Below are 72,089 nucleotides of genomic sequence, written 5' to 3' on the forward strand. Positions count from 1 at the left end.
CACATCTTGATAGTACAATGTTTTATGCGCCTCGTACCTTAGGACCCCCCAATGTGCGTCCGCATCCGTGCGCCTAGCATTTACAATCACAAAAAAATCACACAGGCAGCGGCAGGATTCGAGCCTGCGTCTAGTAGACCAGGCAGAGGTAGCGTCTGAGTACCTGAGAGTCAAACGGCTTACTCCCTCGTCGGTGCAGAGTAAGCCGTAAATGCGGAGTAAACTGTGCGCAGTACCTTAGGACCTCCCAATGTCCGTCCGCGTCCATCCGTGGGCACACCACCATCAAGCGAAAAGCAAGCAAAATTTGATTTGAGCCGTGAGTTGCAGTTTCTTTTGGGGAATAATCAAGGTGCAACTCACGGCTCAAATCGAATGACGGTCGGTGCGCAAATCGGATGTCACTAGGGGCGCCGCTTGGATATCATTTTGAGTCCCCGTACTCCGCACCCTCGCCATCATCCAGTGGAGATGCTGCCATTTTTGTTAAACATTGGTTTAAAAAGTTGGAGCACTTTTGGCCGCTCGCTGGGCTTCATGTATTTTTACGTTTTATTTGTTTCAACTGACAGTTCTGTAGCAGACACTTTATGTTCCTTGATGCGGTTTTTGCTTGCATATTTGTTTTCGTATTGCCACCGTTGCCTTTCTAAATGCTAAAACGGCACGCTTGTATTCGCTTTCGTTCTTTGTTCCTCAATATTTCATTTTATTTACTACAGCATGAGGCTCCATATACTCTCTGCCTAATGGATATCTTTCTTATATATACTAGTTATCTAGTTATTTCACGTTGTAAGAAAATTAACTCTGCAACTTACCCTTGAGTTGGGATTTTATTCATCCTTACCATAGTTTTTGCTACAGCAGAAAAGTTTGCATGTCTCAACCGTGTCGCAAGTGGTACCAGCCGAGCAATTATTTTTCCTTCGTGCGTGTATGTGTGCTCTCCCGGCCGGCAGTTCTCTTGAAGAAGTGGTTTTCACAGCTGCACAGTCGCCAAAATTGAGACTGGCTTTCAACACAGGACGTAAAAAAATTGGCCGCCTTCGTAATTCAGAAGGGAAGACTGAGGAAGAAGAACGCCGAGCAGGTGTTCTTTCTTCCCTGGTGCTAACTCGGCTTTTTTAACTCTGCCCATCTTATCTATAGATTCGACACTGGTGCTATCGAGCGTGCACCATATCTCCAAACTAGGAGAACACCTACATGTCCTGCATCACAACGCACAGTCAGTACCCGCCACGCGCCTCCTCACGTGAACATGTGCGCAGCCACGCGCAATAACAACACCTGTTGGTCGCTTCTTGCCTCCTTTCCGCTTCCCTCACACTTCTTGTCCTAGCATTTTCCTCCGCGCCAGTATGCTCGGCCATTTTCTTGCAACGCCCACTACGGCTGGAACTCAGGGTTAAACTGATCGTGTGTCAAAAGCGAAGGTTTCTCCATGCTAACTGAGCCAAATCAAGTCCAAAATCCACCTTCCTAAAGTACAAAATCACAAAATCCACACTGCAAGGTCAAAAACCAAAGTTGGCTTGAACTTTGGTTCAACTCAGCGCTGTGGTAGCGCAATCAGCTTGACGCTGTTGCATAACGCGACGGGCCTAGTTTCGATTGCTACCACGGGAAGTGTGTTTCCTTGCTTGAGGCGAGCACTCCCCATTCCTGCTCGTCGGCTCCTTGCCTCGTCGCCACTTCCCCTCACATTTCTTGGCCTAGCATTTCTCTCCTATTCACTTCGCTGCGACAAGTTGTGAGAGACGTGAGACACGGACGGAACGCAAGCTTAAACACCTTGGTTGTTATTTTTTTTATTTCGACAATACTGCAGGCCAGAATTATGCCCAAGCCGGAGTGGAAAGATAAAAACATAGCATATCAGGCAAATGTAATTATACAATCTCTATCTTAGAAAACACCAACAAAGAATGGCAAAGGACAAAAAAAATTTCTACATGTGAAAAAGCTGATAAACTGATGCATGCAGAATAAGCGAAGTGAACACAGAGGCAGGAAGACTGTTCCAATCGGATATTGTTCGCGGGAAAAATGGATATTTATGGGTGTTTGTGCGGGCGAACAGTGGGGTAAATTTAAAGGGGTGGTTAAAATCCCATTTGAGTACAGAAACAGCCAATTCATCTAAAAGCGCGAAGGGCGACAAGGGTGCTTGAAAAGGAATATATACCATGCTAACGGCTGTAAGACAGTCAATGCAAGATGGAAGAGAACCTCATCCAAACGCTAAAAGGCTTCAGAGGTGATAAGGTAAGTGGTCACTTACAGCGTAGCCAGATGCAAATATACTGCTTCTATTTATTGATACCAGCAAAAATTAATGCATTTGTCAAATTACTGTTTTAACAAACGAAGATTGCTAGTGTACCGACGTGCGAGTGCCGGTAGGGCAGAGTCACCGATTGTCGTAAGGAAAACTGCCTTTTTATACGTATTAGCTAAGCCAATTGTACCTTAATGGCTCTACCTCTTCTGGATTTTGTACCAAAAACTTTCTACCACCTACACTGCCATTTGAATAATTTACACGAGAGAAATTTGGTAATAGCAGTGGGAACTACAGATCCAATTCTAAGCTTTCAAAATCTGTATCAATAACTCGACTGAATAGAACTTCTCACTTATTCTATTGGCGATGAGCGCCACCACGCGCGGCGCGAAGCGCGTCTTCGTGACGGCGACGTAGGGATTATCGCATTTGTCTTCTGCTTCACTCGGTCTCGCTCTCTCTGCGGCTTATTAGCGCTCGACTGACTTTTTATGTTTCTCCGCAGCAGAGTTTGTTTGGCCTTACTTTTCCACATAATAAGAGACTTAAAATCCAATACTCTACCTCAGGGCATCACTTGAAGTATCATTTTTGATAACGCTTCCTAAGAAGCATTGCTGCGTCGCCCCATTCTTTGGGAAGCCGGTCTTGTGCGGAGCGCGAAGAGGCGGATCTAAGCCTCAGTTCCTGTATCCAGCAATCTTTCGAACAAAGGGAACAGTCAGCTGCTAATAACCGACAACAGCGAAAATGTAAGACCAAAGCAAATTCCCAGGCCTTACGGGCTGTCAGCTTTGGCAGAAGGCATTACAATTCCCGGTAATCGTATGCGAGGTAGAGTTTTTACAACCTTGCCGAACGCTCCAAAGTTTGTATCACCTCACTTTAGTTGTCATGGTATGAAAGTAGGCCGACATGCACTAAGGGCCGCAAAGAATGTAGGTTGAGTTCCATATAACCTACTGTGTGTATACGCACGTGGTGGTTTTATACCTGGCTTACAACCAGTACGGAGCCTTTGTGAGCAAAACCAGTCGCATGTACGCTAAAAATACAGTAACACTATGTTTGTTCAGGCCTGTACGCGTAGGTGGGTACATTTTTCAAAGCCATATCTTCTTAATATTCAGACATGCGTTACAGTAAAACTGCGCACAAACGGAGTAGTAGGAGGAGAAAACTTTATTTAACAGTGAATCCGGGCTGTTTAGTAGGCAGGGTCCGCAGTCCAGGACAAGAGAGTGAGAGTAATTTTTTTCAATTTATAAAACGCCATCCCAAGTTGTCCAGAATTTATTCTTGACGCCCGAAAGGCTTTGGAAACAATAAAGAGCTGCTTGTGCATATTCATCGCTTTCGATTCTTGTTGTACTGAAAACGGGCACGTATACAAATTATGCGTTCGTTAGCGAGTTTTGAGCCCTTCAACACAGTAATCATGTCATAACTGTGCGCGTTGAGAGTAAGTTAGTTATGATAACGATGGTTACGATAGAAATTCGGTGCACAAAAGCCGCCTTCGCGTATTCTGGACAACGTTGCCTGCGCCGTTTCGCAGTGGGGTAGCAGAATACTGTTCATTGCATTTGAATGTGAATAAACAACACATGCTGCGGCTGCGGTTGTGGCTGCTTCTTGCACGCCGCCACAACGAAAGGCATTTTGTGGAGAAGGTACTAGTGTATGCCTTACAGCGTGAAGAAAATTTGCAACGAACGCTGTGAGCCTCCCAAACACCCCCTAACGTCCTAATCAAGTCTTTTTTCGGGTGGGGAAAAATTAATGCGTCGTGCACCGAAAAAACACCCACCTGATACAAGTCGACAACAACAAAATAAACAGAAGACTGCCGTTCTATTTCCGGCTGTTCGACGCGCTTGTAAGGGCCCGCTGCTTGGTGCGTATCATTAAACGGCTGAATCTTCATAAGAGCATCTTAAAAATACTTGAGGGAAGCCGACACATTTCGATAGTTATCGAGGAGCTCTGAGCACTGAACCTCGCGAGTGAGCTAAAAAGCACGGGACAAAGAGAGAGCGAACAACTTTATTGAGCCAAAGAAAATTGCGGCGTCTACGTGCCGGATTGGGTGGTTCCCTCTTCACGGGACCCATATGCTTCCGCGGCTGCCGGGCCCCTGGAGATCGGGACGAGCTTGTCTTCCAAGGCGGGGCTGGTTAACATGGTCTCCCATCGCTCGTTAAGGGGTACGGGAAGGGTAGTGGAGGGTTGGGTAAGGGGTGGCGGGTGAAATCGCACCCACCGATGACGTGCCGGAGCGTGCCCAATTGCCCACAAAAGCTACACTTTTTCTCGTATCTCTGCGCGTACATTGTGCTTTTGGAGAAAGGGGCGCGGAAAGGATCCTGCTTGTGTTTGCGGACAGATCGTTTGCTACGCTCTGCTAAGTGATTTGGGCGGTTCAGGGTACCGCCGTCTGGCTTCCCTGTAGTGGCTCGTGATGTCCTTGTAAGTTGTTATGGCCTGCGCTCGTGCTTGTCTGCCCGGTGTTCAAGTTCCCGGGTGAGCTGGTGGGCGAGTTCGTTGCCCTCCAGACCTGAGTGAGCCGGTGTCCATATCAGGTAGACTTTCTGCTTGGGTAAGCGGCGTTTTCCTCTCTCTGGTATTCTCAGTGGCGAGAGACTCCTGCTCTTTTCTATAGTTACCGTGCGCTTTCTGCTAGTCCGTGGTTATTTTGCTCACGTGAGGCAGCTTGAGCGCCAAGGCTATTGCCGCCTCTTCAGCTTCCTGCCGGAACGCCGCTTCGACAGTGGCGCACGTCACCAGTGCGTCTTGCGTCGTGACGGATATCGCGGCTCGCTTCGAAAACGTGAATAGAGAGGCGTCCGTGTAGAGGGTCACCCCCGTGGCGTCTTCTGGTTCTTCCGCTTGTCTTAGCGTTTCAATCATGGCATGGATCCTGGACGCTCTGCGCCCGTCGTTGCGACCCGGTGTCAGGTTTCGGGCAGGGGTTTGCGCCGGATTTTAGGCGCCCAAAGCTTGGGTAAATCTCCCGTTTCCTTGTGGTTGGCCTCTTTCCAGCCCAGCTTGGCCAGTACTATTCGGACCACCGAGGTTTGGCTCAGCACTAGGACGAGGACAAGTTACACACGATCATCTTACCGATGCATAGAAGAAAGTTGTTCTCTCTCCCCCCGTGTGTTGCAAACTTGTGCGGGATACAGCTTGAAATTATTCAGATGTGTCAGAAGCTGCAAAATGCCTTAGTAACTGGAAATAGGCTTTTTAATGCACGAAGGCACCAGAGCGGGTGATTTTTATCTCAGGCGCGGCTGCCCCTCACAAGCGCAGTACCGCAGTCGACAGCGGCGCGAGTCCCTAAGCCGACGTCAGAGTCAGGGGGCTCCACTCAAACATCTCACCGCCAATAGCTCCAAGTCACTCCTCTTCGAAGGAGTCAGTGTTGCTTGGAGTTTCCGCTGCAGCTGGATGCCGACGCTTTTGTGAAATGTTGGGTTTGTGCGAGCATATGCCAAAGCCCTTCCGAGATATAACACGAAATTCTGTTTGTACGCTCAGATCCCATTGATGAGAGAGTTGCCTAATTAAGAAATATTACTGTATTTACAAAATCCCTTCTCGATTGTTTTTCAACCATGGTTGAGTGGCGTTCTTTATCACCTCTTGTACTCACAAAGAGTCATGTGGTGGTAATGGAAGCCTTTTTTCCTATTTATATACAGAGGAAAGAATATTTAACCAAATTGCCCTGAGGCTGAGATAGTAAAATGTATTTCGATGCCCGCCCGACTGGTGACGTCTAGATATAAGCGTAAACGGAAGGCTTGGTTGTACAAAATAACGGTAGGCCTTTACTCCAATAGGTTTCGGACCAAGTATACGGTGGCATGCGCACAACACACTTTCACAAAGAATGCATTTTGCAAGAACTAGTTTTGCCGAACAGCACGACCAATCCCACCCGTTACGTTGAAGCATAGGTGCTGAACTTTATTGTCCTGCGGAAAAATACAGTATACTATATTCCTCCTACCCTTTAAGGCGCATAAATACGCCCCTGCTAGATTTTGCTCCTACTGGTGAGCTGTTTCAAAAACATTTAAGGGTCGCGCCATTTATTGACAAGTTAGGTGAAGCCATGGGGTAGTGTTAGGACTTTTTGCTGGTGGTTGGTATTGCAAGCAGTGCTTGTTACAATTAACTATTTGAACGATGAGCGGGGGCGTGTCATTTTCAGCAAGGTGCCTGAAACAAATGAGCACTTCCTGTAAACCATGTGAACATTTTTGTACCGCGAAACATGTATTCAGATTAGCATAATGCACACCAAAGTTTTTACACCCTTTTAGCCAAAAATTGTGTAGCATAAGTGGAAAAGGGGTGTGGGGAGGCCTTTGCACAATTTTCGGGAATCTCAACACCGTTTTCCTAACTCTATACCCTTTTTGTGTAAAAAAAGGGTGTTGATAAACTTCAACACCCTTCGTTTTTCTTATGGTGTTGAAAGGGTGTGGAAAAGGTGTTCAGCTGTTCATTGAATAAGGCCATGCTTGGATGCCTACTAAATTGTAAAGAAGAAGACATCCCTTCATATACTCCTCTACTCGCAAGAAATTTTCAAACGCCAAAAAAAAATAAATGCTCGTATGCAATGATCACTCGTTTCCATATGCGGTACACCTCATGCCCCAAGTTCAGCTTTGGCACGTGAAACACCACTTTGAACCTTCAAAATGACTATAGTCCTGTGGCGAAAAGGGTATTTACCGACTGCAACACGCTTGGCTTTCTGTAGGTTGTTGAAACAGACTGAAATAGGTGTTCAGTTTCAAAAAAGGAACAGTGGAGCCGGGGGTCGCCCTAGTTTTTTCCGGTGTTGCTAAGTTTTGTTATTTTTGCTATGCTTTGCAATGTTCTTGCTGAGCTAGGATGACCTTTGAGGGTCGAGGCTAAGTTTAACCGTATTTTACAAGGCTGTTCCAGTGTGTACCCCTCCCCCCCTCATTGGCAGGGTATCCAAGGGGGAAACAAGCTAGGTCGGCCCCAAGCTATGCTGTTTCTCTAGCCCAGCACCACTATTGCAAGCTGCGCCAGTTTTTTTGCCTTTTAGAAAAAAAAACACTAGTACCTTTGAAATTGTGTAGTAACAAATGCGTATACACATACGGCACTTGTGCTCACAAGCTAACAAGCTGGAAAGTCGACTTCACTGTTATAATACCTATCTGAGGTGGTGCACGCTTTATAGGTGCCGCAGTTCTTTTTCTTTGTATTTTTTGCTAACGCCACCAGAACTAGCTCAAGCTTAAACAGCTTCACTGGTAATAAGTTATGCCAATTAATATTGCTTTACACATTGTGAGGTACGAAAAACCCCCCGCTTGTAGAACATGTTCTGTCCAGCCGTATAAAGAGGTACAAAATGACTGCAAAGTTGGAGGTCCCTTCACCTTATTTCTTAGTTCGCGGTCTTGTCTTACAGCCTTTTTGTTACACCCTTTTTCTTTACGCGTTTTTGCTTAGTTCAGAACACTCTATTTTGTAGCTTTGCACTCTTCTGGGAAAAAAGGGTGTTGAAATAAGGCACACGCTTTTTGAAGGGTGTTGAGGTGGGGTGAAGATTTTTTTGGTATATAAAAAAATTCTATAACTTATGGAACACCAAAAACTACCTCCTGATTAAAAAGTTTTTGCAAATCCGCGTGTTCATTTCTATATTCTTATAGTAAAATCCATACTTGGAAAATTAGCGCTAAAATATCTGTTTTTTGCGACAAGCCCACCGATTGAATCAGGGGGCTTTTTTCTGCTGGATATAAAAGCACGAAAAGCGCATGTATTACTAAGTAAGTATGTACGCCCTGTACCGCTTGTATCCGGTTGGTTTTCGTACTCAATTCATTTGTGTTCCACCAGCAACTTGTGCGTTTTGAGTGTTTGTGTTAAATGCTGCGCGAATCCCCCGATTCACATTGCCACTGCGCATGCCATCACCTTAAAAAAAGAGTGTGACGATGCTCAGCACCCTCTTTCTGGGTGTTGAGCTCAACACCCTTTTTTCGTTCGTACAGCCTTTATTTTTGCCAAAACAGCTTTTAAGGGTGTTAGCCACGGGACGAGATTTTTACACCATTCTTGCCAAAAGGGTGCAAAAAGTTTATTTTGTGGTTGGAAAACCCCGGTGTGTGTGTAGGGATAATATATAGAAACAACAGCTCCGAAACGGTTACACATAATCACGTTTAAACTGTTGCGCCGCCTTTCAGAACCACACGTGTAATTCTAAAGTGTTGCTCCGCACGAAACAGACGTGGAACTGCTTAAAAAATTCTTTGAAGCAGTATGAACGATTATCAATTCTAGTGCATTCCCCGCAGAAATCTTTGATATCACACGAAAACTGAAGAGTTAATTTATTAGATAATTTTTTTAAGACAAAGCCCTCTGCTGAAATTGAGTTCCCTGAAAACTTCACGCAGCATGCATTTGGTGTACCTTCTTTTGCAGTTATTTTAAATGCGTACAGGTACAGGGCTGATTGATAATAGTTATAGCAGAGTTCAAGAACATGCCGTTTAACAGGCCAGAAGAATCAATTTTATGTCTTTTTTTCAAGTCCGCTACAAAACTCTTCATAGTAAACTTGGCATTGCAGAGGTTTGCAGTTATTGCGCATGTAGGTTTTGCAACAGTCGCTCATTTCTTGAGGCCTGGATAAGGAAAGGTTATCTGTTGATCCCCACCTTTCCCACAGTTCACAGTCTGGTTTGTTGTCGGCATCCGCTCGTTCTGGATGGAAGAAGAAACATGTATGCTGATCAATAAAAAACTCCAAATAATTCTTCGTATACATTTGCTGAAACAATTTGGTAGACAGGATGCGTTTTGAATTGGGTGATGCCTAAAATTTCCACAAGCTGAAATTTTCAGCAAGTGAAACACAAGATAGGGCACACGACTTCGCAATATCATCACACCTGATCTAAAAGCTATTGATAGGTACACCGCAGCCTCAGTGAAAGAAGCATGCAACTTGCATTTTATAGCCTTCAAAGTACTTTTCGTGCGTGTCTTTTGCTGGCTATTTTGAAACAAAATTCACGTAATTTTTCCCGGTGGAAGGATCAGTCGAGGTGCCTTTTTTGGGGTTCAGCGGCACCGCACCGCTGCATAAAAGCCAACGAAACTGTGCTATCATAAAGACGGGCGCCTCATTTCAGACATCATATTTGCCGGGCAATCTAGCATTGCTTTTTACACTACCTACGCATGTGCTTTTGCAAAGTTAAATAGATTAATTAAGAACTTCACCGGTCGTGGGAACGTTCATTCCACTGTTTTGCACTGTTTCGCACCAGGAGAAATATAAGTGGGTAACCGCATATTAATGCTTGGCGCGATATTCTTATATCTTGTGAAATTACAAATTTAATTACTCTCTCACGGTGTCGTGGGTACATAGCCTCATGAACTTAGGATTTCCCCATTCATCCGATGCGGTCTCAATAATGTAGCTTTGGATTTGCCCAAAAAGAATAAAAGCTTCCTCGTCCGTATTAACGTCCCTATTTCTTTGCCCCCTACCTTTTTTCTATGAACAGTAGTGGCTTAAAGGCTGAACCTACTGGTGGGCTGAAACTCAAGTTATATAGGTCGGCTGCACACAGCCGACCTATCTTGCTTTCACTAAATAAAATGTTTCCCCAGCTTAGTTGTATTACTAAGTCAACGTACCTAAAAGAAGTTATTCGGCTCAGAAGTAGACGTTTTAACTTAGGGATGAAGCAACCAACCGTTTTTATTCAACCTCAATTATGAACTCATGTCTTAAGTTGATATCGCAACAGTCCATTCTCTAATCAGTCATTAACGATGTCTACAACACGGCGATCCACTTCGTAAACAAAAATAACCTCACGTTTTAATTTCCCAGGCAACAGTGAATAGCCTGATTAATCATTTGTGCGTCAGGAGGTAGTCAACGTAAACGCGTTGTTATTTGATAATACTAAAAATAATAAAGTGTCTCGTTGAACAAACGTATGTGGCTTCAAATATCATTTATAGCATTATCAGCTTCTCTGACTTATAGGCATTCCCTTCTTCTCGGTAGTAAAGAGTTGTGCTGTTCATCAGCTTGTGCAGATAACCAAAAATATAAATGTTGGCTTGAACACCATGCTGGTTTTTTCTATGTTGCAGACATCCCTTTCCTCTCCCCTTCCATAACCCTCTTATTTCAATAAAAGTTTGCAGCAGCCGACAAAATTTATTTTTATTTTGACAATTGCGTACCCAACACGTATGTCAGCTTACTGGCATCCAGTTTTTTCACACAACACACAATTCCTCTCCCCAATCATTGTGGTCTCCTCACGGCGGCAGTACTAATACCAGTGTATATTGCAACATCCGTGCTTTCAGAAGTACACATGCTGCCAACGTGGTCGCTGGTTGAATTTGATCTCCTGCCAACGTCGGTGTATGTGAAAACGCTGAAGAAAAATTTGAAAAATTGTGATGCCCGTAAAAAATTGAACAGAAAAGATGCGAGTGCCCCTCGGGACTTGCACCAAGAAGGCGATTTGCCAAATGTCGTGCCCAGATACTTGGCGCAAATTATATCAAGAAGGCGATTTGCCAAATGTCGTGCCCAGATACTTGGCGCAAATTTTGTCACTTTCTACTGCATGCAGCTTCGTAAAGTCTTAACCGGGTTGGCGGAATTCATGTTTAAGCATTGTGACTTTTAAAAAAAAGAAAACTATTAGCAATAGGAATATACTTAGGGCAACTCACGCAGTTGTCTCTGCCATATGGCAGTACTCGGAACAAGGTCCCATTGATATTTTCTAGTACCCTGCCAAAACAAATTTAATCCGGCCGTTATATTTTTAGAAACTGCTCTTGAAGCGCTTTCTGAAGTAGCCAGGGAATGACCTCAATCAAGAAAATTTTGTACGGACTTTCCGTTCCCAGCCCTGAACTGGTAACTACAGAGGTTATCAGAGGATTTTGTAACCGGGGCCATATGTCAATGTTTGGTGGCAGCTGTTGCTATATGTTTAAACCCCATAAATGGACTCATAAACGCGGCTGCATGTTTGCAAACGATAAAATGCAAAGCACCTGGCCATGCTTTAGATAAGTGCATGAAGCCTGCCTAAATAAATTACCAGCGCGCATTCAATGCTCCTTAACATCTCAAGGTCTTCAAGTAAGCTTGCTACCCGTTCGATTTTCTCGACGTGTCCAAGTATTGAAGGAATATTCGATCATTTTGCTTAGAAACTGGTTCACTATATTTAGTGAGAGGCTAACCTTTTAAACGTTTTCTGATTCTATAGTCTCTACGTTGTTAAGTAACTATTTGCACGCAGTGTTCCCAAAAGAGATTGCAAACTGTGAGGACATGAGGCCTTTTTTGGCGGGCCACTCGGACGCACTAGTAGATGCGATATTCGCTGTTCAAAGGAATGCCGTCCCTTCCCGGAACAAAGGAATGCCGTCCCAAACCGCAGTGGGCCCCTTCCCGGCCGCCGCAGAGAGCAAATGTCCACGGGTGGGCTTGACATCAGCCCCACGTTCGGGCGCCAGATGTGGTCCTGCTCTCTACGGCCGTCCAGAAATGAGGCACACTGCGGCTGAGTACAATGAGAAACTCTTTACTCACATCCTCGTCCGGGCATACACACGCACACCAGCCAAAAACACTCTGCGTCCTGACCCCAAGTCCCGCGCCTCTCTCACTCCACCGCCCGCTCCTACACGTCCCCTCGCGCCATCTCTCCGGCGGCGGCGTCTCCAAGTCTTGAGGCCCCGTAGCCGCACGGCAGGCGAGGAGGGCAAGGGAAGGGAGCTCGCGGCGTGGGGCTCTGGGCAACACCCTCCAGGCCAGACGGTGTCGTGCCAACGCGCTCCCCACACGGTATATGTGTGCACTGGTCGGTGGCGGAAGGAGAGCGGTGTGAAAGCACAGGTAGAATTCATGCCGCTATCGACAACATGCGCGTTGTGCTAGTGGGAGATTTATACGCGGAAGAATCATGGCTCAAAGCACCCTGTCATTGGTCGTCTGTAATCGAGTGGTTTGGGTCTGGTTCGTGTGCCAAGCAGACAGTACTACAACGGGGCAGGGAAATGGAGAGCGACATGTTTATCCGCTAGAATGAGCCTAAAGGCCTTCCAGGTTTTAGCTCGCTATGGGCGGGACGCATATGGTTTACTTCTAAGAGGAAGAGTGGGAATTGAAGAAGGGTCTTCCCGAACGGAAGCGCGAATGGGAACAAGAACTACGGAAACCGATGGCTATGCCGTTGCCCCCTTGTAATGCTGACGTGATCCAATATTACATGTTCAGCGTAAAGGGCTTTCAGAATGACACTTTCGACGGTGTCTTCAACTTCTAAGCACGCGAATATAGCCGGTTGCCGGTGTATGCGTGCATGGGTCGGGAGCAGAGGGACGGGCGGGGGCGTGCACGCGTAGCTATAGGATTTGTGCCGTTTCTGATGACATGTCTGTTGTGCTGCGGGAAATTTAAACTCGGACGTCCAACGGCCCAATATGACCTGTCCGGTGTCCTCAGCAGTCGAACGCATTTGGTAGGTGTGTCACCAGAATGAGACCGGGGGAAACATAGTTTCATGTGTGTCCGCTAGAATAAAGCTCGGCTAATTCCACGTTTCATTCAGCTAATTGGCTATAATCTATGTCAATTCGCAAATTACAAACTTGTTTTGTTCCGTGCACACTGTGGATCCAGCATCGCAGATCATCCTGCTTCACGGAGTGGAAGAGTAGTAATTTTTTTGAAGAAACGGATGATCTGAAACACAACAAATTCCCACTGACGTGTAGAAGGCAGCCTTGGTAGAATATGCCTGCTGCGCTTACTCGATTACTGACTGGTAGGTCACTTCCATCTGTCTGTAATGGCAGCCTTTTTTTCTTGTTTCCGTTTGAAAAGACCATTTTTGATCTTGGCATACCATGCAGCGACGCATATTTGGGCCTCCAAATTCCGCACGTTACACCTTTTAAAAGAGTATGTCGTGAACATGTTGCGTTTAAGCGACGGAAAAGTTTCTTGCAGATGACCTTTAACTTCTCTGACTCTTCTCCCGCCTTCACTTGTCCTTAGAGTTGTCTAGTAGCCTGCGATTCGGCAAAGCGTCGCGTGTTGGTAACATGTGTGAAGCTACTGGACTTAGAGCTCGATGCAGCCTACAAACGAAAATCGTCTCGTGCCTTAGCCATGGCTAATCCGCGACGCGTGGCTTAGCCAGACCCGATGTTTCCTAGCTAAGCCACGACAAGTGGCTTAGTTTCAACATAGCGAACGAATTGTTACAACCTGCCAGCGCCCTGCCGCCGACTGATTTCGTCGCAGGGTCGGTGAGCCGTTCAGTAACGCAGTCAAGCCAAGCCATCTTGCTTTGACATCATACAAAAAGTCATAGGAAATCCAAATAGGATGAACTTAGGATAGCATTTTCTAGTTGATGTCCTACCGAATAAGGTCGCGTGAACGCAGAGAGAGGGGCGAAAAAATGGCCTTGAGACTCCAGACTACAATTTGCGTAAGTAATCCCGCAATGTTTACGCATCCCTTGTGTTCTTTTAAAGGCTCCCAAGGAGTTCTTTTTAAATTGTAACGGTGCTTTAGCGGTCATGGTTAAATTCTTTTACACGGTCCTGTCTTTCCTCGTTAAAATGAATAAGCGTAAAATAACGCCGTAGCTTAAAATTAGCGTTTTTTTATAATTGGCACGTTTTTTGCAAAGGATTAGCAGGCGAACAATTATGTCCGTAACTTTAATGCAAGCAAAAATGGCAGCGCATTTACAAAGACAGTGGTGCTTACGCCGTTGTTAAAGTTGTGTTTCCTGAAATTAGACAGCCACAAAAAATTATTCCGTTGCTGCAATAAAGAAAATGCTTGAGACTGCAACCAACAATTTTTGTCAACACAGGTACACCGCCAATAAAGGCATCGCGCTTAATCATTAGCTTTAATTGCGCCTTTGGTAACAATTGAACAATAAATAACTGCCTTTATTCGAAAGAAACATTAAAATTTATTATTTTGAAAGCTTTTATTAGGTGCACTCTAGATGTCAGCCGTGACATATATTTCAACGGGATTGTTACTACACTTACCAGTGGTTGGGTCCAGAGAAAGTACCTCAATAACTGTGCAGTCAGGTCCAAAGAAGACAAATTTCCAATCTGGCTTCGGATAGGAATAGCCCTTCCACCCTAAAAAAATCAGATTTAACAGGAAAATATGCAGATGGCAAGCTCCTTATTTAGCTCTTTCACAAAAGCTTGCATATGGGGTCACTACGCGAGACAACATATGATTATTGAGTTTTGTGTTCTGAAGAAGTGAAAACGTTTTTCAGTAGTTTTGTACCAAAGCACATTCTAGCACCGCTTTCCTCCTCTATTCGGCGGAGGAGGAGCAGGTGTCGCACTGAGCCCTTACTCGACCTTTTGGGGCCACAGCTACTAGCTGAGCGCTTTCCCATTGTCTCTCGGGCTGTGTCACGAACCTAGAGTATTCTACAGCGTAATGGTGGTTTTTGCCGCTGAGAAGTAGTGGTGGGCATCATGCTTTGGGGGTAAATTAGTCTGTTGTACGCCATATCAACGCTCCGGAGAAGTTACCACGGTGAAAATTTCAGGACGTGGCCACAGACCAAAGGAACCATAGCGTATAAGTAGTTACGTTGTTTATGGCCCTGTGCCCCTCTCCACTGAGTCTTGGCGAGACGTCAGCCTCAAAAGCGCTTGTGGAAAAACGACGTACGGAATTGCATTCTCTCTTGCTCTCAGCAGATTCGGGTTAGCTGATGGGATAATGTTAAGAGCGCGTTCTGGGTCATTTTCATGAGCACAGCAGCCTTCTGCGGCGTGTGACTTCTGGAAGTATTTTCCGACCGACGGCGGAAGGGCCTGTACGATGCATGCAGAAAATATATTTCTGGAGCGTAGTCCGTCCTAAGATTGCCTGATGTTACAAGAATTCCAGCTGCGAGCATCTTGGTGCGGCTGGTTTCGATGACCACTTATTTTGAGAAGCTCGGCATCGCAATTAGTCGCCAGTTTAATGTTATACTGCCATTGTTGTTGGTTTTGTTTTTACTTGCAGAGCGTGAAACTATAGCATAAGGTTGTGCAAGTTGTTACCAATCACACATGTGACCCAACGCATTTTTGTCCACATGTATGACGGTCCTCCTATCAGCGCGCGTACTCAGGACGTTGCTGTGAACCTCTTCTGTGAAACTTGGGGCCGGTAGTTTCACATGCGCCATCTTCCTTGCTTGGTTGGGGAAAAGTATGGCGGCCAAGGTCACTTAGGCCCCGCTGCAATTGCAGCCGCCTAACGAAACACGCTGAAAAGAAACAGGGTCATTCTTCATCACGCTGCAATACCACCAAACAGATGGCGCTGCCGCATGGCTAAACAACGTACTTCCGTGCTTGTCGTACAATAGGCAGTTTTTCACCCCTGCCGAGCATTGTAAGGGACCTTGTGCCTTCACTTCAATGACTACGAGTGGTCGACACCAATGGCGAGGTGTTGCCACAAAAATAAGAGTAATATTTTTGACGTCAGAGGTGCCACAATTAGGATATTGTTCATAAATAGAAAATGCGCCCAATTTCCGTACTGATTAGAAATTTAATAAACCGCAGCCTTGCGACACCGTGCCACTTAGACACAAACCGATTTCCTGCATTACACCGCATGTTCTTCTTAATGTCTTGTGCCTACGAGTCCAACGCGCCTAATATTTACTGGCTTTCCTTTTACACGATATCTCACAGTGTTATTATTAAAGATATTTCAGCAATGGTAAATGCACAGCCTCAGGACTTTATTTCCCGGAACCAATGACGACACGCGCATAATGTATTTCAGCATTTATACAGCCATGTACCGTAACATTTGGTGAAGTTAGCTTACGCTATCTAAAAACACGTTACAGCCCATGATGAATATCAAGATGCGACAGATTCGTTTGTAGTGTAAATTATGAATAACGAAATGAAACGGCTCACAAAAAATTATTCTGAAAGATTAACAAACAAACTGTGCAGTTGTCGGTGAAACAAGACAAATACAAACGTTTTTTGCGCATGTTGTTGTGCCAGAGCGCCCGGCCTGATGTCGTTGCACCGGGCGACGCGCCGAGAGGGGGGTGGGGGGCTGATTGACGCCGCAACAAGACCAAACAGCCCGCGGCCAAAAGGCCCAAACTTGCATCGCCACAGCGTCGCCTCTACGTTTCCCGTCGTAGCGGCTCGGCCGAATCGTGCATCGGGTGAACCACCGGCAACGGACATGCCGCTACACGCCTGGAGACGGCTCCACTTAGACGGGAAGGGCGTGGTCTTCCCTTTCCCCAGCGCGGTGTCTGGGCTGACGGAACCGCTTCGCCTCCATTAGTCGGAGTTCAAGTTTCGGCCAGAGAGAGTCGTGATTGGAGCGCTTGGAACCGCTCGCGGCTACAACGGACTTCCGGGTGTATAAAAACCCGCCCGCTCTCCAACAAAAAACTGCAGACAAAGGGAACAACTTTCACTGCTCGTCCCTTGAGCCATGCAGTTCCTCCCTCCAACCAACTGGTTAGTCCCCCAGCCGCACGGGTATTGGGCGAGGAGCAACGTTGCTCTTCCACGAACCGCTCCCTCTCGCGCTCCACGGCGAGAAACATGGTTGCTCAGCGGTGCTGAACAAGCACCAGCCAGCGGCATCAACCACTCACCACCGCAAACCACCATGTTTTGATTTACGCAAACTAAGTGCCACATGCATGAGATAAGCTAATTTTGTGCGTAAATATTTCACCGCAGACTGTTGAAGGCGCCCTAATAGCAGCGCTCATCGCATATTGCCCGCTATACGAAGCCTATTCCGGCGGAGGGGATACGTCTTGGCCGCAATCAGCGATGCAAAACAACCGCCACGGGCGCTGCGGCGTAAGGTACGACCGAGAAACACGCCAATCACCCGAGGTAGCCACCGCGCGCCGTGCGCGCCGGTTCTCGCCCACTTGTAGCAACCAGTTCCAGTTTTCTGTACTCTTTGGTTACAGTTTGTAACTACCATGTAAAAAGAAGATATGCGGAATCGTTATGTGATATGAGATATGCTACCATTACTGTATTTTTAGAAAAATGAATGTCCGTTTCGTAAAGATGCAATGAGAGGAACACCTCACCCCACCGTCCGCATCTGACAAACGACGGCTATATATAATGAAGTGTGGCCGAGGCGAATGGCTAATTCTGGTGCGGCATTTGTTTGCGTTTCTGTCCTTTGTGCTGTGGTATACATGTGGTGTGTTGCTGACGTTGGGGTTATGGCGTATCTGGATATTGCATGGAGTGGTGCGTTTAAATGCGTGCCTCTGTACAGATATCCCCGAAAAAGCCTCTTCTGGTGGAACCGTTCTTTTTTTTTCAGATTATTTTAGAGCAAGAATAATGAGCCTTCTATTAGGCTCTGGTGTTTAACAATCAATTGAGAGCACAATCTATGAGCGATCGGTTTTTTAAATAAACAAATGCTTCCAGCGCACTCAACCGTGCCCGCAGCGATCCTCGTAGTGTTCGAAAACGCCCCTCAAGGTATTCAAACACGCTCATAGCAGCATGCACGAACCCCTTAGGTGGTGCTTACTATACGCGTAACCTGGTGGCGATGATATATGCATAATCAGAAGCAAAAACGAGCGCTGCACTGAGCGGGCTTGTTTACCGGTGGCCATTTTGGCTGAAGGGAGCAACGTTGCTCCCTCCGCTAAAGGCGCAACGTTGGTCCTTTTGGGGACAAACGTACGATACATCGCAGTTAGTCCTTTTAGGGAGAAACTACCACACCCTTTTTTCTTAGAGTGCGGAGGCGCAGTGAGCGTGCCACTTTGCAGCGGCGCTTTTCGGAGGCACCGAGTGGAGACGTGCTGTCGCCTTTATGTGAGGCATGCAACGTTTTTATTGCTCTTTTACATACTGCATATAAATATTGCTTCAACTTTTGCTGGGTTGACAACTTCACCGCTCTGATCTGCGCCGCGTCGATAGCGGATGGAGCAAGGCAACTTCACTACCCCGGTGATTGCGCTCGGATGCTGAGTCACAACAGTGGTGGCTGCGGCAAAAGGTCCCAGTCCAAACAATGGTGAGAGCGTCGGGATGACTGATTCCCAACATCGGTGGCAGCGGTGTAACGTGAGTCCCAACATTGGATGGAAGCTGCGGGATCGACCTGCAACGGCTACTACGTAGTGTGGTAACTGCTCAATATTCGCTCTCAGTTCACCAGACTTCTCTAGCACAGGTTATCGTAGTTTAGAGAGGGGCTGTGTGAAGCACTGTGTAAAGCTTGGATTGTTTCAAGCTTGACAAATTGTTTTGAGGCCAAAGCTGATGATTGATTGATTGTAGGGTTTAACGCGCCGACGCAACGCAGGCGATGAGGCGCGCCGTAGTGGAGGGCTACGGATTAATTTTGACCACCTGGGGATCTTTAACGTGCGCCGAAATCTCGTACACACGGGCGTTTTTGCTTTTCGCCTCCATCAGAAAAGCGGCCGCCGCGGCCGGGAATCGAACCCGCGACCTTGTGCTCAGCAGCGCAACGCCTTAGCCACTGAGCCACCGCGGCGGGTTTGAGGCCAAAGCTATTGCCGAGAGTGTAAACAAAGCACGGTAGGGAATTAGTTGTGCGTGCCTTACTAGGAGGTCGGTAGTATAGAAACGGCAACGGAATTCTAACGTGGGCGAGCCGCAAGAGGCTAGTGCAAACGATGGAGGACCTTAAAGTGAAGGAACTCATCGAAATTTGCAAGGAGCTAGGCATTTAGTTAGGCCGTGTGAAAAGCAAACCTGCGATCCTTGAGATCAAGCAGGAGGATAACGTAACGGCTGAGGAAGTCGATGAGGCCAGGGCTGAAATCAAACAGCGCCGTGAGCGCGAGGACGTCGAAAAGAAATTGCGCCGTGAGCGCGGGGAGGCTGAAAAAAGAGAACTCCGTGACCGCGAAGAGGCAGAGTGGCAGAAGCGGAGGCAGCAAGCCGAAAAGCGGGAACAGAGAGAGCAAGCCGAATAGCAGAAGTGGAGGTAAAAAGCCCAAAGACAGCTCGAGTTGGTGAGGCTAAAGTTGTGTCTCCAGCGGTGCTCTACGGCGCCCAGCATGACTTCTCCAACGGTTCAAGCGATCCGTCCAAAAATGTAGGATCAACTGCCGCCGTTCACTGTTGCAAGGTCAGGGCCAAAAGCCGGAGCGTCCCAGGAGAGACGCGATGCGACCGAAATCGTATTCTTGGACAGGAAACGAGCCAGGATGGCGCAGAGGCAGAGGAGCCGCGTCGAAATAAAGATTTCAATACGCACAGTCTGCGAATAGTTAGCAAGCGGGGACGCTCTCGAAGAATCTTGACTCTTTCCAGCGAGCGAGACACGAAAGGACGCGAACTAAGAGACGACGGAAAACTCTCGTGGTAGCCTAGTCGTGACGCCAGTGGCTGAAGCGGGTTGCGTTGAACCCTTCGGTGGGTAAACGCAGTGGACGCAGCCGGGCGACACGAAGAGCACGGTGGGCCCAGTGTTCGAACACCTGTTGCGAGAAAACGGGTTCAAGGTCGAAGCGCTGCCGAGAGAGAAATCCAGTGAGCTCGGGGCGAATGACGCTAACAGAGACAGTATCGCCATATCGGAGCAAAGGGATACCTACACGAGATAACGTAGTAGCTGGAACTTCCGAAAGGGCCATACGCGTCCACTGATCGCGTTCATGTGTCTGTCTCGGTTCCGAAAATCTCGGCAGAATACTAAGAATTACGGGAGTTCTTGGGGGTGGCTTCCGTCCGGAGCGCGCACAGTGTGCGATATAGCGATTTTTTGCGGGAAATTGCGTACAGTGAGGTTTGCCAGATGAAGCCGCACGAGCCCCCGGGAACAGAAAGTTTTACTTCGGGTGCAAACTCTAACTCGGGCGATGCTGTGGAAAAGCCTGGGAGCGGTGCACGCAAGACGCGCGTGCAACGAAGCCTGAGCGACGAGCGGACAGAAAGCTCTGTAAGTAGCTTAGACGAGCCGCCGATGGCCGAAACAGGTGGCGTCATCCCCATCGGCGGGAAAATCACCTTTTCGTGGCGGGCAAGGCGAACTCGACATTGTCCCCAGTCCTCGAAAGCTGGCATGCAATCAAGGTAGCGCACAGTTTTAAATGCAGAGCATTTCAGTAACTCACGATGTCACCCGCATTGACGTCCGTAGGCGTCCGTAGTCGTAGTCCGCACCTTTCCCCTTACACTATATATATAAAAAATACTATCCGGCGCCTGGTTTCGATCCCTCGACCCTGCGGGCGGAACGCAATGTACATGGTGCTCTACCCACTGCGCCACAAAGCCGACACAGAATGGGAGGCTACGAACGCGCCTTATATCCTTGACTCATTCAAATTACTGCTGACGAGCGCTCTCTCGTCAGCAGTTGCCACAAGTGCAACAACATTAACGTAACGCAAACTACTTAACGTCGTGCGCCCCCGGAAATGGTCTGCATTTGATCGTGCCCTTGCGAGGGGGATGTTTCACTGCGCCGCCATGCGAACAGTTTGCCATTATAGTTTCCGCCCGCTCCGGTCGGTGTCGCCACGGTTCAAACCACGGCAGGGGAGCTGCGCGGGCGTTCGTTGATCGGCGTGCGTTCCGGCGTGGTGGTTTGATCAGTTTGATGTTTCGCTTACTTTCGTAAGAACCAACCCAACGAGCGTTCCTAACTAAATGAACGCGGGTGCAGCCTTTACTACACATTTTAACCTGCACCCGCATTCTAACCCAGTGGAGCGACGGCACTCAGTGCTAAAGCGAAAGTTGAGAGCTCTTTGCGTTGAGCGAAAACGAGATTGGGAGGCGTGCGTTCCTGCCGCTATGTTGGCCTTGAAGTCAGCTCCACACGAGATTACGGGCATCAGCCCTGCGAAGCTTATGAGCGGGGAAAGAGAACGCGTTTCAAATGACGAGACGAGCCAGGGGTGAAGAGCTAATTTTAACGCTGCGTTTGTGTCCTCGTTCGGAACTCGCCGCCCCGTCATTTTGAGCTTCGGTCTCAAAACGCACCGTATCGCCTCTAGAAAGTAATGGATCGTGTATTTCGTCGTCTGTCTGAGTACGCGCTCCCTTATCTCGACGATATTGCTATCTTTTCGAGCACATGGTAGGAGCATGTATATCACTTAGAGTCGCTCCGAGCAGGCTCAAAGAAGCAGGTGTAACAGCCGAACCGTCGAAGTGTCACATTGGTTGCGGCGAAAGGACGTGTGTAGCGCATATGATGGTATCACGGCCGACGCAGGCCGTAAAAGATCAAAGTAGTCGCGGTCATGAACTATCGCAGAATAACCACTAAGTCTAAGATAAGGGCTTTTTTGGGTGTCGCTGATATTACCAGCATTATGTGAGAGACTACGCCACACTGACTAGTCCTTTAACTGACGTTCTTAGAAAGCCGGAACCAGTTCTTAGAAAGCCGGATCCGGACCTCCCTCCTCCCAGCTCCGGCTGGGAGGAGGAAGTTGTGCTAACACAAAATTGAGCATAACTTGCACTAAAGGTGGAAGGTTACTGACCGTCACCTAGTTGGTCGTGACATTTCGAGTTCCGCAGTGACGTCCCAGTTTGCCAAGAACCAGAATCCATGTCGGGTAGCATTTTCGATTCCGTGAGCCTGCAGCTACAGTAGCTAGAGCTCCGTTCATTGTGTTGTCACAGTCCCGGGGTCCTAGAAGTTTCTGTGGAACTGAAAACGCCAGCGTGGGCAGTTGGTTCGCAGTGCACGAGCTTGGGAGTAGGTATTTTCTACGGGACCCCACACGTATGATAGAGGAGGTGGTTTTCTATTAAAAAAAAAAAAACATCGTGCCTCTGGTTTGAGACAAACTACATTGGAACCCCGATAATACGACTTTCATGGGACCGCGAGAAGGTGTCGTATTACCCGTATGTCGTACGACCGGGGTGCGGGTAAATGCCGGCCTAGTAGACGGTCTAGCGGGACAGCTGGGCTAAGAACTTATTTAAATTACTATATTATCGCGTTCTCGCGTCATTTTCGAACATTTATCTGAAATCCCAAGTTTAGAAAAAACAAACCCCTATCTTGTGCCCCCCTCCCCTCCAAGGTGTACGAGCTAGCACACCAGCTTAACGCTGCGCGGTAAGCTACACCCGTGCCACCCGGCGCTCTTAGAGAGTCTTAGCATAGCGGGTACCGTCCGCTAACGCTACTGCGCCGGTGGCGGAGTTAGACTGGGCAGGTGCACATTCGTTCCGGTAGGGTGGATGTGTTCCGCGGGCCGGCGCTTTGCATGGCCGCGCATTCTATCTGCTGATGGGCAAGGTCCGTCGCAGCGGGAGCCTTCAGTACTCCTTATGCTAAAATTCCCCATTTATATCCCGCAAGCCCCGCGCCTTCTAGGCACTAGATAAGGCCGACGTGGTCGAGCAAATTGGGGGGGAAAAGCGAGCGTGGAACTGCCAAGGGTATGCGAAACGAACGATAGTACAAGGCGGAGATGAAAAAAAAAATTCCCGCGCCTTCCCGCGAGGGGAACACGAGTACATGCAGAGCATTGGGGGTCGTTAACGCCTCGTAAAGTCGCGTTAGGGTGGATAGTTGGGTCGTCGTTGCGTTGGTGTTGGTTTGGGGTAGAGAGAGGAGAGTAAAGTCCCGTTAGGGTGGAGCGAGCGTCAACCAAGGAAGGAAGGAGCAACGCAGTGACTGAAGCGCGAGCGACCGCTAGCCGCTTTATATTTGCAGCGCGCGCAGTAGAGGGAGAGCAGTACGGGGGGGAGAGCGCGCATGCGCAAGCAACGCGCGCCCTTCCACGTCCCACCGCGCTGCTATCACGCACCTGTTACACCGAGACCGCGACGGAGCGAACGGGCTGACTACGACGCATGCGCGCGCCAGCTGCTGTTGAGAGAGAGGAGGAAGGAGGAGAGGTGCACCTGCTGCGGACGCGGAGCTGTGAACGTCGTCCGACGCAGGAAGAGGCGAGGCTAAGAAATGCTCTGCATTTAAAACATAATTCCCGTACAGGGTGGAGACATCCTTTGAACGGTCACGTGCCGTCGCTGTTGGGTCAAAGTGTTCAACACAAAAGTGTTTTAGTTTTCCACAAGACCAAGCAACTCGAAATAGATACGATGATTGAAAATTCGCTAGTGAACCGTGTTGCGATGAAAATTATTGCTTGGTCTTGCCCCAGTGACTTGGCGCGGCGGCCAGCCAGTGCCCCGAAATGGCGGTGCCAACGTATACGTGTCTCCACCCTTGCGGCGGACGCGCGCGAATGTAGGCACCTCGCAAACAAAGAAGCGGAGTGACAACGCCGCTTTGAAAGACACTGATAAGCAGAGAGCAGAGAGAGGGGGAGAGAGCGTCGTGAAATAAAGAAACTTGGATCGAGCGGGCGAGGAAAGCGGACGTGCAGTCATCGCCGTGTGTTTGCGTGGTAGTGCTTTCGCATTCGTCGGCGGCTCGACGGGAGCTTCAAATTCACGGTCGCCAGCCACTTGAATACTGAACAATGACTTCTGGCGGTTGGCGCGTTGGCGTACTGCTACCGCGAGGGGCCGTCGCAGGTTAACTCCCGCTAGTGAGTACAAATTGTGCTTGCTTGCATCTGTTCAACACGTGGTCTCGCCTTCATGCCAACCTCTGCATATCAAGCAGCGTCAGACGGACCTTAAGCATAAATCACGGGACGAGGCGGCGAAGCGGGGTTAAATATGGGAAATGCGCCGGTGTATCCACGCAAGCGTCCGTCTTATGAAGCGGACCGCGTACACTGAGCGTCGTATCGTCGGGGTTTTAATGCATTGTTTCTATGGGGAGTTTGCCCGGGCCGCGGCAATTAGTCGTAAGGAGCGGGTCGTCGTAAGTCCGAAGGACGTACAGGAGGGGTTCCCATGTACATGGAACTGACAAGGTGGGAGGCATGCAAGAAAAACTAGGGCACTTGTTTGGTAAGGCCATTCGCAGTTATTTTTACGCCAAGCAGCAACATTCTAAACGTACTAAGAGAACCACTGATCCTTGCTTGGCTTACACTGTGGTCTTGCTCTCTCAACGCAGCAAGTAACACCGCACGATGTTTATGTAAGGGAAGTTCGAGCACATTTTGAAAGAGACTGCGCTTTGGCAGTAGTTCGCCTCCAAATCTACCACGTTATATAAAAGACCTATTGTTTTTCGAAGCATGTTTCATCGGATCAATGCAAGGTAAGAGGTAAAGCCACGAACAATGCCTTGCGATTCTCCTTTTATGAGGGGCGGGAGGGGCTTATTCTCTGTGGCCATTTTAAATTGGCCCGGCATTTCAAGCAAGACATCTGTTTTCTCCTCTTGTGCTCCACGCCCGGCAATCTTGTTCGAAAAGTAATGGGTGTCACACAGTCTACTCTGACTTTTTTCTTCTACTTCCGTCGAAAATGTTCCCGATACACTTGCATGGTTATATAAAAGAGAGCGTTCAGAGGTGCAAGCATGTAGACCGAAATCCGCTGCAGTCTATTCCCCAACGCATGACTGCGCACGTGCCGTGTCATCTGCTTTTTCGTCATTTGCGTTTTTATTGCATTGCGGGACACAACTTTAATTCAGTAAATTTCTTTACTGAGAACCGTGGGTAGTTCTCATCTACGTCGAAGTGTCGATGAAGGTTTGATCCAGCTCAAATTCAGCCGTAGGGCTACAAAAGAATGGTGTACAACTTCCTACATCGCAGTCAAAGACAAAAATCCTTCGTGGTCCAAGGCGAATTTTTATTCATCTGCGAAGGAAGGCCCGACAGCAATTATTTGTAGCCATATGGTTTCATTTAAGGTAGATGTCAGAATTTCTGTCGCTGAATTTAACTGTAACTAGGGTATTTTTATAAACTTGATCAATTACTTCGAACTGTACTTACTGTGCAGAAACGTAGATTGAGCGCGGTTATAACCGGCTGTGTTTCCATCCTCCGTAAACGTCATTTTAGTTTGTCCGACTGGCCTAGAGAAAACGAAAAGGGCAAGCAATATTTCATTAAACTAAGTTTCTATAGCCTTATCATGTTAAAAAAAAGACGGACGCCATGCATTTTGGCAACATAAAAGCGTTGCAAAGTTTCATACAATGTGCAGCACTTTTGAACAATATAATGCCCATTGGAATTAAAACTCCTTCGAAAGAGTTTTGCACGCGCTTAGCAAAGGGGAAGCCAAATAAGGGTCAAGATATACGCGAATCCCGTGTCCTGCGACAATAGGCAAGAGGAGAATTCTGAGGCAGAGGGGAGCCACTTTGTACAGGAACCAGACGCGTAACGGTGGAGAGAATTCTGTGAACATAAATGTAATCAGAGTCCCTGTAAATAAGCCTTGGCTATAAAATTTGGCGAAATCAACTCGTGTGGCCATTGTCGTCCACTACAGCTGAACAGCTCTCGTTGATGAATGAAGAAAGATTGTGATTTTTTGTTATTGTGAACTATCCTTATTCCCGCACCCCTGGCTTCAATTACCATGCCTGCTACTAGCTTTTCTTTTCCTTGGAAGCAAACATATAAAATGTTATAGTGATCTGCTGCTTACCACGCACGCGGTTTAGGCCTCTCAAGTTTTATAATGCTTCGACTTAAATATGCTACGGTGACAAAAAATACAACTTTGCTAAACATAAAAGAATTACCTCACCGAGCTCCATGTGAGCCACGAAAGACGTTTTTCCACATAAAAAAGGCAAGAAATGTGTAAAAACGTTCAAACTTCGCGCAATGGTGACGTTTACGAAGAAGTAGTGACATGACAAGGGCCAGAACCAGAGAACATAAATTTCCTTGTGTAACCTGCATGTATGCATTGGGATGATGCCAGCAAACGTAACCATAGGCCTCACTACCATTCTCCAGTCAAGTGTCTTAGCGATAGCGTAGTTCGTCGGCTGCGAATTGGACAAACAAGATTATGGCACGTCATACAAAAGACGCCGAAAAGATGCTAGGGAAAATCCATCGCGTCAAATATTTTCTCTAACCGCTCTAATAATAGACTATAGTCTTGTGGACTACTTTTACGCGGGCATTTTCTTGTCTGTCTGTCTGTCGGTCTGTCTGTCTGTCTGTCTGTCTGTCTGTCTGTCTGTCTGTCTGTCTGTCTGTCTGTCTGTCTGTCTGTCTGTCTGTCCATTCCTCGATTCACCCGCCAAGCCACAGTTAAGGCGGAGTTTGAAGGATACGTTCCTTTAACCACAGGTTTTTCATTTCTTTTCATTTCATTACCTTAAAGGGGCACTCAAGTGGTTTGTAAAAATTACTAGCGCAAATTGTAGTCTGGAGTCTCTAGGCCATGTTTCGACCACTGCCGCTCCGTTTACGCGACAATATTCAGTATAAAAATCAAGTAAAAATGCTGTCCTACTTTGTGGATCCTCATTGTCTATTTTGTATCACGTTTGTTATAACATCCAAATAAGATGGCTTGGCTTGACGGCCCTAACGCAGGGCCCCTCAATCCTTCGACAAAAACAGTCAGCCAAGCGTTTATTTGGTCGCATCCCTGCGGGACGTCACAATTCATTCGCTCAGTTTTAACTAAGCTACGGAACGTTTGTGCCAGGAAGAATATTCCCTTAGTTTGTTAGTTTGCTGACTGTATCAAGATCTACGTTCAAGTCCGTCCACACAAGCGCATGGGCGGCGCTTCGCTGACTGGTACTCTAGTACAAAAATGTAAGGCCAATTGAAGGCGGTAAAAGAGCCATCGAAGTTTTAATCGGTAAAAACGAATTACGATCTACGGAAAAATTTATTTAAAGCATAAAACCAGCGTGCGGCAAGCATATTTTTTGGGGGCTGGGTGAACTAGAAAAGCGGTCAGCAGCACTGCCACACATTTGCGAACGCTTTTCCGTCTAATGAATGCAGACGCTAGACATGAAATACTGTGGTAATTTTGGGGCGCTTAATAAACGGGTGCTATACAAGGAACGGCCAGCTAAGCTCCGTGAAATACTAAAACTAAAGAGAAATGTAAACTGGCTACTTACTATACACGTTATACTTCAGCCCTTTGTATCGCTCGCTCATGACCGAGCGTTCAGGAACACCAATTATATAATTTTGCAAGGCGGAGTTTCGAATTCCCTATAGGGATTTCTTTTCAGTTGATTTATTTGTTTTGGGGCAAAGGTTTTTATACTGAGTGCACCATTTTTGTGCAGAAATGTTCGTTTCTCCAAGAACGGGTTTGTTGAACACGTGCAGACTTACACTGACACGCTCGCGATTTCTCGTTGGCGCGGTGTTACCATGAGCACCGACTGCTCGCGGACACAGTCCTGAATCGGCCACCCTTTTCCTGTTGCGGACACGCCTCGTACGATACAGGCACGAGCCAGGCAAGCACCAAAGGTGGGAAAAACGCCCATCGCATTTTAGCTTCTCCCCTGACGCGGAGGACGTTGATCCACTGCGTACGCCCCGGCTACTGATTGCTTAGATACGAAGCCATGCTGGTGTTAAGGTGCCGCCTTTTGGCGGAGTGGTGATGATGAGTATTCGCCCTGCACGGCATGAGGCCAATCGTTGAGGGCGAGAAAGACGACGATCGGTGTGGCGCCCAGCAGGAGCTAACACTGGCCTCTTCTGTGCCTCCGATTTTCCCCTTTTGTAAATAGCGTAAATACACCCATTTCTAACCGCGTCTACGCTGTCTCGTCTTGCGGAAGGTCTTACAACAATTTCGTGACGCGACTTAACTTCAAAGCGGACGTCAGCTCTCTCACGATACCATGCCTACCGATTCCCATCAACCCCATCAATCGGCCATGCCACCGTCGATTGTTTTGACCTACCCCCGCGATCCTGAATTTTTCTACGGCACTGGCGACGTCTACGTGGATGAATGGATCCCAATGTATGAGCATGTAAGTTGCCATAACAACTGGGGTCGCGCAATCATGCTGGCAAACATCGTGTTATATCTCAAGGGGACGGCCCTCACGTGGTATGATACCTATGAACATGAGCTATCTTGAGCTATGAAGAGGGTGTTTGGGAAGCCCCTCGGACGTCAGCTTGTTGCCAATCAAAAAGTTTCCAACCGTGCTCAGACGGCCTGGGAGCCGAATTTAGCATACATCCAAGATGTCCTTTCCGTTTGCGCAAAGGTCGACCCCCCAATGTCCGAGTCCGACAAGATTGGCCACATCTTATAAGGCATTGCCGACGACGTCTTTAACTTGCGTGTTATCCAGAACTGCTCGACAGTGGATAGTTTTCATGATGAGTTCCGACAATTCGATGATGCGAAATGCGGCCGCATTGTACAAAATATCACCACACTCCCCAATACAACGGCCAGATCGTCCTTGAGGGCTCAGCACCTCCTCCGCGCGACACTTCTTCGCCCAAAAATGTGGTACGCATTGTACGCCGGGAGCTGGAAGCTATGGCTCCGCCAACCTTGATTTCCCCAGCAGACCACGCAACACCCACGATATCCCTGATCCAGTCCGTAGTATACCAGGCCCTTGATAATCGGAACCTCGGTTCTTTGGGCTCCGTAAGTCGCCCTTGCAACCAAGATCTTCCGCCTATCTGTGCTCTCCGTGCCCAGTACATGCCTCCTCGACATCGCAACCCGGATGAGTAGCGTACACCTTACGACAAACCAATTTGCTACACCTGTCACCGCGTCGGTCATGTTTCTCGTTATTGCCCAAGCCGATTGCCACCACGATCCCGTTTCAGATTTTACAGGTACGAACGCCCAATAACAACCCGACCTTTTTTCCATCGCCGAGCCCAGGACGCCACGTACTCCTGCCCGCCCGTCGAACGACCTATTGACCGCCACAGTCGCTCACCGTCCCCTTGCCGTCGCCTACGGCCATCGCCCCAGCCCCGCCATTTCTCTTCTCCCCCTATCCTGGACGCCCCATTCAGTGTGACTAGAAAATACAGCGCATAGAGGTGACGATGCATTGGTGACCCTGCCCGAAAATCTTCTTTTTAACTGTTTCGCGCCATCCTAAATTTCTAGAGATAACCGTCGATGGTGTATGCGTCAGGCGTTAGGGGTCACTGGTACGTCAATTTCCTTAATTAGTTCTGACATTTGTCGATGGCTCAAAAATGTTCGCACTGCTTCCCCTACCAAGAGGAAGACGAAGACGACGAAGGTGGTTCCGGTGAAACCTCCCGTTTTCGTTCCCCCCTGTGTGCAGAAATTACCTCCTGCATATGTGCTGCATCGACTGGCACCAAGACTGCGCCCATCAAGGTCACTGGACCATCGCAAACGCCAGAAACAGTCCCGTAGAAGTTAGCGGGACGCCCATCAGGCCTAAAGTTCTCGCTCCCGCGCTCCAATAGCGCACCACCTGTCGAAGCGGTCGCAGCTACAACAGGCGGCATGGATGCACCTCCAGCTCCAGCGAACCAAGACGCGCCGTCGCCGACAATGAGTCAGCCACCCCTGCCGCCCCCGGCAGCATACGAACATGGAGCTTTTTCAGTCATTGCGGCACCGACAATGTACCAGCCATAGCTGCCGCCACCGGCAGCGTACGAACATGGAGCTTCTTCAGTCAATCCTTATCAAACTCCGCCATACGAGGGCGCCTCTCAAGCAGCCAACTGCGGCGATTCCGAAGACGACGACGGACAAATGCAAGGCCTCGACGAACCACTCACGGACAACGATGAAGAGGACGGATGGCAACGCATCCCACTATCGAAGAGCAGACCCACAAAAACTGGCCGGGTGAGTCGGCGGCGATACACCCTGCATTTGAGACAACTCGCCAAACTTCTGAGTAGACACATCCCCCGAGATTCCATGGACTCAATAATAAGCCGCGCTGCCTAATGCCGGGTTGGCCGAAATGGCTTCGGTACCGTTTGACGATGCCGCTAACAGCGCCCGTATCGCTGTCTACGATACAGTGCATGCTACGCGATTAGCTCAGGTAGATCATCTAATCCTTCGTCAAAACTGAACACTTGAAAGAATAGAAACTGTAATTGAGCAGGCCCCTTTCAACCAAAAAAACATTCACGATTTCATCCAAGTTTGACACAGCCGACAGTAACGAAACTATTCTCCGTTGAGAGAGATGCGAACCGACAGACATACTCAAAGTCCAAAAAATCGGTACAACCGACCATGCAATTGTTACATTTGACTCTACAACTCTCCCAAAGACTGTCAAGTACTATCTGGAGTTAGTACGCGTGGCAGAATACAGACCGAAACGACTGGTCTGCTTTAACTGCGACAGCCTAGGGCAAATTTCGAAATTTTATCCCTCCCAGAGCGTGTGTAAATATTGCGGCCGTCACCACTCAGAAACCACCAAATGTGACTCTGCAGAATAGTGTGTTAATTGTAAAGAAACAGGACACCTCTCGGTTAGTACGGCCTGCCCTGCGCGTTTATCTAAAAAAGAAGAACGTAGCAACCGATCAGTCTCATCCAAGAAACCACCACCCGAAAATACCCTGACCGACGGTGCTTGATCTAGCCCACCAGGAATCACATGGGCCTACACAATGTCCGGCAACCCATCTTGTTCACCCGCTCCAGTTTGGTACTTTACCTGCAAAGCATCCACTAGTAGTTGAAAATACCCAGCTCCATCGCAGCCTCGCCGAAATGCGCGGCGCCATGAGCGACCGTAACAAGCAATCAATCACCCTCCAGTGGCCAAGTAGTTCTGTCGTGGCGCGCCACAGCCGTTCACACACGCGCCGCCGCAAGCCATCCACTAACGCCACCCAAGCGCCAGCGACAACGCCATTCATAAGGGAGCAGATGCTTACTCAAAAAGATGCCCGCAATAAATTTGAAGCAAACAAGGAATGGCAAAAGGCGTCACGCGAAATAGTTTCCCTTCAAGATCAGGTCACTTCTATCAGAGATGAACTCCGCCAGTTCATAAACAAAGTTGGTGAAGCACATGAAACTCTGCATACCTCAACGATCCCTTCCAATGAAACAAAACCTAAGCAAACACATTAGCCGTGCAGTGATGTCCCAGCTCTACCGCCTAACAGAACTATACTACGGTGGAATTGCCGTAGTTTCTCACAAACCGGTCCGATTCTCAAGTCCCAAGTGAAAACGATCCGTCCAATGGCATTTACTGCTTTAGGAAACACGTCGTCCTTGTAAAATATTAGATTGTACCACCTTTTCAGATCCCTCCCTTTCAAGCCAAGCCCGCTCCTCCCACAGCCCGACTCCAGTAGCAGTGGTACTAGTCCACAAATCCTGCCACGCTGTCCAGCATCGTTGGGACCAAGCATCCCTTAGCGAAAAGATGCCGTATTTTTAATGTATTTTGAATGCTTTTAATACATATATTAACATTGTATTTATTCTGCATTATTTTGTCCACATTCCAAATGCATTTCGAATACATTTACAATGTATTTAAAGTGTACCTCAAAAATACATAAGCAGTGCATGAAAAATATCTATTTAATGCATTTTAAATGCATTAAAAATGCTCAGAAAATGTAATTTTAAATACGTGCAAAATGTATTAAAAATGCATTTTAATGCACAGAAAATACTGCTTCAAATATACTCAAAATGAGTTACTAGTGTATACTAAATAAAACCTAAATACATTGAGAGATGCCATGGCAATGTGTCTTAGGGGGAATTGTTAACGTTCTACTAGAAAATATTATATTGTGGTTTCAAAAAGTTTAATACGCGCTAGGCTAAAGATATGCTCCATTGTGAAAATGTAAACCGGCCATGTTCGGAATGCGGGCCAGCAAATGACTGAAAAGAACAGCACGTATGCGCACAAATTCACAGTTTGAAAGTTGTTTATTGTACACCTCAGTCGAGTGGCCAATTTCGCCATTACTAAGTAGCAGGAATGAATGCCTTTCAGCCACCTCGGTAGCCAGCGCAGATGAAGCGTTGTGCATCAGAGTCTTCGTACTTCGGATTCTCCACGCGGGAAATTTCACCAGCAGCTGCAGTGAAAAGAAAATGGGAAAATATTAGTGAAACACTTTTTTTAGAGGCAAATAAATGTCATATCAATCAGGCCTTTTCTCTAGCCGTGCCAACGTCCCTCGCGAGCAAGGATTTTTTAGTTTCCCCTTCAGAGAAAAAGACAAAAAAACACCGTGAAAACAATGCCCCTTTGAAGGACGTAAGACAATTTATGTAATGGTAAGCATAGTTTATATTGTCATGCGGCATCGGATCTTCAATACCATTTTTAAGAAAGAATGGTAGCGGGGGGGGGGGGGGGGGGCTTATGTTTGGAAATTGTCTAGGGATAAAAAAGAGCGAAAATTAGGAAAAAAAAAGACAGAGCTAAGATAACAACGTTACCAAACATGCAACAGAGTTCTTAGAGTTCTGCTACTTCTCTTTCTTAGGCGCTTGAGTTAACTTGAAACGGTGGCAATTCTAGTTTTCCAACTAACTTGGACAAAACTGGTCTGTGACCTCACAGGACGCCAATAAAATAAGATAGGCAGTAATGTTATTAACTACAATTATTGTTGTGTTCCATATTTCGGCGTCACCTTCTTTGGAGATTACGTTCTAAAAAAATAGTGCGCAGCGAAACAATATAAAAAGGCATGGGCAGGATTGCAGTAGAAAGCTTACAGAAATGTCATTAGATTGGCGTGTGCACTCAACAATGCTTTCAAAAGAACGGCAAAGTAACTTTATTTCGAAAAACAAGAAAAATTTCACGCTGTCCTTAAAATAACAAGCTCTTATATCGTAGGCACCTAACCGAAGCAATTAAAACAAGCAACGCCAGAAAACGTGTATTTGTGCTTGCACACGCATGTAATTTTTTTGCTCTCCGCCGCACATCACCGGCAGGTAATTTTATACTTTTTGCTGTACACAGACAACGTCATCATTTAATTAGGGAGCAACGCGGAAAATAATTGTAAATGCTCGCGTCTTTAACATACAAAAAAAAAAGATAAACACCTGTTAGCTTCAGGGACCATCAAGTAAAAATAGTTGCTTCATAAATACTCGTGACACCTAAAAGAAACTCGTTTAAGTACACCCTTTAGACGCAAATGGGAAATTGCGGCTTCTAAACACACACAACCGCCAAGCTGCCCATGCTGTTTTCGGTGCTTTTGGGCACATTTCTGAAATTTTACGGTGGCGTGGTCCAGCGTTAGCGCGTCGGGTTCCGCGTGTCTGTCACTCGACCACGAGCGGCCGAAGGGCCTCTCGGAACGCGCACACGTGTTCGTGAATGCGCTACGAAATGAATACAGCAAGGAGGGAAAAAGTTGCAAGGAAACACAAAAGAGGAAGGGGCCAACGTCCTGAAGTTTCGCGAAGTTTTGGGGGAGCAATCCAAGGAACAAAAAGAGACGAACCCGCCCCGGGGACCCGTTCCGGGAACCGAGGGGTCTCGCGCGGGGAACTGGTTTCCTCCCTCGAAGTCCCCCTCCCCACCCGCATTCCTTCTCCTTCCTTCCTTTGCTGGTTCTGATTCTGGGTGGCGGTAGGAACAGAAACTGATTGTAACTTAGCGGCTACTCTCATACAGTTTGTCTTAGATGGACAAATAATTTGTAGTCCCAGGGCGTGAAGCACCTTCGCTACTGACACATGCACCATAGATTACGTGGGTCGCTTTTAATACTTTTGGTCATTTCGAAACAGACGGCATAAACTCTTTCATGGCTTTAGTTGACAGAATGGCGACATGCGACCGACAGAAATCGCGAAGGCTGCTCGGATTCCCGCCGTATGGCCCGGCTACGCGCATTAGTCGGATGAATGTATGCCACAAACTGGATTCCTTCTCCGTACGGCGGCTGCTGTGAACATGAGCAGCTGTGAGCGGCTGCTGCGAACAGAAAACAAAAGAAAGCTGCGTCCCTGGATACACTTCGCAAATTTCTCAAGCGCGTAAACATGGACGGTGGACTTTCTGTGAACAGGCTGTGCTAAAAACGTTCCTGGCTGTTATGTGTTTAATGCAAGTGTTAGTCCTCAATGAGTACTCGATCTACAAGGAAACTCGTAGCAACAGTCCCCCGTCCACTCCTAAAAATTAGGCGCAAAAAGGAAAGCACTAAAATTCATTTTTTTTACGTCTTCTTGCTGACGTTGATTTGTGAGTACATTCCCTTGCGCGGAGTAGTCACGGTAGGAAATCTCGCTCGCAGGTAAAGGTAAGCTTAACAACCACGTGCGGATTTCAAAAAAGACGTTAACACACTTTGATTGCAAGGCAAACATACATCGATTAATTGTAGTGCGACACCGTACGCGCAAATAGCAGGTATATCGTGCTTACCTTGGCTAGACGGCCAACGCCGCTGCAACGCGCCGTCCAAGCAGAGACTGCGTCCACCCGACGACTGCGCGTTGAGGAGTCCGAAACAGGACAGGCAAAAGAAACGCAGCGAAGCCAGACAAAACGTGAAGGAGGGGTGAGCCGTTCAACTCGCGCCGCAGGTGCCGGGCACAGAGGAGGAGGTAGTGAGCGGCAGTGAGAGTCGGTGTTGCAGTGAGAGGCGCCGAGCTGCTCGCCCTCGCAAGCATAGCCAGGGTTGTCCATCTAAGGCCAATATTTTTCAGAAAAAGAAAATTTTCAAAGCCTCCACAGCGGTACCGCCGTAACAACGCTGGCAAATTGCAAGCGTTTTCGTACATATATATACTCGTTGAATTCGATGTTTTTTCTTTGCCGATTGCGTTGGAACACCGCCGCTTACATATTTGTACGCCGAGTTTCTCTCTAATACGCAGAGTTATGTCTGCTTTAGACAGCGCAGTAAGTGAAAGTATCTCCCTCAGTTTCTTTTATTATAAGTAAACATCGAGGAGAAATTCTCAGTACGTTTATTTATTTTAGATGTATTTTATCCGGCACTTCAGATATGCTTTACGTGAATCTTACAATTCAGCAACTTAAGCAGCGCCTGTAGTGTACTCGAAATGTATTTCGCCAAAGCTTTATGAATACATTTAAAACGTATTTTCTATAAGTATTTTTCATGCATTGAGAGTGTATTTCTACCATGGTCGTTCGACAAACGTAAAAGGCATTGGAAATATATTTCGAATATATTCGGAGTATATTTCCATGCTTCAGCACACTTTTAAATTATTCTCAGAGTGCTGCTCAAAATGTAGTTAGGTAAGTGTATTTTTATAATATTTACAGTGCATTTACAAAATGATCGTTTGGCGGGAAGAAATACATTTTCAATATATTCTGAATGCCTTAAGTGCACATTCATGAGGTTCAGTGTATTTTTAATCTATTCGGAGGGTACTTAAAAGCACTGTATTTTTCCCGTATTTTTAATAATGTATTTTTTATATTTACTAAAAATTGAGAAAATGCAATTTTTAATGCACTTAAAATACATTTACAAATACAAAGCATATTTGAAGTGCACTTCAAGCGTACTCGTACGTATTTCAAACGTATTACTTTTCGCTAAGGGATGCAATGATGACAGAGAAGCGATTATGGTTCTCGTTACGGCAGTAGAAGGTAAATCGGTGCTGCTTGTGTCTATATATACAAGCGAAGATCCAGTGAAGTGTTGCGGAATGGTCATCCCCATTCCATTCCAATTCCATTCCGAGGAATTAGAACTTGTGATTCCATTCCTGCCAATTTCTTGGAATGACAGAAGTTAGCCCATTCCAACTCCTGGAATGGGCGGGAAGTTCAATTCCATGCCTTTAATTCCTCAACGTAAAAACTGCCTCAGGTGCTCTGTCGAGTTATCGAGGAACGCAACAACAAACTCACGCTATCATACGCGTTGAAAAGTGCTAAACTATGCAAAATGTGTCACTTGTCACCGATTTGGGATGTGGTAGCAGTTGGCTACCTATCTGATATCTCGTGCAGAACCACCCTTTTAATGGAAAAATTACCATCTCTTCCTAAGGAAAGTAGAGAGAAGTGCGAAAGCTAAAAGTGCGTCCAACTTTCAACCGGGAGTGCGTCCAACCGATTGTCAAACCTTCAAAGACCCAAACTGCAAGCTAAGAACGAACCCATGCTACGAGTTTTCGCTCACTAAGTAAACGCATCTGAGAACGATTTAAATGTATATCGATACGTGATTCATGAGATAGAGATGTACTATTGTACTCTGCCTTCATAATCGACGCGTGTTTTGTCTGATATACAACCGTTGCTTTTCCGTAATTTTCAGGTAACCATTATGACACAATGGAAGTCCTGCTTCAGAGAGAGAGAGAGAGAGAGAGATAGAGAGAGAGAGGGACTTCACTTGCGTCCCCGGGTTCGCGCAGGCGCCGTGTGTCCAGAGATGTTATCACAGCTTTTCGGTCGAGAAACTGGTCTAAGGGGAAATGTAAGTTTTTTGACAGTACGCCATCGGTGCTAGTCAGAAAGCTTTCACTTTAAAGGGTGGGTAGTGTCCCACGCCCCCCTTTTGATAATAAGTAGCGTGATCCCGCTACCCATAATGGTATTTTCATGTTAGCATGATTGAATTGTTTGCTCTTGCGTGACACGAGATGAAGCAGCAATTATTTTGATGCCGGCTGTTTCTTTTTGTTGCACAGTCTGTCACGTTCTATTTAGCAATCTGCTTTGCGTAGCGTCAGACCAGCGTAATTAGTATGCTGTGGATACGTCACAGGCACGTCCCGCGGAGCTTTCTCGCAATGTACACGCGTTCTAAATGCTTACTTGAATGATGTCCAATGAATATACAGCACTGTGTACGAACGCTACCGTACCAACGCGAGAGACGGGAGGGCAGCGTCAAGGAACACCGTTAACAGTTTTGTATTCACCGTAGGGAAGTCGCCACCTCTTTCACGGTGATCTCCATTTCGCTTCTTTTTGCCCTGGAACTACCTCAGCCCAATCCGTTCAATGCAGGACATTATTTATGACCTCTCCTTTAAGGTGACAGAACCATATCATGATGGGAGCCCTGGCAAATTAAAGTAGGGTCAGGCAGTTTGTGTTTAATAAATGCAGGAGGAACTGATCAAAATGTTGAAATCAGCCCTTCGTACGTGAATACTGGCGATGCTCCAGCTGTCAAGCGGACGACTTCGGCTTCAGTAATCAGGTACGTTTGTATGCAGCCGCTAAGGCTACGTGCACAGAAACACAGCAACGAGACCACGAACCAGTTTGGCATAACTGGATTAGAGGGCCGCAGTTTAGTTTGGCATAACTTGAATAGAGGGCCGCACTTCCGGGTCGAAGCAAAACATGGTGTCGCACTGCTGCGAGCTGTCAAAACTCTCGCAAACAAGAGCGCTAACATTTGGACACAAACGCCATGTGGAAGCTGTGTCGACTGAATTTAATATCTAATGCAATTGTATATCACAGCTGTCCATTACTGTAGCAGAGCGTGAAAGTAGAAAGCTCAGTAGTACATCCGAAGGTCGCTTGTTACGCCCATGGCTGGTCCAGGGGGCACAGGGCCCTCACCCCCAATTTTCTTCTTGCTGCCTTGGTTTTGATTTGCTGGGGCCCCGGGGCCCCACTGAAGATACGGATAGAGGGCCCACAGGTTGGCACCGTATTACCGTGAGATGCCAACCAGGTCGGCTTATAAGGTACAAAACTATACATTTCGTGCCGGGCGCGGAGGGTAGGAGGAGAATGCCAAGCAGACTCGTCAGACCAGCTCATTTTCGTCTCGCTTTCGTTTCGTTTCATGTTTCATGCGCAAATGTTTTATATTGGTAGCTCCAAGATTTCGCAGCATCAGCTTGCTGTGAGAAACACAACGACACCTAATGCGGGCCATTCGTATTCCCCAGTCCCTGCTTCTAGATGCTATTCCTCGCCTTCTGGCCTGGGCACAAGGCGCCTTACACTGAGGTGCCGGTATGCTATCGGCGAAACGAACAGTTGTAGAGAGAAAGCTATACCATAAAAAGCCCGCCAAAGCACCACGAAGCGACCTAATGTCGCCACAGGCCACACGCGCTTGTGCACCTGGAATTAAACTTTAACACGTGCTGCCGCAGGCTGCGCGGATTTGGTTACTCGAAATGCATGGTATGCGTTCTCGTTTTATTCGCCGGTGCTCCCTTTGAGATATACCGATGCAGTCATCGCCACAGACTAATTATGTAGCGGGAAGGCGCCAGCGATAGGCACGCTGTCGTCTAATAATAACCATTCCATTCCCATTCCGTTCTTGCTGAGCACGAAGTCGCGGGTTCAATTCCCGGCCGCGGCGGTCGCTTTTCTGATGGAGGCGAAAAGCAAAAACGCCCGTGTGTACGAGATTTCGGCGCACGGTAAAGATCCCCAGGTGGTCAAAATTAATCCGGAGCCCTCCACTACGGCGCGCCACATCGCCTGCGTTGCGTCGGCGCGTTGAACCCTACAATCAATCAACCCATTCCGTTCTTTCAAGCATTGTCCTCATTCAATTCCCATTCCTTTCCGGCACCTAGAAAAGGCGGAATGAATCCTGAGTGATTCCATCTCCGGAATGTCTACTCCGAAACGTTCATCCAGTGCCATTCCCCATAACTTTATGATTGGATACCCTATCTTTTTTCGCTACGATTCGCCAGTCCCATTATTATAACGCTCGTAATACCCTTTGGGGCTACTGGTCCACTAACCGACAAGGCCGGCTTCTGGAACAAACTCTTGAGTACAGCCCCCTTCAACTAAGAAACGAAAATGGCGTCGCCGCCCGCATTGGCCTTTACTACGCTCAAAGCGATACAACAGCGGACCTAACCCTAGCTACCTCTGGGGCGGTGAAGACCTGGCGAACGTTGGGCAGCACATGGGGCAGTGACCATTATCCCATCAAGCTTCAAATTCATGGCAAGAAATTCGGCACTAAACGTGCTTACTGTCAGATAAACTGGTCCTGGTATCGCTCCCAATTCAACATCTCCCCTCAACATACCCTTGAGGAATTCATCTCGTTCTTAAAGCAAGCACGTTGGCTCTCGAGCGAAGAAGTAACCATTACTGTAGATGTGGATTGTCCTGATTCACACATGTTCGAACTTTTCCGCAAGGCAGAACAGCTAACCAATCGATATCGTGCGCAAGGAAAACGCCATAATAACATAATGTAGCTAAAACGTCACTACCGCATTATTCGCTAATATCAGGTCACTTTACAGAGAGAGAAATTAGATCGCAAGATTTCTGTGAAGATCTCGGGCATGAATCTGGCCTGTCTCGTCTTTGGGGAGTTTTTCGTACCATGAATGGCCATGCGAAGGTGCGTGTCCCGATCTTGGATGAGATGTGCCTTGAAATGGACAACTCGGAAGTGGAAGATACCATCATAAACACGTTATTTCCACACGCGGTTACGTAACCGTGAACCCTCCCACCTTCACCAATTATGAGCATTGACCAACCAGTGCCGGTGCTCGATTCTCGCTTCTGTTTAGGGGAACTGCAAATAGCGATTTCTCAAGGCAACCCCAAATCTACCCCTGGCCACGACCAAGTAAAATTGCAAGACCTCCGAAACCTTCCGCCGCACGGCATCGATGCGCTACGACATTTGGCCAACCACTCTTGGAACTCAGGCGAGATACCTTATGCCCTGAGCGTAACGATAATTCATCCGATACCCAAGCCCGGTAAGGATATTCGGAATCCCCAAAATATTCGTCGCATAGCTCTAACCCCCGTAATATGCAGACTTATCTCTCGAGTGTATGATTAACAACCGACTAGTCCACCACTTGGAAAGTACAAATTGGTTTCACCCCCGCTCTCACTGGTTTCCGCCCCCATCTTGCTACCCACGATTACCTATGGCTGCTCCCGAGAGTTAATCGAACCTCGCTCAAGGCCTTGCCGAACCACGTCCTCGCCTTAGACATGCACAAGACATTTGATAATGTCAGCCAGTCAGGTATCCTTCAAGAGCTTTGCCATACCCAGCTAAAATGCCCAAGCCTGGGTACGCGGCTTTCTTCAGCATCCGCCGATCTGTCTTAACCCTCAAGGACACCAGCCCAGAACGTTTTATTACGTGCAATGCACTTCTTAAGCGACCCTGAACATGCGTCCACCGGCGATGTCCGCGCACGTGGAGATGGGCGCGCGCAGCCTGGCCGCTGACATGGAACATACCCACGTGGGGGATTGGCCAGGAATCTCCTCGTCTTCCTTGGCAACGGGGGGAGATGGGCGCGCGCTGACTGGCCGCTGACATGGCACATACCCACGTGGGGGATTGGCCAAGAATCAGGCGTGAGAAGGGCTAATGCACCTGCTTAAAGGAGTACTGACACGAAATTTCAAAGCTGAGATCCGCTCTAGCAATCAAGTACAACGACAACAGAAATAGGTGTCTGTGAATAAATGCATCTTTCTTTCTTTGTAGTTGTGTGTGTGTGTGTGTGTGTGTGATCTCTCTTTCGCGAACATTACCGAACCGCGCAAATTCAACTCGTGCATTCGCACTTTCACATTCTTCCCCTCGGGGAAATGCGGGGAATTTTCTCGCTGGAGGAGTCCCACAGGGGTCCATTTTGGCTCCTCTCCTCTTTAATCTCGCAATGAACCGTGTGGCCCGAACTCTCGAGCAGGACACTGCCGCCCGATTCGCGCTTTATGCGGACGATATTGTGGTATGGAGAGAAGCCCAGGATTACACCTCGGAAGAAACTATAGAAAAAGAGTTGCAAGCAGCAGTCGCGAGGTTGGAACATACGCTGTCTCAACAGAGGCTACAGCTATCCCCAACCGAGAAAGAACTGCTAAGCGTGGATTGGAAACGTGGCACAAATAAGGAAAAATTATCTCCCTTCAAGTGAGAGCCACGCTGCTCGAATCCCACAATGGCACCATTCGACTGCTGGGCGTTCCCGTTAGCAGCTGTAGTAGCACAAAACAGTGGATAGCCTCACTTAGGAAAACCTGTCGTTCCACCTTACACCTAGTTACCCGGATATCAAATAAATATGGCGCAGCGCATCAAACAGCTTGCACCATGCTCGCCCGTGCTGTGGCGTATAGGCGTTTCACTTACGGCTTCCCGGTTTATGAATTACGGCATTCACATGTAAACGCTCTCCACCAAATGAATCGGCACCTTCTCCGTGCGATCGCTGGCCTCCCCGCCTTCATAAGGGTAGGCACTCTACACGATGCAGTTCCCCTTCCATCTCTCGGTAACCTCATTGAAGAGACACAACTACGCTTCCAATAGCATATGGACCATTCGCAACAAGAAAAAATACTCCAAAAATGGGACCACCTAAGTAGTCAGTCTGGGAGCACCGATTTGCCGACAGCATTCCCTCCGTGGGAACGCCCGTCCATCGGAATTCTGCGTCGACGCCCTATCCACGGGGTTAAAGGAAAAGTAGCTGAACTATACGTTCGCACTCTTGCAAACGAGGCGACGAAGCTGACATGTACACCGACGCGGCTCTGCATGGAACGACGGCGGCCATTGCCTGGACATCTGCGGAACTGCCGGAATCGTATGGATCCAGGTACATGTCTCACACATACGGCCTCGTAGAAGAGGTAGAAGTTCTAGGAATTCTACGAGCCACGCGGCAAATTTATAACCATTCCGGCCATCAATCCACGAAGAAATTTCGCATTATCACGGATTTTTATGTTGCTGTGGGAGTTAAATCGTCCGTTTTCACCGAACAATACGGGAGCCAACATCTTTACTATGATAACAGACCTACAAATTCAAGGCTTCAAAGTTCAAATTGTTTGGACTACAGGACACACTACAGGCACAGAAGGCAACCGTATCGCACACGATGCTGCTAGGCAGAGGCTAAAATCACCTCCCGTGGTGCCCGCCACGCCAATCCACCCCTCTCCAAGCAGACTGGCAACTCGAGCTTCGCCAGCTCAAAAAGGAAAGCTGCAAGCGCTTGCAGGCACAAACTGTGCAAAATAGTTCACAGTTTGTCTAGTGTTTCCCAGGCGGTGCTCGTACGCCTTCTTGTTTATTACTATGTCTGTCTGCCTTGGTCTGACGCTGAAAAAAACTGCCTGCGCCATGGCGGACTCAAAACCACGTGGGGTGCCGCAGGCTGATGCCGGCTTTGCGCGCTAGCGTACTAGGATCACGGGCCCCGAAATGTTCTGAGTGGGGCATCCCCCCTCTGTCCCCTCTGCATTTCGGCATTGTTTTGTCGACGCTGTTTGCACTCCGCATCGGTACACAGTTTTAAAATTGAGGACTGTACTGTAAAAGCGCTCTTAGCTCATGGCTGGACGCTCAGCTTCGTATCATTTGTTTTCTATAATCTCTTGAAATTTACAAGCACGTGCTATTTTTTGGAAAATAATGGTAGAAGCGAGTGCTTGAACAGAAAATGTACGCGCAATTTTTTCTTCGTAAATCGTTCTTGTCAGAAATATATCCATAGAATACTGGCTGCACCATTCAAAAATATCGTTTCTATGTTTGCTATTCGTCTATCTCCCAATTAATTTGTTCTTACAAAATTTTATTTCCGCCTACGTCAGTCATCTTGCGAAAAATGCAGCAGGTATGAAGCGAGCGAAACGTTTGATGAGATCCCCACTGCCCCTCAGAACTAGCGCCCCGTCACGGGTAAGACTTGAGCAAAACGGCTCTTGAAACCCAACAGGGAAGCTGACAGACGCACGTCGTAGACGCACGTCGTAAAAGTGGGTGCAGCGTTCGCGACTCGCGTGCAAAATGGCGCAGGGCGGGACGTCCGCCTGCACGCGCCACATAGCGGATGAGCGCCTGAACTAAGCATCCGTACTGGGGTGGTATTCTCGTATTTTGTCCATTTTGTGTCCCTTTCAAAAGTGTCCCTTTTGAGCAAGCCCTGATTGGCTAAAAGCAAACACCCGGATGTGACGTAACGCAAACGCGGCGGACCTACTGCGATTGACCGCGGCTTCTTCGAACAGGCGATTTGAATTTCAAACAGACGGTTTTTGGAAGCAGTCATGAATGCGCCGATTAACGCCTTGTGGACTCGCCGGGTGAACAAGCGGTCGAGAAGCAAAGTAGACGGATTCGATATGCCTCGATAAGCATTCCGCCAGCATTTCCCCCTCACAAAGAGGACAGTGCGGTGGCTGTGCGACGAGCTCCGGGACGGACTTGGTCGGCGGACGCGCGGGCTCAGCGTCGAGGAGCAAGCGTTATGCGCCCTTTCTTTCTCTGTTCAGCGGCCGGTAACGAAGAAACGATACCGCTGTCGCAGCCCTCCCTGAGCTTGTGCATTATACGCCGCCACCACAGAGTGAAATAAAGGATCGTCTGCGAGCTAGCTAACGCTCAGCAGGTGCAGTGAAATAAACGATCGTCTGTGGGCTTGATAGCTGTCGAGCAGATGACCAAAATTACAGAAGCACTCCGCATGACATTTGTAAACTTTTATTGGTACTTTACGTATACACATACCAGCGTAACATTTGTAGACTTCTAGCGCAATAGGTACTTCGTTAAGAAACGAAAATCCCCCTCTTACACATTTTTTTTCACTCGTACAGCACCAAAAAAATGTCAACGACGTAAAGAACCATTCCAGGGCCTTTGAAAAGCCCGTGTCGGCATACTACAAGTGCGTCGATGCCAAAATACGTAACCGGACGGTTATCTTGATGCACGGGAATTGTCACCGACCTCAAAATGGAGTCCAACCGCGAAAACCCGAGTAGCCGTAGCATTGTTTACACTTCCCTTTCACAAGGAAACAGCTGACTGCAGCTGCCATCTTTGGACGTTCCTCCCCTTGCGGTGAAAACATTGAACAACGTAACAAAAAAAATTTCATCGCGTTTAGTTTTTCAAAAGACGTTCAAATAAACACATAAAAGATAATCTAGTACAGTTTTAGTTCTTTAAAATGCGCTTGCAAGAACAGTTACGGTATTTGAATCAAAGGCCCACTGCTTAACCGGTAGCATGCCACGATGAAAGGGACATAAAAGGGACGTTTTCAAAAGGACAGTTACGAGAATACCGCCCCTGGTCTCATTGGAAAGCGGGCAACACGTTAGGCGATGTTTGTACTAGCGGCGTTGGCTCGCGTCTCGGAACGTCTCGTAAAATATGTGGCTTGCACATAACGGTGACCCCACACTTTTTGATCGATCGCTGTCAGCTTCATCAGCGCTGGTCGATATAAGATAAGAGGTGCAGATTTCCAATGTGCAACCACGCACCAACACGGCAACTGCAGTGACGTGAGTGCAAGCTATTAAGCCGCCGGAAAACCTGTCTGCGAACTTCGATTTGAAGGGGCTGCACGGCTCGCACAAAGGCGATAGCACTTGTCAACTGAATTTCTCCGTTGAGAAGCCCGCTGATGCTTCCGGTCTGGTTTTAAACCCCCGAGGTTCCAATGCAGCCATGAGCAGTTCGGATCTCTCCAATTAGGAGTCTCACTGGCCGCAGTTGAATACGGCCTATGGAGGTGAAGCGATTGCGTCAGCCGAGACATCAGGACAGGGAAAGGGAAGGGGCCTCCGCGGCGCCGTCTCCACGTGGGACTCAGGACTGATAAGGCGTCGACACCGTAAGGGAGACAGTTTCAGGCCCTTTTTACCAATCTAACCCCTCATAAAACCTCATATTATAGCATAGCGGGACATGCTACGTGTTTGCCGCGGGCCATTCGTCCCAGGCATGATTCGGCCGAGCCATCCCAAAGGGAATGGGAGAGCAGCCTCGGCAGCGCCGTTTCCCGCCATGTTGAGGCACGTCTGCCGCAGAGGGTTTGACCGAGGCGCTGGTGTTGTCGGGTGCTCTTGCACAATGCACGAAAGCATACAAAAATGACTGGTTAAAGTCTGACACGCGTGGGTTTTGCCCACGCTCTTTACGGAAATAAACATGTCAATACGTTTCGCCACTGTCCTGTTCCATTCTAGCAGCAAGACCTTCCTCTGGCTTCTCGCGCGCTCATCGTGTTTAGTCGTTGTGTTTTTTTATTTCAGGGGCCGGCGGTGGTGGCGACGGGGCGGTTGCGATTTGTGCGCAGCATGCGGAAGAAATGAGGCAGCGTCTCTTTGCAGCCATATAGTTTCTCAGCAAGTATACTAGAAAGAAAACTGCACCTGGGAATCCATTTCAGGGGGGGTTATGGGAAGACCTTGCTTCTAGCTTGGGCTTGGAATTACAATTGGTTTCTTAAGGGGTTTTTTGAAATTGTTTTCTCCACTATGCATTACCACATCTACGAGCCACGGGGTAGCAGAATTTTTTTTTTCTGTTCGAGGGATCATCATCATCAGTTTCTGCAAGCGGTCGCGCTTCGCTGATGCTCCTGAGTTTTTCGCTTGTGTCCGCGTTTTTTGCTGCGACGTTGGCCCTAATGCAGTGTTCCATAGCTTTCGTGAATGTGTGCTGACACCACTGAACCGAAAATTCGGCCCACTGGATCTTCCAGCCGCCCAAAACCAAGGCCCGACTACCCCAGCCGGCGGTTAGGCCTAACCTTCCGCCGCCTCTCACGGCCTCGCCCCACTCGGACTGCTGATTTCGGCGAAGAGGCTGCATGCGTGGCTGTCACGGCAGCTGCGGGCAGCCGCACATCTAAGTTGGCGCTTTGTTCGACGCAACTTCAAGACGACGCAGCATCTACAATGGCCAGCGCAACAATCTTGGAAGAGGTCCAACTCAACCAGACCCCCATTACCCGACAAGTTTCTGAAACGGACAACTACGAAGAGGACATCACCGAAGACCAAATGCAAGAAGTTGAAGAGGACGACGGAACTACTGACGAAGAGGGATGGCAACGAGTTCCCCTAGCCAAGAAAAGGCAGCCCACACGCACTGATCGGGTGAGTCGATCCCGCCATCTATTACAACTGAGACCTTTGGCCAAGATTAAAATTAGGAACATCCCCCGACACGCTATCGCTAGCGCAATCGGACTCACAGCCCCCAGCCCCGAACTAGCTGAAATGGCAGCCGTAACATTTGATGATGCTGCAAACAGCGCGCATATAACGCTGTACGATGAAAGCCATGCAAACAAGCTAGCCAAAATAGATCACCTTTCATTCCGTCAGAACGGGAAGTTCGAAACTATCGAAGTGGCGATAGAACTCATGCCCTCCAACAAGAACACCATACGAGGTGTCATCCGAGTAGACCCGAATGAAAGTAATGAAGCAATCCACAGCTGGATTCGATGTGAACAAGCTGAAGTTCTTCGTGTCCAGAAGATCGGCAAATCGGACAGAGCCATTCTAACATTTAACTCGACTACCTTGCCCAGAGTAGTGAAATACTACATGGAACTGGTACGCGTGGCTGAGTACCGCCCCAAAAGGTTGGTGTGCTTTAACTGCCACAGTCTGGGACACATGTCCAAGTACTGTCCGTCACCCAGCGTGTGCAAAGAATGCGGTCGCACCCATGCTGCTGAAGGAGAGTGCGAGTCCACAACCTTTTGCGTCGCGTGTCAAGCAGATGGTCACCTAGCGGTTAGCAAAGTCTGTCCCAGTCGCCTTCCCAAACAGGAAGACAAAGTGTCTAAAACCGACCCTCAAAACGATCAAGAACCCAAACGCAGCAGTAAAGCCTTGCATCGACATGTCACTAGTGGTGTCTCCTGGGCTACCGCCGTCACAGGATCCACCCAGAAAGCCGGCCATAATCCCATAATGCCGCTACCGAATGACCATCCCATAGTGCTGGAAAATTCGCAGCTAAAACAAAACCTTCAGGAGCTTCGTTCGGAGCTTGAGGCATTGCGTAAAGAGCTTGCATTCCTCCGAAGAGCGGCTACACGTCGTCAGTCTGTTTCCCCTTCCCAATCTGCACCTAAATCTGCCCGACAAAGCCGTTCTCGCATTTCACGCAAAAAAGCAGATGTAGCTTCGCAATCGACAGGCTTCAGCTCCACGCCTTTTATTACTCAAGAAGTGTTGGCGCAACGAGAAGCGCAACTAAAGTTTGAAGCATCCAAGGAATGGCAAAGGGCTTTCAACAATATTGCGGATCTTCAGGGTCAATTTACCACTCTGAGACAAGACATACAGAAGATCGTGGAGGAAATGCACAAAGTCACACAAATGGTCACTCCGCATACTACGATATGTAAAAATAAGCCGCCTCAATATATGCCCCACTCAATGCCCCCAAGCCGTTTAATAATGCAATGGAATTGTCGTAGTTTCACTCAAAATGGACCGCTACTCACCTCACAGATATCTTCAATTTGTCCACTCGCCGTACTTGTGCAGGAGACGAGAGGCTCATGTAGGATTCCCAACTACACAACGTACATGGATCCTAAAATCACTTACACCCCCAAAAACCCGGCGAAAGTTCCCAATGCACCTGGACAGACAGCCGTGTTGGTACATAATTCTTGCCATTCTGTTCAGCACCGATGGGATGCAGCAAGTAATCCTAACAGAGAAGTCGTCGTAGTTCGCATTGAACCGCCACGTGGCAAACCTCTGCTCGTAGTATCAGTCTACTACCGGCCGCAATGCAACTCAGGAACAAGGGACTCATATGATTGGATTTCGCATATATTTTCTCTAAATTTTAACGGCCCGGTTATTATTGGTGGAGATTTTAATGCTAAAAGCACACTATGGGGTTACTCCCATTGTGATCTCCGTGGAAAGCTTTTGCAACAAACGCTGGAATTAAGCCCCCTACAACTGTGCAATGAACCTTTCGTTCCTACTCGAGTCGGTCTTCACAGCTCACAACAAGATACCACTCCGGATCTTACCATCGCTACACCGGGCATAGTAAAAAGATGGCAGGCCCTGACGTGTACGTGGGGCAGCGACCACTTCCCGATTCTAATCCACCTAAACAGTAAAAAATTACGCCCTAAGAATACGAATACTGCCGTCAACTGGAATGTATTCCGTTCACTATTTCATACGGCTCCTCAACCTGACCTATCTGAGTTTGTCGCCACCCTGAATGAAGCACGCAGCTTGGCTCTAGAGTCCGTGACTAGTACCGTCGAAGTCGATCTACCGGATGCGCACATGCACAGACTCCTGCGTACTGCTGAACGCCTCACAAAAAAATATCGAACACACGGAAAACGCCACAAAGATCTCATGAAACTTAAACGCCACTACAAGAAGATAAATGAATACCAGAAAATTCTTCAGTCTGAAAATTGGCACAATCTCTGTCAACGCCTTGGACAGGAGAGAGGTCTTTCGCGCCTATGGGGCCTTTTTCGAAGTCTAAGCGGTCGAGCAAAGGCAAGACTGCAGATCGTACAGGAAATGTGCTTGCACTATGACTACCCTGAAGTTGAAAAAACTCTTATAACGACCTTTTTCCCCCATGCTACTACCGACAAAGCGGCTCTTCGTCCCCTGCCTGTTATCGAGATTCCTACGACCCTTGGAGACCTCGACTCCCCATTCACTTTGAGCGAGCTCCAAGTCGCTATGTCACAGGGAAAGCCGAAGTCAGCACCAGGTCACGACCGAATTAAATGGCAGGATGTCCGTAACCTACCACCTAATGGGCAAGAGACACTTTTGGCTCTCGTAAACCAGTCCTGGGACACTGGAGAAGTTTCTGAGCATCTCAAAACGTCGATTATTCATCCTATACCCAAGCCGGGCAAAGACTCTCGTAAACCCGAAAACCTTAGGCCTATTGCATTAACCCCTGTCCTATGCAAATTAATAGAGCGAATGATCAATAACAGGCTTCAACATTATCTCGAGACGACTGGTTGGTTTCACCCGGCCTTAACTGGCTTCCGCCCTAATTTGGGAACGCACGACTATCTTTGGCTTCTCCGTCGAGTAGTGAACCGAACATCCCGCAAGAGTACTCCTGACTACATCGTCGCTCTCGATATTCACAAGGCTTTCGACAACGTCAGCCAAGAGGGCATACTCCGAGAATTGGCCGCTGCCTTCCCCAGTAAAAAGGCGCAGAAATGGGTTCGTTGCTTTCTAGAGCACCGACCCATTCGTCTCAACCCGCGGGACGCAACGCCCACAACCTACTACCTTGACAGAGGCGTTCCTCAAGGCTCGATTCTTGGACCTCTACTATTCAACCTGGCTATCAACCGCGTTGCTCGCACACTCGAAACAGACTCTGCTGCACGGTTCGCCGTGTATGCAGATGATATCGTCGTGTGGACAGAAGCTGCCGACTATGACTCAAATTGAGCTTCAAGTATGCAAATTGAGCTTCAAGCTGCTGTGTTCAGCTTGGAGCGCACCCTCGCTACATTCAATCTGCAATTATCTCCTAATAAGACAGAATTCCTCAGCGTGGACGGCAAGCGCGCGACGAACCCGGATCAAACCATCGAACTTCAAGTGGCCAACAAGGTTATTACCTCTAAAAATGGCATTATTAAGCTCCTGGGGTTGCAGATAAGCAGCTGTAATAGTCCTGCTGCGTGGATTCGCCATTTAAGAACAACTTGGCGCTCCACATTACACTTAATAACTCGTATCTCTGGAAAATATGGCGGATCACGTCAGAATGCATGTCTCATGCTTGCTCGTGCCGTTGCGCACGGACGACTGACGTACGGGTTCCCCGTTTATGAATTGCGTCCCCGCCATTTAAACGAGCTGAACATCCTCAACAGACATCTAATCCGTACCATCTCGGGGCTTCCACTCCATACCAAAACAGACGTACTGTCGGAAGCAGTTTCGCTTCCCCCCATCGCTAACCTGGTAGAGGAGACGACACTCCGCTTTCAGAAGCACCTTGAACACGTGCCTCAAGGACAATCTATTTTGAAGTGGGACACATTAAACAGTATTTTTAATGCTGACACTTTTCCACCTGCTATTCCACCCTGGGAGCGACCCGCCCTGGGCCACCTCAGGCGCCGACCCATTTCTCGCCGCAACCGCGCCGTACGGGAACAATATGTCCGCACTCTCGCCAACGACAAAGCTCCCGATGAAATAGACATTTTTACCGACGCATCCATCAACGGAACAACAGCAGCGGTGGCCTGGACCTGCCCTGACATCCCCCAGCTTAATGGCTCTCGCAATATAACAAACACATACGGTCTCACTGATGAAGCCGAACTTTTCGGAATCCTCGGCGCCATTGAGGCCATACAAAGTGCGACCTCATTTATCACCACCAACAAGTTCCGTGTCATCACTGACTCCCATGTCGCTCTACGGGAACTGAACAGGTCCTTCTCGCCCAATTCTACGGCCACCAACATTCTTTACAAAATTCGTGACCTCACTCACGAAGGGTTCAAGATACGCCTGGTCTGGACTCCTGCTCACACATATGGAGCGGACGGAAACCATTCGGCGCATAATGCTGCCCGGGAGTGTTTACGCAATCCTCCCATGGTTCCCGTGTCCATCCAAGGAAGACCTGAGCCCCAACAGGCATGCGAAATGGACTGGCAGCAAAAATACCGTCGAATTAAGAACCTCAGCCGGCAACGGCTTGCCGACGCCTCACCACCTGGTTTTCTTGCTCCTCTGCAGTCCCTGCCAAGAACAGGAGAAATTTTCGCTAATAAAGTCTACGCTGACTCGGCCTACACTCCGGACGTCATCTCCAAATGGACAACGCATAGGCACCTTGCTAGTCCTCGGTGCCCCTACTGTGGCAGCAACAATACACCGAATCTTTTCCACCTCATCTGGGCTTGTTCAGCTTACTCGACTGACCGCGACCAGTTCCTTACGACGCACGTACGCTCGACGACTTCTGAAGAACATGTCCAACACGTCAGAAACAACCCCCAAATTTTACAGAAGATTACAGAATTCGGTCTCAAAACAGGTCTCTATAAAGTAGTATGATGGCGGATCGTTCACCCTGTCTCTAGATGTACCCCCAAACACACCCCTTGTGGCTCCTGAACGGCTCCTTTTGGATACCCCAATCATGGTCGTAGTAGAGTGCCCTCGTCACAACTTCACCTGTGCATATCGTGCTAAGTGAACGAACGCTCACAGTGCAGTGCAGACTTTATATGAACAATCTTCCCCTCCCCTTTTCCCCGTGCCCCACACCAGGGCCAATTGGCCTCCTCCTGTAATAAAGTCATCCATTCCATTTCTGTTCGATGGCAGCCATGAACCGTAACAGCTTCGTGTTCGGTGAAAGAGGAGGCAGGGCGTGATCCAACTAACATTGGTCATGCCGGAGTCGCAGGAACGGATGAGTTTTGGCTATTGTCGCAACTGTAGTAATATCTTTAAATAATTATGTCATTTGACGTTTCAGTCAACCGAACTGCGTGAAACGCAGTTTTTTTACTTCCATTGTGCACAATATGGCTGTTACGTCGCTGCTCTGAGCATAACCTGAGCGGGTAATATGCCGCCGCGGAAGTTGTAGCTTACGAAGAAAAGAAAGAAACCAAACGTACTTGGACGCATTCAAGATACAACACATACGGGCGCCTGCACCCATCGTATCTTGTCTTAGTCAACGACTGTTTAACGCCACGTTTTCTTTTTTTACAACTATGAAGCAACTCCCTCAGCGACAAGTTCTGTTAAACTGTAGCTGACGATAGCGCACTGGTTCACTACGAAGGCGGCGTTTTGGCAGGCACGCGCAAAAATATTTCCAAGTTCCTCAAACCATTTAGTATTTGAAATATTGGTAAAATATTGAAATAAGTCACCCATTTGTTTCCCTGCAAATGTTCAGTGTTCCTAACAACCAGCTTGGTCTGCAGAGTAGTAGGCACAACCGTTCCGCGAAAATACGCTTTACGTCCTTTTTTCTTAGCTTTAAAGCAGCCTCTGTTGTTTTCCACTGATTTCATGACACAGTATTCTTCGCATTTCTATGGCACTATGTTCGAAGATACGGCCACCAAAACATTTCTATCCAAGCCAATGACGAAACTAAGGCGAGCGCATGGTATAATCGAGGCCCATGACTCCACAGACGGCCTTGATATTAGCCGCATAGACGCTGGCGCCAGATTCCGCTCTAGCGTATATTCTAAGAAACTTTATATTTCCAGCTGGTTTTAAACACAATAGTCTTTCTTCGTCTACTAAAGCGCAAAAATGTTCGCCTGTATGTCTGTCTGTCTGTCTGTTTGTCTCTGTCTCTCATAAAGATAATTTATTATGTCAACCTAATATGAGATCTGTATACATGGGAACTGCACGGGACGCCACCATGTAGCTTTATATATATAATGTGCACTTTACAACTGGACAACTCTCTGTCCCGCGATTCAGCCGCTCAGGCAGAAGTTAAAAGAAGCTTCATATAGGCAAAATATTCCCTAGCTGCTAAATCTGGTACCATACTTTCTTTTTATGAGCAATGTTTAGCAAAAATAGGACATTAGGGATACTTGGACTCAAACATAAATACGCTGGTGACATTCGGACTGTTTCTTTAATAAAGAATAGACGTGTTTGTAATTTGTGGGATCGCGAACAAAAAGCAATCTCGTTAAAACCAATATTTATACCACAAAGACAATAAAATTGCCCAGATTGCACTAGTGGTGCCAGCTTGAGAAAAAGCAGAGCTGGAGTCCCCTCTAGATTCGTCGGAGGCCCAGCTGTTGCTCCTCACTTGGATTTTAGAACTTGTCGCCGAAAGTTCTTCATGACCGGCAGGCCCGGACCATTTTGTCTGTAGCCTTTCACATCTCTCCCAAAGTGGAGCAAGTTAGCCCGCGCTAGCATCCACGACAACCGGCTTCACGAACTCTGTATCTGTAGCGCGAACTCGGAGTCTGTGCTCCCCACTTAAGGCCAGAACGCACGTGAACTGGCAAGTAGAACACGCGAGAGATGACGCCATGAATTCTAGACAGAGCGTTCCCGCAGAACGATCTCGCAAACGTCGGGCGCTTCTCCCAAGGCTCAACCTCAAGCGCGCTCGTTATGTTTTCTGTGTATTTTTACGAGCTCTTCACGAGGTGCTAACCCACGCCTAAGCCTGGATGATGCCAGGCACTCTTAACGTGGCGCACGATCACGTGCGCCTAGTTGGGATTGTTACACGGTAGGGGGTACAGAATACTATTCTCTTTTTATGACAATTCGATGAGCGGATTTGCAGACAGTTTTCTGCTGTTCAAATGCCTGCTTGTTGCCATTAAAGGGATCCTGCAACACTCTGAGCCGTGCAAGTAAACCTCCGCGACGTTTAGCTTACACCGCGCATCCCCAGCTCAGCAATGAGCAAGCGCGTACCTGGCGACTTCTGCAGGTTCAATCCTTTCCCTGCAGGGCGGTGCTCCATCACATCCACCCTTCCCTCTACCCCTCACCTCATTGCTCCGCATGTGGCCAGCGCGCCACACTTCCCCACTCTATGTGGGCCTGTCCATCCAATCCCTTCCCTTTAATCACCCGTGACGAGCAATGGGAGGGTGCGCTGGGTAGCTCCGACCCGGGCGTTCAGATCGCCTTGGTGGAACGAGCTGCCATCGTCGCCGCCGACCTCCAACCGCAGGCACACCACGCTTCCCTAACCCCAGTCGCTCAATAAAAGTTTTTCTCTCTCTCTCTCTCTCTCTCTCTCTCTCTCCAAAAATACCTGAACCAAATATCACACGTGCACGTGAAGCGGTGGGCGCGCACATTGCTGTGAAAGACGCGGAAAAACCAACCGCGCTCTCTTCAGTTTTCCTCATTGTGCACCCCTGGCATGGCCTAAACGACGTCATTGAGGCCAAGGCTGCCCGATCGGCTGTCACTGGTCAACTTCGCGGATAATTTCTCGCATTTCCTGTGGTGATTCGCTATAGTCGGTGCTGCGTACGAACCTCTTCTATGCCCGAACCTGTAGGCCCAGTTTTACCGTTTCTTTTGTGTTTTGAGTGCGCGCGGAGTTTTAGTGGTAAGCACAAGACTTCCCTTTCAACCAGGCCACTCGACAACCAACGTTTATTGCTTCAAAACTGCCCTACCAGCCCCAGATCGCGTTTGCGAGCAGGCACCCATGCTTGCTTTTTTGTGGCACCAGACCGAAAGAGACCCGTCCGCGTTGCGGAGAAAAGGAGAGTAATCCCCGGTGTATGATATATCGAAAGCCGCAGAAAATAACGCCGCGAGCCGCCCTCCTCTCCACGAGAGAGCGGGCATCTTTCGTCGCATTGTCCGCGGTCGAGTTGAAAGGGAACGATTATGTGCGATTTCTCAACGCGCGTAGTTTCGGTGACAGTGAAAGGATTTTCACAATTCTTGTGGGAGGGGATTGCTAGGAGAATAGACTTTACCCCAAAATATATTCTTAGTAGTCGATGATAAGTGCTGCAGGGCGCCTTTAAGGAAGCTTCATTTTTTGAAGTACCATTTTAGTGAAGCACTGAATAATCTGCAGCTCTGACACCGAGCAAATTGATGAGCTACATCACCCACTCGCAGGTCTTTCCTGGAACAAGCACGGAGACGCGCAACGTACGCAGCGAGCATGAATCCGAACGCAGCACATGCCTGAAACCCGCTCTTCTGGTCCGGACCTACACGAAAGTAACACTCAAAGCGCGGAACGCAACGGAGCCAGTACGTACTACGACATTTTCCGCACGTACTGTCCCGGCACCGCTACAGGCAGCCAACGACCTCGCATAGGATTGGTGGACATGGCCACGAAGAAACGGCGCACGAAACGCATCATGCGTGGCGAACGGTAGGGCACCAAAGTTAGGGGAGTTTCCAACAACGAACGGGACGCTCAACGCACGAAACGCACCAAAGGTTACGAACGACATCCAACCCCGAGTAATGGAGCTCACCACGACAAACGAACTGCTCAGCGCACGGAACGCGAGCAGGGCAGCACACACGAAGGAAACGCTATTGGACATCATCTGCTCCCGTCGCTGCTATCCGGACTTGGCCAGCGAACGTTCCAACCACAGACGTCAACCTTGCCACAAGCAACAAAAGGTCCAGCGCACGCGGTTCAACTCTACCTGAACGTACGAGCTCTCCAGCACCCGCTGCTACAGCCTCGTCCAGCCAACGAGCGTCGCACTCGTGCAGGTAGGTCTGTCAACGAGCAACGACACAACCAGCGAGTGGGAAACGTCCGCGGCGGAACAAACAAAATCCCCGGAACCCGATACTCCGATCTAGACTCACCCAAAATAATCATTTCGTAAAGGAGGACGCAATAGCGAGCAAGCTGACTCAGAACGAACAGAACGATTTCGGCCTGCTTGTACGGGGGAGATTGAAACCGATACAGACGGTCATCGAATGCCCTACCGATTAAGTCACGCTTACGACGCCGAGGCATGTTGGACCGAACTGCCTAGATGAACTACGCCCACTTCCTTACATCAATGGCTTCACTGCCCAGGCAACCATGGCAAAAGCGAGCACGTAACTGCAACGTTTTTCACCTATCAGTTATGCCACCCTAAGACAATGCCGCGGCACCACACGATAAACAAAAAGGCACACGGCTCGCACACCATAAGCAACGCTCACCTGAGTCGAAGCAACGACCTAAACGTGCCGATCTATGCCATTCCTGCACACTGCAGCTCACCACCAACCAAAACGGCCGCCTGCGCTGCCACATGCATCCAGCACGCAACGAGCTACACGAACACAATCGTCGACGAAAGCGACGTGACTAACGCAACTCCGTAAACGCTGTCATGTCCAGGCCCAGCGAAGTGAATTCCACGGTGCGCAAAGAAACAAAGCCGATTTGAAATTCACCGAACCTCACCGAGACGACCACCCTCTTGACGAAGTTTCTTGTATCGGTAAACAAAGCATTGAACAACTTTGAAGAAAGCGGACAGTGATCGGGATACGAACGGACATCAGTCTAAGTGTACTCGTGATTTTGCTTGGGGGCACGCACAATTCGCATTCGCAGCATGATTCGAAGAATATAGGCGCGCCGAGAAAATAAAATGGGAGAAAAAAGCTGCCGCCCGAAGACACACAGAAAAGCACAATTTACGGTCACGGCATCACCGAGAAGCGTCGAGCCCCCCGAGAGACCTATGTGGCCCAGACTTCATTGTTTTATTCCTGAGAACAAGAGAAGACGTCCAGTTTTGCTCTCTCAGGTTTCTTCTGGCTGAGCGGCTGAAGACGTTTTGATTGATTGATTGATTGTGGGGTTTAACGCGCCGACGCAACGCAGACGATGAGGCGCGCCGTAGTGGAGGGCTCCGGATTAATTTTGACCACCTGGGGATCTTTAACGTGCGCCGAAATCTCGTACACACGGGTGTTTTTGCTTTTCGCCTCCATCAGAAAAGCGGCCGCCGTGGCCGGGAATCGAACCCGCGAGCTCGTGCTCACCAGCGCAACGCCTTAGCCACTGAGCCACCGGGGCGGGTGCTGAAGACGTTTTCTTCTAGTGCTCCTCTGTCCTGATCTATATGTAATTTCAGTTTTTGTACTCAATTAAACATTTTGAATTTTCTCTATTTAGTCTTTTATTCGAGCTATGACCTAGCTTACAGCTAACATTACAGATACGTTGAGTACTCGGGAGTACAAATTGAGTACTCATGAGTACAAATTTAGTTAGAGTACTCATGAGTACAGATTGAGTCAAGTACTCGTGAGTACAAATTGAGTCGAGTACTCGTGAGTACAAATTGAGTACGAGTACAAGTGCGTACAGATTGAGTATGAGTACAAGTGATTACAGAATGGAGTACTCATGAGTACAGATTTAGTACGAGTACTCCTGAGGACAAATTAGCTTGACTACAAGTGAGTACGATTGCAAATGAGTAAGTGATAAGTAAGTACCAGTGACTTTGAGAAAACTCGAGATTTTATTCTTTGTTTGGTGGAGTACAGCGTACATGAAAAAAACAATTGTGATTGAGTTTGAGTGAGTTCTTTCGGTTTTGCCGACCTATGATTCCGACGCGATCATTACGAAGGTCAGGAGCGTCGTCCTAATTTCAGAGAATGATAGGTCCAGTAATGCCAATGGGTGGGGGTCCATTCGTGAATGCTTATTCTGGCACTTGCGGCATCTACCTAAATACCGAGGCAATATTTTCGCTGGCCGCGTTCTTCCTTAGAACCACTTTTCATACATTGTTTCCAGATGATTTTTAACAGAAGGAGGGTTGTGCCGACCACTTTAAAACAATTTTCCAAACCGTTACAAATTTACAAATCACCCAACTTATCCCCTATTTTTTAAAGGGTAGCACCCTACGCCGAGGAACCTAAGCAGGACCACGTCACACCCCGCATTTTCACAAAATATCTGATATCACGGAGGTAACCCCTGTAATCATTATTTTAGCGTAAATGCAGAGAACTGGTTACAGAAAATTAAAAAAAATACAAAAAACTAAGCAAATCTAACAGAACTGCGCAAAATGGCGAACCGCGTAACGCCTGCATTTCCACAGTCCGTATAATAGCGGAAATGGCGATAATTGGTTGAACGAAATTTTGAAAAAACTAAGAACTAAAAAATATAAAAAATACGATAAGGGGGACTGTAGACGCATGAAATTTCCACAATATTGCAGATCTCGCGATAGTTTCACATGTAATCCTGATATACCGTAAATGAAAATAATTTGATAAAATGAAATTTCGAAAACCAAAGATAAAGTAAACATATAAAAATTTAAAAAATGGCGAACTCTATAACGCATGCCATCTCACAATATTGCAGATTTCATCTGTAATCGTTCTTATAACGTAAATGAAGATGATTGGCCGAAATAACTTTTCAACTAATAAAAATAATAATAGTATAAAAAATACAACAACAGCAAACAGTATAACGCAATACATTTCAACAAAAATGCATCTTTGGTGAAAGTTCCACCTGTAATCGTTATAATAGCGTAAATGGAGATAACTGGGTAAACGAGGTTTTCAAATCCAATAAAGTGAGAAAAACAAAAAAATACGGAAAATTGCGGAGAGTGTAACGCCCTTCATTGCCATAATATTGCAGTTTTGGGAAAGTTCCCCGTGTAGTTATATTAGCGTCAATGGAGTTAATTGGTCGTACAGGATTTTTAGAAATCAAAACATTTGGCTTGAAAGGACTCATACTCAAGACAGGTGGTATAAGAATGCTGCACATAAGCAGACAACATTTAAATTTGTGCATATTTGTGGATATTGTGTCTAAATTAGCTTGCAATGCGCACGAGCATTTTTACGTTCACCAAGAACCATATACTTGCCGAAAGTGAAAAAAAAAATACTGATCGTCCCCATTTACTTCAGTCGATGCCAAACTAAAATATACATATGTAATTACACCTGCTCCTCATTGTAAAGTCAACCTAGTCGAAGCGCTGTGGCCTTTTAATGGAAACACACGGCACGCAATATTTCCGCACGTCACGTGCTGACATTGCAGTGCAGCAAACATGTATTTTTAATGTCGTCATTGAAAGAACTGTGTCAAACCAAATTACAATCCCTTCGATAGTGTCAAAATTCCATGTGCTTACCATAGTTTAACATCTTTGGTGCCCTGCATTATTTCAGTAGAGCTCATATTTCGGTAAGTGAAGGTTTTGTCCACAATGTGGTTATCATCATCTTGGAATTTCGTTATAAATATTGCCTTCATGCATATAGCATCCATAGGACCTCCTGGGAGACCGTACGTTCTCTCAATCATGTGCAACTGGAACGGGTCTGTAAAAAACTTGAAATATATATCAGTGAAGTTGTTGTATTGTGCCCCTTTGCGAAAAAATATGAGCAGCTACTTTTTTTACCCTTAAAATCGTTCGTATATTTTTCTATGTTCAGGCAATTCTTGCCTAAAAAAATTTTGTCGAAGTTTGGTGGTGAATAGCTAGTTGAACTTGTTCAATGTATTTTGTATGACACACTCTACTTCTCGCATTTCTGGAGTTCCAAATAATATTTACTGTTTTTTTAGCTTCCTACGATCGAGATCCCGATGCTCAGCTGAGTAGAAATGAGCAACTATGTTAGAAAATTGTTTCAATATTCAGTGGAGTACATGAAAAGCACTTCATTTTGATTGGTAAATGGTGCTGCGAAAATCATAGAATTGTATGCAAGGGTTCCAAAGGCTATCTTGGTGTCGTAGCAATGCATCGCGGAAATTCTGGATTTAGTCAAGATCCACGCAGGCAGTCCAAGCTGAGAATCCACACTTTGTTCGCCTGTCTGTCCCTACGTTACTTGCCCCCAGAGCAAAGGCGTTGTTGCCCCCCCCCCCCCCCCACGTGGCGGTTGCCATAACCATGGAAGAGGACAACCGCTGCATCGGAAGTTCTTTCTAATGCGCTGGTGGAAAAGTAGTTTTATATACCGCGCACAAAATATTTAGAGGCAATATTCTCGTCAAGGCGGTATTATCCGTGGGTTGCTCTACGACGCCTTCTATGCAATTCAAAACGTTTTTGAGGCAGCTCCTTGTAGGGCCGAGTAGAGGAAAAAGAAGGAGGGTGCCCTAGGTTAGAACGCAACTGCACAGTCCTATACAGCACCGCGATAGCTGAAACTTGTGATGTACATTGAGAGCTTCAGCTCTTTTGCAGCTGGAACAAGGGCTACCCTTCATCCGTGAATTATACATCAACTCGACCTTCCCTTATACGTGGAACGTTTCTACCACAGCTTCACTTCATTGGGCTGCCTCTACTGCAAGCCGCCCAGCACCAAGGTAATTGACGCCCAACAGATTGTACACAAAATCATACAAGTTGTGTCCAACAAGAAGGCCAAGCAAAATAATTTCTGTATACAAGTTGTGCCCAACGAGAAGGCCAAGAAAAATAATTTCTGCTTCCGAAATATAACGGAGGGATTCTGCTCCTCTTTGCTACATTCGTTCATGCCCATGGCGCCAGTAACAATGCATGACTGACGTAGTAAAGAACTTCCGTTTGTGCGACAGCACTTTTGGGATGTTCTCGCCACGTGGCAATCATAATAAAAGTACTTTACGTTAACACGATAACTGCAAACGTTCCTTCGCTGCTGTTTTGGAGTATGTCTGTATAGCTGTGACACTTAGCTAAACACGGCGGCTCTTCAGTGAAAAAAATTGAACTGTCGGGAGTAACTAATCGAATCTCGCTAGTGGTGAGGCACGCAATAGCCGTGGCATGTTTCTGCATATTGCAGCGTTTCAGTGGACGCCCTGTTTCATTCCGGGGCGACCAAAACGAGCTCCAACTGCATCGACAACAAAAATATGGGTTTTCTCTGTTCTTTCTACATTCCGCTAACGCCGCTCGTAACGGCGTACCAACGTAGTCAAAGGCACAAATCAACATTTTGAATGTGCAAAGGCCAGTGGTGGTGATTGCGGTGCTAGCGCCATCTTGTTCAGGCGGGCCTAAGTTCTCGCTGCAAATAGCCTACACCACGCATTGTGTTGGCTCCATCTCAGAGGTATCGCCATTTACGGTTGTAAGCGTATCTGATTTAAACCCAGAGAATAACGCGATATTTAGTGCAAAGTAGTTCACAAGGTTAACTACTGTACTACTTCGGAAATGTTCACACTGCCGCGCTTATGTTCGTATGTATGAAAACGGACAACGCATATGAAAATGAAAAATGAAATGAGAGGAAGCCATTGGAGTCGGTTTAGTATTTTATGTAATGGCCACGTCACTGGCATGCACTGCAAACCTATACTGTTCGAGAAATAGGACTCCGGAACAAGCCAGGGAATATGCCTTTTGCAAAGCACAATGCGGCAGACTTTTTTGAGTTAACTAGCTTTGTCCAGTATATGTGTATCTTGTTGAGAACGATGCGAAATATTGACCACCAATAAGGTGTGGAACTGGACAACAGCCATATCATTGCGTAAAAGCTAGAGACGCCAGCTCATATCAATGTCCCATAGTGGCGACACAAACACGGATGCAAAAGTGAGATTGCGTGATTTACATTAACGATCCCAGCGCAGATCATTCGCGGATAGTCAGAGTATTCATTGCACCATACATAAACATCAGAAAAATGAATGCCGGACTGCTTCTCGGGAAGTCCGCGGTGAGTTTAAGACTGTAAATCGAAGAGCCCCACAATTTTCGGGTGGTTAGAGGCATTCACAGAGAAATAGACTCAGTGGCGTTACTGCATAGGTCACTCGCAGACACAGAGGTGTACGTGTTTACATGGCGCTCGCATAAGGAAGAACGCCTGCCCGTTCGGTGGGTGTGCGCACGTTTCTGTGCCTAACATGACCACCAAGCGCCCCTCCATGTAAAATCGACAATCTAACAAAGCCACTTTTTCGTTTGGTGATTTCTCTAGGAAAACACCGCATCTCTTCTAAATGAATTGACAGATGGGCACAGTTCTACTGCGTTTTATACAATTTTTTTACCTAAAAAGAATGTCTGGTTCTAAACAGGCATTCTTCTCTTTCTGTGGAGAGTTCGAGAAACTAGAAAAATAAACTGTAGCGCATTGCCTCTTCATGTATTGTCTTTCTGGATTTGGGAGGCATTTTTGCCAGTGTGGAACAAGAGCCAGTCAGAAAGGACACAAGGAATTGTATGCACTCATCTATGTGTACTACCTGGTGCCATAAGCTGTGTGCTTTGGGACTTCAATACTATAGTTGGCATAAACCAAATGCAGACACAAGTTACCCTGCTTCTGTTGTGTAGTCTTTAGGGGTACTGCGATGATGTCAAATAAAGGCGTTGGGATGTATAAGCTTCGCACCAGCGAAATCTTATGTGCGTCGATATTACTCACGTCGGATAGTTGCGGGGCACGTTTTGGACCCCACTTATACGACATATGGTTACGTGGCAGCGGCATGAAGGCGAAAGTGTCAACAGTAGATCCGAACGAAAAGATTACATTTGGAAGCTAACAGAACAGAGCCCGCGCAGGCCCGCATCCAATCCCTCTTCGTCGTTGATGTTGGACAATGCGGCAATGGGGAAATGTCCACCTTTCCCGTGACACCACTCGCAGCCACGTGTTTCCAAACGCTTGGGTGCACAGTGACCCACGTGATATCTGTGATGTCACTTCGCGCGCTATTTTAGTGAGCTCCTGCGAAAAGAAGCCGGTAGTTCGAGCTCTGTTTCCACGAGGCATACTTCGGGGTGCTGGCGGTAACGGGCTGGGTTCGAGTCCCAAACGGTATACTTTACAATTTTCTATTGCAATTCTTCTGTCTAAAATCAATTCTACGCATTGTTGTTTCTTCGGAATGTTGATTTGGTATGTATTAGGTCGCTTTCGGTTCGGGACGCAGACTATGAGTGTGTTTATTTACGTTTTTCGTCGTGTCAAGACACATGTCAGGTGGTGTGCTGTGCAGCGAAGCATTTTGAAATACCCCCTCCTTCAAAGACGACCGTACAAGTTGACACCAGAGTGAATGGGCGGGTGCGGTGAAGACGAGATAACATGAGTGTAAAAAGTGAAGTTCTTGTCGGCGCGGAGGACGAAGATGGGCTTTGTGAAGCCTGGTCCACAAAAAAGGAGGCCCACAAGGTGACACCAAACTGAGAACTCTGATCAGTAACCACTCCGGGTGAAGCCGTGACGACACGGCTTCGTCAAGAGGTCTTGGCTGAGCATGACTAGCTCGTCTCAACTGGGCATCATCTATTATTTAAGGGCCGAGTTCTGGTGCGTTGTAAGCAACGGCTGCTAGGCGCGGCTAACGTATACAGGAAGACTGAATCCACGCGATTTCGATGACGAGCTGACGCCAGGAGGGAAATTAACTTACACACTGCAACACCTCAAGAAAGGCAGTCATGGCAGTTCATCCTTTGACGCAGATCATCCTTCTCGGATCCTTCACCTCAGCTTCGCCGTTTTACCGCGACGCTCACCTGGACCTTCCCGGCTACCACGAGACAACCCCCATACTTTGGCCGATGAACCCAGTGCGCGCCAACGCAACAAAACTTCTGCCCGCCGTAGCCTGTTCCCTATTCCGGCTCCCGCTGGCAATTACCGGCCCTTGGTTAATCACGCCTATTTAAGGAGTTCTCCCACCAGACTCATACTGAGAACGACACCAGGCGAAATTAGTCATGCGACGGCATCGTTTGGTGCAGGTTAGTAACATTTGATGTTTAACCCAGTGCGGAAGTGCCAACCGCTTTCCTGTTGCGGTGTCGTGCCCCTACGGCCCCCACTCACGCCGTGGTACTCGCGTGTGTACAGATGCCGCAGGCGTCGGCTTACTGTGTCATTTATTATTGGTTCTGTCGGGGGACGTTGACCTAAACCCCGGTCCTACCAAAAATATTGAGGCTGCCATAAGTAAGCTTAAATAATGTCAAAACACTATTCGGCCTGAAAACCACAGTTAGCACAAGAAAGAACGCTCACGGATATCAGTAACACGCTTGCCGCACTGGAAATCGCGGTACCGACTAATATTCCCGACCAATTCGCACGCAATGCATAAGGAACCAAACAGGACGTCGCGGACTTTCAAGCGGCTTACACAGATGCCAACAACTGAATGCGCAGGAACAATCTTCTGTTTCTGGGTGTCGATGATGCAGAAAAAACACCTTGTGAAGAGCACTAAAAAGTAGAAATTTTCTCTGCCACTTTGGAGCTGCAATTGCGCAATAACGCTGAACGTGCCAATCATTTAGGCATATTCGGTAACAAAAAAGGCCTATAACTGTAAAGTTAAAGGACTTCAAGATAAAAAAACACCCTTGCTAGCGGCTGGCGACTGCAGGGAACCGATTACGCTATCCAAAAGGATTTTGCTCCCGCTACTCTAAACGCGCACATTAAATAGTTGGAGTTCATACTTCCTCAAAAAAAAAAAAAACCCTTTAAACTCTCCGCAGACAAACTGCACGCCGGAAGTACAGGAACCGCGGCCGTTTTATAGGGTGCGAAATATCCCCTTCATTTGCACCGACCCCTCCTAAGCTGCGTGTCAGTTCCGAAGCATGTGTCAACTGACGCAGAACACATAGCCGAGGTTTTTCAAGCAACTGTCCATCCTCTTCTGTAGATAGGAGCCTTGCTTTCATGAAAACAGGAAGTGTACTTCCGAAACGGGATCAGTTACGCAGTTTCATCACAGCCACTGATGCCGACGTAATTGCTTTGACTAAGACATGGCTGAATGCAACATCAAAAATTGTGAACTTTTACCGTTTAACCTAAACTACTCAATATACTGTCATGGTGGAAAAGGTAAGAAAGGAAGCCGCGCTCTTGTAGGAGTCAACAGCAGCCTATCATCGTCCTCTCTCGTGAGCCGTGATGCGAAGTTTCAATTATAATGAGTGTGTGTACATAATTCCTCGATTGAATCAGTGTTACCCGCCGCGGTGGCTCAGTGGCTAAGGCGTTCCGCTGCTGAGCACGAGGTCGCGGGTTCGATTCCCGGCCGCGGCGGCCGCTTTTCTGATGGAGGCGAAAAGCAAAAACGCCCGTGTGTACGAGATTTCGGTGCACGTTAAAGATCCCCAGGTGGTCACAATTAATCCGGAGCCCTCCACTACGGCGTGCCTCATCGCCTTCGTTGCGTCGGCGCGTTAAACGCTAGAATCAATCTAGATTGAATCAGTGTTCAGGGTTTGTTACCGACCACCAGATAGTGATCCGCGTTTTTGTGATCCCCTTCAAACTCTCCTCGCAAACGTGAAAGTAAATTGCCCGATTCACCAATTTTTCTTTTGGGCGATTTTAACTACCCTCACGTCCATTGGGCCTTTCTTAATGTTGCTAATTAGCCGCTCTTGAATGAACCCAAACAATTTATAGACTAGGTGCTAGAACAGTAACGACACCCAATAGAGGCGACAACGTACTCATCTTTAGATCATCAAGTGCCCTGATGGTACATCAACTGTAACAATACCACCGATTTTTATCGATCACAACTTTCTTCATGAATGCCTGTCTAAGCCAATAAAAAATGGCCACCTATAAAAAAATAATTATGAACTCTATAGAGAAAACTTAGTACTAATCAATAAAAACTTCTTTGTTTTTATAAGATTTTTAAAAATTATTACACAGCTTTTTCTGTGAAGGCCTATTGGGAACTTCATAAAAAAATGCTGCTTAGATTAAAAATTAAATCGTTACATTCACTGTGAAGTTCGACTCAAATAACCCACTATTTAAAAAACACTTTTATATTTTTTGGTTGACGATATTTCAATGCTTAGCACAAACACCAACAAATTCTGGCGCGTCATTTCGACCAAACTACACACTAACCAATAAGCGTTGTCGACACAAGTAATCGACTGATACGTCCAAATGATTCCGCAGCTGCCCTAAATAAAATATTCACACCGGTCTTCCACGTTCCTAATTTCCTCCATATCAAACCTTTGTTCGCCTTTTCCCCGAAACCAATGCGTCAAATACATGTAACGCTGGATGATATATCTAACTTAATCCTCACTCTGACAATATCATCTTCGGAAGGCTGCGACGAGATAAATGCAAAATTGCTTAAAATCACTATACAGGGTGTCCCAGCTATCATGCACCAAGATTTAAAAAAAGAGCAATGGCGTTACTCGAAGTTCACAATGTTTGCAGTCCTGTGGAGAAGCGGGCAGTATTCTTTTCGTTGATGAGACTTCACTGGTTAATTTTTATTGATTATCTGACTCGAGAATTGCTGTCCTAATCACTGCAGTGCCAATGAGGCGCTTGTAGGTGTACCCACGCGGGGCATCTAACTGCGGTATTTTCAGCGTCGAACTAATTGCGTACTCATTTATGCAGACTGATAAAGAAAACCCGCGAAATATAAAAAAATACCACGTGACGGCAATTCCGCGCGCATTGCAAAGCAGCGTCCCCAAAGAAGCTGATTGAAAGCAACTGCTTCGCGTGTCAACAGCCCGAGAGAGACAGCGCATCACCTTGATAATTGCATGCATCGAAGGAGCAGCAACAACGAGATTCGCGGGGCGCGTGTGCAGATAAGGCACAAAGTTGGTCACGATTTCTTCTTTCTTTTTTAAATGCGAATGCATTTCTTAGTCGAGCCATGTCAGGCGCCGTGCGGCGTCCACGCGCCCACAGGTGTTATCTCTCCGCTCTCACCCCCTCTCCCATAGCAACAGCTGCGAGCGCGCGCTCTCCTCCTCTCCCCTAGCAACCGGAGCAGGTGGTGCGGGTGGATCAGCGGCGAGTGAGTGGAGAGGAGGAGCGCGCTCGGGCGTGTGAGGGCGCTCGCATCGCGGGAGCTCGCCGGAGCTCCCGCGTGTGTAGGAGAGTGTAGGTGAAGGTAGGCGCGGTGCTTCGGTGCTTCTCCTCTCGACGCTCGCCCCACTCTCCCGTTCGCTCGGTCGCAAGTATATATAAATGGAATGTCTGCCGGCAACGGCACCACGAGCAAGAAGTGTAATACAATCCAGTTCAAGCATTACACAATTCTGCGCACTCTCGCGCAAAAGAAATGCATTCGCATTTCCTCACGATTCCCTTCAGGGAGGTGGGGTGAATTTTTTCTTTTGCTTATTTCATTCTGGCTAACTCAGAGGCAGCCTGTTTGAGAGCATTGCTCTCGATGCGCGCGGAGGCGCCGTAAAGTGGTATTTTTCATATTTCGCGGGTTTTCTTCATCAGACAGCATAAATGTGTACGCAGTTAGCTCATCTGCTGAAAACACCGTCATTAGATGCTCTTCGTTGGCATCTACAAGTGCCTCATTGACACTTTAGGTATTAGGACAGCACTTCTCGACTTAGACAATTACTTACAATAATTAGTTGCCCACTTCTCCACAGTACTGCAAGTACTCCACAGTACTGCAAATGCTGCCCACTTCTCCACAGTACTGCAAGCACTATGAACTAGGTTTCCTTCGAGTTTCGCCATTAGGCTTTTTTTTAAAATCTCGGTGCATGATAGCTGGGACACTCTGTATCTCTAGTTAATTTCTATACTTGATATTCAACCAATCCTAAGCACAGAAACCTTGCCTGACGATTTGAAAAAACAAAAATAGTCTTTATTTTAAAGCACGGAAGCCCTATAAACCTTCCAATCACCGCCAGATGTCTCGTACCAGTGTCCCCCGAAAGCTCCTCTAGCCCATATATTGGCATCTAATGTAATGAATTATTTTAAATCAATCCATTTTTCTGTGGCACTTACAACACGGCTTTCATAAATGTCTGTCTTGGGAAACTCAATTAGCCGAATTCCCACATGACTTACCAAAAAACCTGCACGACAATCTTCAAATAGGTGCAATATGCTTGAATTTTCAAAGGAATTCAATCGCGTGTCTCGCAACCATCTGCTTGCAAACGCATCTCCCAGTGGTTTCCGACCAAACATTATGATAAAATGACTTGAAAATTGTTTTTAACACGACGCGTCCACTTTACTTGCGCCAAACAATTTCAGTCAATCTTTACCCCAGGGCTTTGCTCAGAGCGTCGGTTTAGTCCCATTGTTGTTTTACCTGAATGACCTCCCTCGTAACCTATCACAAAGTTGCGCCTTGTTGCAGACGATTGCGTCCTGTATAACTCCTTCTTACATCTAACGACGCTATCACTAAGCAACATGATCTTGACACCATAGCTGCATGGTGCGAAACATGGCTTATGTCTTTAAACTTCGCAAAATAATGTGTTTCACGCCCGAACGCGCTGCCTTACATCCCACTTTTCGCATTCACTCTGTTCCTAGTGACCACACCAGTGCTCACAAGTATCTAAGACTTCATATGACGCCATCACTGTAATCGGTCACACATATTCAAACAATCCGCTGCGCAGCTTCATGTACACTTGAGCACTTGCGACGCAACTAAAAATTTAAATCTAATATATAAGAAATTGCTCAGTTAACGTAAGCTTGACGAAAACTTTACTACTCATCATTCGTTGGGCCCCCATCACAAGCTCATATCTCCGACGACATAAAAGCCGTGACAAACTGCGCTGCTCGCTTCATTCAAGACACATTGAAGACACATAAGAACAGTCAAAGCACATCAGCATAACCGCCTCGATCGGTTGCTTCACGGTGCTCAACTTCTCATCTCTGCCTCCTTCACAACTTTCTTTTACATAACCCGATCAGGGAACGCCCTCCTTGCGAGCCAATTTCGCTCATCATCCCATTTACCTCACGCCCGCCCCTTGGCGGCAATAAAGGCCTGCACGACGGCGATGAGTAGCGGCTTCTTCCCAGTGCCGTCAGACTTTGGAACGGAATCCCGGATAATATTGTTTAGTGCAGCTACCGAGCAAACGTTTGTGATAAACTAACCTATTTTAGTAACCAAAACGGTGCCACCCAAGTACCACGATTGCGTTCTTAGTCATTTTTTGTTGTAAAATTTACACTGCTGCAACATTTATTCATATTCTTGCTGCTGCCACTTGAGTGTTCATTCCTGGCTTTATTTACTTTTTTTGTTGTTGCTTCTTAAAATCTGCGATCGCTGATTGTGTTTTTATAAAGATGTTGAAACCTTGATGTGCACCTCGTTGCTGGAGTGTTCACTCCTTTTGTTTTTTTATTTCTTTTTTTGTGTTCCTTGTTAAAATCAGTAAACTTCGACACTTTTTGATGAATATGTTCCAACCTTTATGTACGCCCCCCTCCCCTTAATGTAATGCCTTCGAGCCCTTAAGGATGAATAAAGAAATGAAAGAAACTACATTGTGGGTGGAAGGATTGAGGTGGCAGGAACTATGGTAGATGATAAAGATCTCGTAAGAACCTATAGAAGCGACAATGACGTTGCCCCTGCAGGTATTCCGCGATGGAGTCCTTCGTCGTCGGCTATGGGGTGCCATTGAGCAATGGTGTGTCGTACAATGTCACATGAGAACATGCTCCTTCAGAACGCTGCACAGGATTTCGCACCTCTGAACCTCGAATAGGGGTCCCCTGAGCTGCTCGACCAATACCATGGTTTCTTTACCCTTTTAAAAGTCATGTGGTCTAACAACGCATTTGCGTCGCTGTTCATCTTTGAGAAAATTTGCGACTGGGCAGAAACGCTACTTTTTGAGCAGTGGGGAGGAGAGTCGTCATATTCTCCGACATTATGTGTCTGAACTTAAGATCAGTCTTGTGGGGTCATATAGTATAGGGCGAAAGCCACCAAATCACACCATTCAGGAAGTGCGTCTTCCTACACGCGGATGCATAACGGAACGACAAAACGACTTTCGTCACGTCCTTTAACAATTAACAATTGCTTTTTCAGATAGGATCGAGAGGGATTAATCAATTTCTTCGTGCGATCACATTCTGGAAAATTGACATGCTCTACCTTTTCTACGTAAACAAGAAAAGCTCCATAGACCCGGAATGAAGGTACGGAGTGGCAGCTTACCACGTCCTGCCCCATTTGCTAAATAACAGGAAAAATAGTTTGCCTCGTGACGCCCTCTATCACTTTCAACCCCAGTTATTTCGACGAATATTTCGACGGTTTCTTTTTTGTGATTGCGCACCACTTCCAACCATGGGGTGTAAAGGTGGATCATCGTGGCCTCTGCTTCAGCTTCGCAGTTTAATACCCTAAAGTATTCACCGCCTCGGATGAAGCAACGTCGAATGTGCTCTCTATATTAGCCTCTAAATGTTAATATATGCTCTCTATGTGTTTGGCATGACAGCTCCTCAAGAGAAACAGCCTTGGTGCTGCTTTTTAGGAGTCCATACATCAGTCCTTGTTGCTTCTTTCCCTTTGAGGTAATTGAATGCCGACTGATGTTCGTCGCACACAAGCAAGAAAACCCTCCGGGAGGGCGTGGTAGCGTTTGTTTGACAGGTCGCTGAGATTAAAAAAAAGTAAAATATCAATCATCTGAAGTTATAGTGCTGTACGAACCATGTCTTCATTGTCCTCTATTCAGAAACTGCTCTCAAAACAGAGGTTTTGTGCATTAGGGACGAAAAATATCCAGCGAAAATAAAGTGGCCTTATGCAATAAGAAGCACACAACCGGCGATACGGGATTAATACGGACATTTGAAGAAAGTTGCTAATTAATAGCGATGATAGGTTTTTTTTTCCTGCTACTGAATTTGCAGTCGTGAGCCAATCCTACCCTAACTGTGGCACGTGAGCCGCATTGCTGTTAAGAGTACCTTCTTTAGAGCATTCTAAGCGGTGCCATTGTCACGTGCAAGATCGGCTGACAAACATTCAGGCCCTCGGGAAGCCATTTTTGCCGGCGCCTCGTTAGGCAGCAGCCGCCTATGTGTGTGCAAGCATGCCAAATGCAAACAGACGCAGCCAATGAACGTCTTTTACTTCGAATACACGTGGTTCTTCAAGTTTGTGCAACAGCGCAAACGACTCGCCTTTTTGTCGGAGCTGGGGCGAACCAACCATGCACCTTTTTTAAAAGGGGACGAACAAGTGGCCGTATTTTTTGACTGAGAAGAAGATATTAGCGATCCTAGGTAGAAACAAGTATTATTATAATGAAAACTGTAACGGCACAATATAGCTGCTTGTGCACCTCATGAAAACCTTTCAAAGAATGTAGATGCCACTGACGCTTAGTTATTGTTAGGTTATTTTGAAGGCGAATACTTACCAATTTGTGATGCATAAAGATAGACACATGATGTTCTTTGTTTACAATCTCTTAATTTATCCAACGCTCAATGGTTTCGCAATGTCGGCCACCTCCATACACTAAGTCAGGCACTTAATTCGCTAACCCAACCAACCTTAATGAATTTTATAGAGCCTATTTGACTTATATTCATTCAATTCAATGCAAGTTACTCAATTTGATTTCACCCCATTACTTTCAAGCAGTATCGCCTTGTTGTTACTAGCCAGTAAGGGATGCTAAAGCAAGGCTTTAATAAAGCAGGTGTTTATTCGCTTCTCACACTGGTTGAAACCGAGCGATTGCAGTCTCACCTCAGGACCGAACTGCAAACATTGGCTGGTAATTTTAGAACTATCGGAAGCGCCGTGATCACGGCTGGCGTTAGCTACGCTTTGCAGCTTTGGTCGACGCCTTCACCAGTAGCCATGCTTGCAGGCAAGTCCCATTCCCAGCAACTCCCATGGCTTAGGACATGCTGTGGCAGACCGATGCGCGAGGTTCTCTTCTACCACGAAGAGCCTTCAAGATAAGCCACGAGTGGAAGCGCCCCGTCCGTAGCTTCTGCTCCGCTGCAGTGATGTCGGTGCAGTCGTCGTCGGCGGCTGTCTTTAAGGAAAAGGTCCCCCGTCAAGCAGCATGGTTGTTTTATACAGTATTTCAGGTCATTGCAAAGCCCTGTGCGCGCATTTGTGACCTGTAAACATACTATTGGCGTGCACAATCCTACCAAAGGTATGCCGGCGCGACTTTACTGCGCTTGCACGTCAAACCAGCATGCGTCAAAGTACAGAGCAAGAAACATTGACTAATGCCACCTTCATTCACTTATTTCTTACAATATACCTTGATAAACCTAACTCTACTTGGTCATGTACATTGCTTATATTGATCGCCTGTTTTTACTTTTTACTACTCTTGATTCCTACTTATACCTTCTTGTTTGATCTTTTTTCATTCGAATTTACTGTGATTCCTGTTATTAGCCGGAAGGAATCTGATTTTTTTTCATTGTCTTTCTGATCTTTTTTTTTAAACCCCCTACGTCAGTTCAAGCATTCTAAACAAGAATTGTCAAGTTTAGTACTTTTGTCACTAATGAGCAGCCTTGCCACGGTCTGCCTATACAACTCTTCTCTGACTGGGGGAATTCAGCCTGCTATGTTGCCATTGGTGCTAACGAGTGGATTTCGCTCAAGGACTATGAAAGTCTGCCGAACTACCGGACAATGTGGCACCCGCTAAAATAAAATACGCAACTGTGGTACTGAAAATTACATTTTGTGGTAGTGTAAATGGCGTCGGTAGAGTAATT

The 72,089-nt window shown here is 47.4% G+C and overlaps 1 long non-coding RNA gene across 1 annotated transcript; it reads right to left on the reverse strand.

Moving 5' to 3' along the window:
* Positions 1–8,825: 8,825 nt before the first annotated feature.
* Positions 8,826–58,902, reverse strand: LOC144144836 (uncharacterized). The gene is made up of 4 exons (XR_013317347.1): positions 58,706–58,902; positions 25,270–25,352; positions 14,435–14,533; positions 8,826–9,061 (listed from the first exon to the last, which is right to left on the reverse strand). It is a non-coding gene; the product is annotated as an uncharacterized LOC144144836 (long non-coding RNA).
* Between the last annotated feature and the right edge of the window lie 13,187 nt (positions 58,903–72,089).

Source organism: Haemaphysalis longicornis, unplaced genomic scaffold (genome assembly GCF_048455015.1).
Source record: "Haemaphysalis longicornis isolate Haplotype H1 unplaced genomic scaffold, Haemaphysalis longicornis Haplotype H1 scaffold_7, whole genome shotgun sequence".
NCBI classification, from domain to species: Eukaryota; Metazoa; Arthropoda; class Arachnida; order Ixodida; family Ixodidae; genus Haemaphysalis; species Haemaphysalis longicornis.